This window comes from Bidens hawaiensis, unplaced genomic scaffold, assembly GCF_021521415.1.
Source record: "Bidens hawaiensis isolate Kalapana, Puna unplaced genomic scaffold, B.hawaiensis_p1.1 tig00032459_1, whole genome shotgun sequence".
In the NCBI taxonomy this organism is placed as follows: domain Eukaryota; kingdom Viridiplantae; phylum Streptophyta; class Magnoliopsida; order Asterales; family Asteraceae; genus Bidens; species Bidens hawaiensis.
Genome location: NW_027495536.1, coordinates 22,748 through 94,836, shown reverse-complemented (window position 1 = coordinate 94,836; position 72,089 = coordinate 22,748). Strand labels below are relative to the sequence as shown.

Sequence of the window (72,089 nt, the reverse complement as noted above, 5' to 3'; positions counted from 1 at the left end):
GAGAGCTAAGTGCCTTGTGCGTGTAGCCTTGCTGTGCGGGTGGCCTTCCCTGATGGCTTGTATCCGCAGCTGCGGGAACAGGAAGAGTCCTTCACCATTGGGAGGCATTTCCTGCGGGAACAGCCTGCGTACTGCGCGTAAGGACGTCACGTCTCTGAGCATGGTGGGTCCTGCGGATCCAGTTGGTTTCTGCGCAGACGTCCCTCTTCAAGGTGAGTCTTGCGGGTCCAACTGGGCTCTGCTGGGACCTACCTCCTGCGGGAACAGCTTGTTGTTAGGCTTTCAATCAATTCTTTACTTGTAACCAGCTGCTTCTTGCATCTCAACATATTATATGAAACTAAATAGTTGTCTTTTTTTTTTTTTGCCTTTTTTGAATGCTTCAAGTTAGATTCAGTTGCAGTGAAACAGAAAGATATTGTTACTTCCTCCTCTATGTACTAGCTTAATATTGTAGTTCTCTATGATTTATTGTACTTGGTCTTCTTTATGTGTATGTTCTATCATCTTAACGGAAAATTTCTTCATAAAAACCGCAGCTGAATGAACCGAGGCAAATATATGAAGAATTGATAGAATATTTGGAGGATGCACTATTAATTCCTGTTACAAATTGTTTGATTGAGTTAACATTGGAACTGGAAACAAAATTATCAAGTAACTTCATAATCAAATAGGTTTTACAAGGTTTGATTTTCTTACAATCCTTTGAATATTGTGCTTGTGCAACCAACGGATACAAGTTAGAAGCATGATTGGGATTAGTCAGGTTGATATTGGTTCTTAGAAAATCAAAGCACACATACTTATTCAATCTTCCAAGCAGAATATTCGTGAAGAGGTATGTACCCGCCTCAACACCGAGCGAGGCGGGTCAACCCACAAGATATGAACAAGAGGCTTGAAATCAAGACATTATGAAGGCACAAAGCCAAAACCTACGCGCATGGCGCATATCACATATGCTCACGCATATCACATATGCTCATGCATCACATGCTCAGGCATCATATGCTCAGGCACCACAGATGCTCAGGCATCACATATGCTCATGCATCACATGCTCAGGCATCATATGCTCAGGCATCATACGCTCAGGCACCACAGATGCTCAGGCATCACATATGCTCACGCATATCACATATGCGCGTGGCGCATCCGCGCGTGGCGCATATCACATGCTCGTGCATATCACATCTGCGCATGAAACATCTGCGCGTGAGAATAAAGAGAAGACCTCGCGCATCCTCAGGATAGGCGCGTATCACACATGCACATAATCAACCTCGTCCTTATCCAAATCAGGATTAGGGCAACCTTGATTGTGCACGTCAGACAACCTTCCAGAAGATATCTTTTTAAGGAATAAGAATATGCTGATGTTGACAGCTGCCAATGAAAGGTGGACAACTCAGTAAAACCCATGTGCTACCACGTGATTATAACCAATGAAAAAGCACTGGGTGTCCCAAAGGACACGTGGCGCAAAGCAACTGGAAGAGGCCAACAAAGCCCTAATTGGGTCTGAGCCCAATCATTGGAAACCCTAGCACTATAAATACCACATCAACTCCACAAGGAGAGATGATAAAATAACATCCAATTACACACAATAACAGAGTATTCAGCTATTAAGCAATACACTCCATTTTCCTTACTCTCATATTATTATCTTCTCCTACAAACACTTATTCTCACACCGGAGGGTTACCCCAAAGAGGACCCCTCTGTCCTTTTCTGAGGGGTAAGTTTACGGTGCTGTTCATTTTGTAGGTGGAAGAACCCAGATCCCAGAGAACCATCGGTGAAATAGCATAATCACACCCGAGGAAAGTAGATCGTCTACCAGTGAGTCGATCCACGTTTCTTCATTGGCGCCATCCACTGTTACAACGGCAACAAGATCTCATCAGATCTCTAAACAAAAAACAAATTTTCACCATGGTTTCTGGCGTTCGTAACGTTGATCAAGTTCTGGAGGATATTGAACGTGAGGATGTTAATGAGGGACAACAGTTTCTGAGGGTGCCGCGTGATTCTACGCGCACCACCAGTAACCGTCCCTTCATCACAACTCCTCATGGCCAGACTGAAACTCCTCCAGACGATCTCACGTTACAAAATCTTGCCGGCGCGAAACAAAAAGGACCAATGGGTCCAGAAGATGAAACCAATGACCCCAAAGAATGGCTCATAAACGAGCAACGACGTCTAATGGACAAGTACAATGAGATGGTCAAACACAAAAAGTCAGCCGACTTAACACAACGCCTAGCGTTTGACAAGCAAAACGTTCATGGAACAAAAAGGGCGCGCGCGCCGGAAGATGGTCATTCCGTTCACACTGCACACACTGAGTTTAGTGATGAAGAAGTGCACAGCATGAGGAAGACGCGAGATACTCATGCAGGAGGCTCACAGCTCCGCGCGCACGTGAACATGGCGCCTGGAGCCAGAGCCGATCTGGATCTGCACGCGCCATACAGCCCACCAGTAAGAGGGCAAGTGGACGTAACCACACCATACAGGCCAGCCATCTTGGTGAAACATTCAAAGTTCACTGAGCGCATCGCGAAGGCCCCCATTCAGCACAAAACCAAGATGCCAAGTGGTTTGGGCAAATATGACGGCACAACAGATCCAGACGATTTCTTACAAGGGTTTTACAACACTGGAAACCTAGAAAGCTGGACGATGCCAACATGGTGTCACATGTTTGCTCGCTGCCTCACGGGCGCGGCGCGTGTCTGGTTCGAGAGCTTGCCGACCGGGCAGATTGATGGGTTCGAGGAACTATTGGAAAAGTTCCAAGCCCACTTCGTACAGCAGCGCAGACACACGCGCGACCCTGATGACATCATGCACTGCGTGCGCAAGAATGATGAAACGATTGAAGACTACATAACTCGTTTCAATCAGGAGTCTCTGGCAATCGGAGGTATCACTGAGCAACTCTTGCGCGTGGCCTTTATACAAGGCGCGCGCAGTGATCAACTCCGCCGAGCTCTCGTAAGCAGAGATGGCATGCCAACCACTTGGGCCAAACTAATGGAAGCATCGCGAGTCTTCGCGAGAAATGAAAAACAAATTGCCCAAGATAGGGCAAGAGAAAGAGCGCATCAAGCTGAGACACCGCGCAGCAACGAAAAAAGGGGCAAACAGAACTCTGTATGGTCCAGGTTGCAACCAACCAGATTTTCTTCCGCAGAAAAACAGGCGCAACCAAGCTCACCCCAGCCCCAAAATGACGTTCGTAATCGCGGGGAGGGTGACAAGAGGGAAGGCGGCAGAGATCCTAACAGACCTCTGCCAAGAATATGGACTCCCCTCACTAAAACGCCTTCACAGGTGTTAAGCACTGAGAATGTCCAATTCAAAAGCCCCAAGCCACTACACTACAAGGGACCATCAGACAGTGGCAAGTACTGTGAGTTTCACAAGTCCACAGGACACAACACTGATGCATGCCACCACTTGAAGGATGCAATTGAAAAAGATGTGAAATCAGGCAAGCTGGCTCACCTGGTGAAAAACTCAAGACCAGAAAATGAACAATCAGGAGCCTCAGCCAGCAAAAAGTACAAAAGAATCTGTGTAGCTGAGGGAGGAAGGCAAGGGCAAATATCAAGAAAGAGAAGCGCGCAAATCCATGGAGATTGGCGCGAGCAACAAGTAATCTTCCCAAGAATCAGGGGAGGCCCTTCCATCAGCAGTCCTCTTGTCATCACTACACACATTGCTCATTATGAAGTGTCAAAAGTCCTGGTGGACACTGGCAGCAAGTCAGACATCATGTATGAGCAATGTTTCAGGAAACTGGATCCGGCAGACCAAGCAAGGCTTGAAATTGTGAATGCACCAATCTCTGGTGTTTCGAATGAAATCATTCATCCCCTAGGTCAAATACAATTTGAATTAACCATGGGAGATGAAAAACACAAGCGAGCCGAAGTTGTCAATTTCTTGGTCTTGCCCACCACTTCTTGCCACAACATGATCTTGGGTAGGGGAACCATTGCCCAATTCAACGCCATACCGTCGCCAGCGCACGGCGCGTTAGGGTTCCCAACACCAACAGGTGTAACTTTTGTATACCGAGATCATCTGTGTGCAGTGACAAGTACTCCGCGGGAAGGGAGAATGAAACTTCCAATGGCAAACAACGCGCCAGAGGAATGGATTCTCAACCCAAAATTCCCGGAGCAAACAGTCACAATTGGCGCTACGATATCAGACGACACGAGGTTGAGAATGAAAAGATTGCTCACAGCATATATGTCGGTCTTCGCGTGGCAACACTCTGATATGACTGGGGTTCCGCTAGACCTGGCGCAACATTCTCTCAACACGTTCAAGTCTGTAGAGCCAATTGCTCAAAAGAAGAGAGTCATGGGGGATGAGAAGGCGAGGGCCATGAATGAGCAGGTTGAGGATCTATTGCGCGCAAACATCATCCGCCCGATACGATACCAGACATGGGTAGCCAATCCTGTGATGGTAAAGAAAAGTAACGGGTCGTGGAGGATGTGCATTGACTTCAAGGACCTCAACAAAGCGTGCCCAAAAGATTGTTACCCCCTCCCAAACATCGACGCAAAGGTGGACTCCGTGGCGCCATTCAAGCTCAAATGTTTCCTGGATGCCTACAAGGGCTATCACCAGATTCAAATGGCACCACAAGACGAGGACAAGACCGCCTTCAGAACCGACAAGGGTGTTTTTTGTTACACAAAAATGCCCTTTGGTTTGAAGAATGCGGGAGCCACCTACCAAAGACTTATGGATGCCGTTTTCAGTGAGCAGATTGGAAGAAACCTAGAAGTCTATGTGGATGATTTGGTGATCAAAAGCAGGGAGGAAAAACAAATGTTCAAAGACATCGAAGAAACCCTTGGGCGCCTAAAGGAAGTTAACATGAAGCTCAATCCGAGCAAATGCACTTTTGGCGTACAAGAGGGAAAATTTCTAGGTGTAATGGTCACCAAGGATGGTTTCAAGGTGAACCCTGAGAAGGTGGAGGCCATCCTTGACATGCCCTCGCCATCCACCATGAAAGAAGTCCAGAAGCTGAATGGTAGATTGGTTTCAATCAACAGGTTCCTAGCGAACCATGCAAGCAAATCTACCCCATTTGTCAACACATTGAGGAATTGCTTAAAGAAAAGCCAGTTCAAATGGACTCCTGAGGCTGAGCAAGCTTTCAGTGAGATAAAAGAATGTTTGATAAATTTGCCCGCGCTCACAGCTCCACTTCCTGGTGAAACTTTGACATTGTACCTATCAGCAGAAGAGCGCGCCATCGGCGCAGTATTATTGGTGGATCGCAAGGGAATCCAAACGCCAATATACTATGTGAGTCGGGTGCTGACAGATCCTGAGACGCGCTACTCCATCATGGAAAAGTTAGTTTTGTCACTAACACACGCGTCGCGCAAGCTTCATAGATATTTCAATGGTCATCCCATTGAAGTTCTGACTGGTTACAACATCCAGCAAGTCTTGCGGCGCCCCGCGCTCTCGGGAAGGCTGACAAAGTGGGCGCTGGAATTAGGTGAGCATACGATCGCCTATAAGCCCCGTCCAGCAATAAAGGGACAAGTCTTGGCTGATTTCATTGCCGAAGTCCCCGAAGGAAAAATTGAAGAGGCTCGGCGCGAGGTAGACCCTCCGCGAGCCAATGATGAAGAAAATGTGTGGAGATTATTCACCGACGGAGCTTCAAACAACGAAGGATCCGGCGCAGGCCTCAAGCTGGTGGATCCAGAGAATCATGAATATACTTACGCCATCAGGTTGGACTTCAAGAGCACCAACAATGAAGCTGAGTATGAAGCCTTGCTGGCTGGCCTGCGCATCGCGCAGAAATTCGGAGTTAAAAAGCTAGAGGCCCATGTTGATTCATACTTGGTAGCAGCACAGGTCAATGGCCTTTATGATGCCAAGGAGAACACCATGCCTCTGTATCTAGAGCAGGCGAAAAAGCTCATCGAGCAATTTGACTGCTTCAGAATCATTCATATCCCGCGCAGCGAAAACAAGTCTGCTGACGCGCTGAGCAAGATGGCATCAACCAGCTTCGATCACTTTGGCAAAGATGTCAGGGTGGAAGTATTGAGCAACCCGTCGGTGGGAGCGAAGTCTGTCCTTGTAACTCATACAACCCCTTCATCATGGATAACTCCAGTAATGGAATTCTTGAAGGAGGGAAAAGTACCAGACGATCGCGCACAGGCGAGGAAGATAAGACACAAGTCGCAGAACTATGAACTGCTTGATGGTACATTATATCGACGCTCTTATCTGGGACCGCTCATGAAATGCCTAGATGCTGAGGAAGCAAGCTATGTGATCAGAGAGATACACGAGGGAATCTGTGGAATACATGCTGGCCCGCGCATGGTGGTTACCAAGGCAATGAGCGCAGGTTACTATTGGCCAGGCATGTACTTGGACGCTTTAAAAGAGATCCAAAAATGCAAAGCATGTCAGAGCTATGCGCCAAACACCATGCGGCCAAAGAACAACTTGATTCCGGTGACCTCCGCATGGCCTTTCCACAAATGGGCAATCGATATTGTGGGTCCCCTACCGCAAGCGCAAGGGCGAGTAAAATTTTTGGTAGTGGCAGTAGACTATTTTACAAAATGGGTTGAAGCCAAGCCACTAGCAAAAATCACAGCCGAAGCGATGAAGCAGTTTATTTGGAGCCACATCATATGCCGTTTTGGCTTGCCCATGGAAATTGTGAGCGATAATGGCAAACAATTCACTGACAGGAAGATATCAAACTGGCTCAAGGAATTGCGCATCAACCAAATCTTCACTTCGGTATACCACCCTCAGGGGAATGGCCAAGTGGAGCGCGCGAATCAAAGCATGTTAAATGGGCTGAAGAAAAGGTTGGAGGGAGAATCCCATTCTTGGGTCGAAGAGCTACCTAATGTCCTGTGGGCACACAGGACATTAAGCAAAACCAGCAATGGCGAATCCCCGTTCAGCCTAACCTATGGAACGGAGGCAATGATTCCAGCAGAAATTGGATGCCCATCCCATAGAGTGCTCATGATGAGCAAGATTGATAACGAGCGCGAAAGAAGGTTGGATCTCAACTTACTTGAAGGGCGCAGAGAGGCGGCTATCATCAGTGAAGCCAAATACAAGAAAAAACTGGAAAAATATTACAACCAGCGTGTAAAAGAATGCCACTTCAAGAAAAATGATTTTGTCCTTCGAAACAATGAAGCTAGCCGCGCGATACCCCCGGGAAAAATGTCCCCCAATTGGGAGGGACCTTATCAAGTCTCGGAAGAATTGGGAAAAGGCGCATACGCTTTAAAAGATTTGAATGGAAAGAAGATCCCGCGCGCATGGAACGCGGCACAGCTTAGAAAATGTTTCATGTAAAAATGTCAAGTTTGTAATCAAGGCTTTTTAAGCCATTATGAATAATGATACGCGCTATTTCTCTTAATGTGGATTCTATTACCTTTTGCATACATGTTTCACACTTCCCTTTATTAATTTTGAGCAATATGACAACATTGTATTGACATCAAAACGAAATAAAAACGAAGTAAAACATACATGCGCGAGCTTCAAGCTCAAACGCGTTAACGAGTCTTAACTCTAAAACGTCAGGGCCTTAGCCCAATTCTATTACCTTTTGCATACATGTTTCACACTTCCCTTTATTAATTTTGAGCAATATGACAACATTGTATTGACATCAAAACGAAATAAAACGAAGTAAAACATACATGCGCGAGCTTCAAGCTCAAACGCGTTAACGAGTCTTAACTCTAAAACGTCAGGGCCTTAGCCCAATAATGTGAGCCTTAGCTCAAATCACTCACAACATCCATCCTACATACTGCGCAGCCTGACCATAAAAATACCTAAACACAACTAAGGCAAAACAAATGCCAAAACATAGTTGTTAAGGTCTCAGGTCGAGGTCGCGCATGCAATTGTAATGGATATCTGAGCAACACATATTGATACGTAAAGGCTACAAAACTCATAATTCCATATAATAAATGCGCGATAACGTCGCGCAAAAGAGGAATAATGAAAACGCCTAGGCACGTGTCAACATAATCAAGATATGGCAAAATCACTTACAATATGACAAGGATTAAGTATAATAATTTCCTTACAACCTTGTTCTTATTTCAACGTGCAAGCATATCTTATATTCAACAAGCAAACATGCAATATAAAGAGATGAATGGGGAATGCGCAAGATGCGAAGAAGGGAAAAACAAAATTTCATTCCAAAGCATTGAAATTTACAAGTTTACAAGATGATGAGATACAAACTACAAATAGAAATAAAAAAAAAACAAAAAAAAAAAAACATGAAGGGCTTCTCAAGTCTCCACGTCGACGTCAGCCTCTTCATAGTCCTCATCACCGCCCTCAGCACCTGGCGCAACCCGCTCCTCGTCATCTCCAAACTGACCATAGTCAAGTTCTTCGTCCTGAATGGATTCTTCTATCACAATAGTGTCAGGAGCGGATCCTTTGGCCACGCCAGAGCCGCTAGCAGGGGCAGCATGCCCCGCGTCATCATCGCCGCCACCAGCCCCTTCGCACTCGTCAAGTAATTTCTTTAGCGCGCCGAGATCGGGCTGGTCAGCAAGCGCGGATATCTGCAAATCATAAGGAAAAATATGAGTACAAAAAGACTAGGAAAATAAGTCAAGGTTATCTCATTAAGGTTAAAATACCTGTGCAAGGATGGGAATGGGAGTATTCAAATACTTCTCCCCCATCGCGGCCATGTCCGCGCAGGCAACGTCGCTCTGATAAGGGTACTCGGATGGGTTCTTCTTCAACATGCCATATTCATAGCCATCCGTAAACCCTTCAGCTCGACCCACCAAGCGCGCGGCAGCGTTGCAATCCATCACAAGGGCCTGAAACTCGTCTGAGTATTTCATCGCGTAAGCGCAACGAGTCATGCCCTGTGAGATTAGCCATTGGCGATCCTGCGCGAGGGAAGCAACAGATGTCTCGAGGGCAGGAATCTGAGAGTTTAACAACTCAACAGTTTCCTTAGTCTGTTTCAGCTCCTCTTTGTCGGACGCTGATGCCGCCAAGGCTTCTTCCTTTTCCGCCCGCGCAAGCTCGAATGCTTCCTGGCTAGACGCTGCCGTCGCCAAGGCTTCATCTTTTTCGGCCTGCGCGGCCGCCAGCTTCCTCTTCAGGCGCGCAACCTCACTCTCCAGCGATGATTTGTCAGTTATAGACTGGACAAGAGCTTGGTCACGCGCCTCCGCGTCCAGCTCCAAGTCGCGCACTCTACGCGCGTACTTGGCCGCGTCCGCCTCGGCTGCCTGAAGCTTCTCCCGCGCAGCCTGGAGCTCATGCCCGCGCTTTACAAAGGCGGTGTTGGCACTTGCCCTGTTCTCACTGAGCTCTGCTTGGAGCTTCTCAGCTCTCTCTCGAGCATCAGAAAGATGCCAAGCAGATACTTTAGCCTCTTGTTTGGCTTCCGCAAGAGCATCACGTACCTTTACGTAATCATAGCGAAGCTCTTGGGAGGCAGCAAAGAAAGCCGACCCAGCAAACAGATGATCTTTAAGCAAGTCATCGCGAGCGCGGGCCTCCTGAAACCTCCTTTCAGCTGGAGGCACAGAATGAGCCCAGAAGTCCTCACACACACCCATGGACTGAAATGAGCTGTCCTCAGTAATGTTCCATCTCGGGCGGTAGATGTGATCGGCTTCCTGCAAACACAAAGTAATGATCTAAGTCATCAAAACACTAATATGAAAGTCCGCGCAGCGGAGCAAAAACGAACTTATACCTGCGGGGACGAAGCAGAAAAGTCAGCGGCAGGCCCACGAGAAGACGGCGCCGCGAAACCTCGTGGCGCTGCAGGGCTGGCGCGGCCGCTGTCGGAGCCTTCAGCTTGAACCTCCTCATCCTCCTCAGAAACAGGCCTTTTCTCCTGCGACCTAGAATCAAAATCAGCCTCGCGAGGAAGGCTGTGGGAGGTGAGGGAGGTCTCGACGCCGCCAGGTCGGCGCGTAAAACGGCCTCCTGCTCCTTAGTAATCCCGATGAGGGGAGATTCAGTGCTTGCAGGAGCAGGAGCAGAACCAACGGCGCTGGCACCGGCGCCAGGAGTGCCGCCAGCAGCTTGTACGCCAGCTACGACTTCTATGAAAAAATCAACAAAAAGAAATGATTCATGACTTGATCTAAAAGAAAAAAGTCAGAAAATAAAAGCACAATACGTACCTTGGCGCAACTCCGTTCGCGAGGCAAACATCGCCATGAAGTCCATTCTACCCTTTTTCGAGGGTAAAACAGGGGACTTCGAAGCGACCTCCGGCGCAGCCTCGGCATCTTGTTGCGCTTGAGGTTGATCCACCAAGGTCGCCGGCTCTACAAACATTTGAGTGAGCAAAGATTCATTAGTAATTCTATCAGAATCGCGCTCACAGAACCATGAAAGATAAGCAAAGGATAGGCAAAGTATACCTGTCGAAGGCGCAACGCCGCTTCCCTTTTCCGCCGCGCGAAGGGAGGAGGTAGCAGCACCATGCCTTGTGTGGACAGGAGGTCTGCCCACTTTTTGAGGCAGGGAAGACAAGGAAAACTTGGGGGGAAATTCCTGGGTTTTCTCAAATCCCCTCGCCTGAGTAGGAAGATCCTGAGCAACAGGGGCAACATCTTTCTTCTGTTTCTTACTGGCCCCTGCGCCAGTTTTCCCCTTAGCTTTACGCTTTAGTTGGGGCGCCTCCTCCTCCTCCTCCTCTTCCGCGAGCTCCAGCTCGTAGTTCTCAAGCGCGTCTACAATACGTGCAAAAGAAGTGTTAGCCAAATTTGGTATTATAAAGGCAAATGCATAAGTACAAAGGCTTACCAGGCGCATCGCTGTCAAAGAGAAATCCCAGATCAACAGGGATGAACATGTCATCGAAGCGATCGGGGAAGCCAACCTCCCCAGCGCCCAGCGCGACGGAGCCACCCTCCATATGCTCATCATAGGCGGCGTGGACATACTCCTTGCTGACTGCACAAAACAAGTCAAAAGATATCAGAAAAAGATAAGTATTCGCGCAGAAGTAATGCAATGAGATTAACTTACACAAGCCGTCAACTTGGATAACGGGCTCAGTCGCGCTGTCAGCCCACCTCCTGCTCATACCAACCCCCACCAGCGCCTCCTCGCATATTTTCTTGGCGGGGGATGGTTCGGCAGTCAACTTTTTCACCCAGGCGCCAGTTGGGTTCTTGAAGACACCCACATCCGCAGGCGCAGAAGAGATCTCGCGCATGGTCATGCGGATGGGGATCACACCAGCCTTAATGTAAAAAAATCTCTCAGACCAGTCATGAAGGCTCTTGAATGAAACAGTGCAGCACTTGACCTTCAGACTGCGAGGAATAAATGAGAACCAAAAATCTTGGATCTTGGGCTTATAAAAAAATTGAAAGCGACGAGGGGTGGGCTCCTCGCGCTGAGATTTGCACATGAACTCAAAATGAGTCATGCGCACAAGTCCAAACGGATGGACTTGGGATATATGAATCCCATAAAACCTAAGCACCGCACCCACAAACCTTGTCATCGGGAGACGAAGGTTGCAGTGGGTGAAAAAATGGCAGTAAAGGGATATATAGCCGGCAGGCGGGTCCGCCGCCGTTTGCCCGGGCCCAGGCAACATGCAGCCAAACTCAGGGAGAAAACCCTGAGAGGCGATAAGGCTGTCAAAATCGGACTGCCTAAGTTTGCAGGGGATCTCATCCCACTTCTTCACGGCCTTGGTCCTCCCTACCTCCTCCGATGAGGCCTCAGCAGGCCTCTTCCCCTTGCCGGTCTTCTTCAATGTAAACATCACTAACGATTTCACACGGCAATGGATGGGGGAGATTGTGTTGTCTGAGCTATCAGACATACAACTGTGACAACGAACAAAGGATGCTTCTGAAGAACAGATATCTGGAAGCAGAACAAAGGTAATCGGAATACAAGGAAAGAAAAGGAAAGCTTTGAATAAAACAGCAAAGAAGATGAAGAATAAAAACTCTAAGGGCTGGCTTTTATAGGCCCAGGAGAGAGAAATATTGGTGCTGATCGGACTTCACGCGCCCCCACTCGCAGGTGTAAGCCAACGCGAGCGCGACACGTGTCCCTGACACTGTGTGAGGGGACACGAAAAGAAACTCTACAGCTGCTGCCAGAATTCACGCGCCACCACTCGCACGAATGGACCAACGCGAGCGCGACACGTGTCCCTGACACTATGTGAGGCGACACGAAAGGCAACTGTAGCACCTCGAGCACACGAAAGGTCTGACACGTCTCCATCACTGACGCACGTCAGCAACAACCAACCACGTACAGGGACGATTCGTTTGCAACAAAAAGGGTAGAATTTTGCGCAACGATGAATAATAAGAAGAAAAAGACAAACCCCTACTAAAAGAGCAAACTGTTAAGTCTAATATCTATCTTGCCTCGCTCGCGCGAGACAAGACACACATTAGACTGGGGGGGCTTGAAGAGGTATGTACCCGCCTCAACACCGAGCGAGGCGGGTCAACCCACAAGATATGAACAAGAGGCTTGAAATCAAGACATTATGAAGGCACAAAGCCAAAACCTACGCGCATGGCGCATATCACATATGCTCACGCATATCACATATGCTCATGCATCACATGCTCAGGCATCATATGCTCAGGCACCACAGATGCTCAGGCATCACATATGCTCATGCATCACATGCTCAGGCATCATATGCTCAGGCATCATACGCTCAGGCACCACAGATGCTCAGGCATCACATATGCTCACGCATATCACATATGCGCGTGGCGCATCCGCGCGTGGCGCATATCACATGCTCGTGCATATCACATCTGCGCATGAAACATCTGCGCGTGAGAATAAAGAGAAGACCTCGCGCATCCTCAGGATAGGCGCGTATCACACATGCACATAATCAACCTCGTCCTTATCCAAATCAGGATTAGGGCAACCTTGATTGTGCACGTCAGACAACCTTCCAGAAGGTATCTTTTTAAGGAATAAGAATATGCTGATGTTGACAGCTGCCAATGAAAGGTGGACAACTCAGCAAAACCCATGTGCTACCACGTGATTATAACCACTGAAAAAGCACCAGGTGTCCCAAAGGACACGTGGCGCAAAGCAACTGGAAGAGGCCAACAAAGCCCTAATTGGGTCTGAGCCCAATCATTGGAAACCCTAGCACTATAAATACCACATCAACTCCACAAGGAGAGATGATAAAATAACATCCAATTACACACAATAACAGAGTATTCAGCTATTAAGCAATACACTCCATTTTCCTTACTCTCATATTATTATCTTCTCCTACAAACACTTATTCTCACACCGGAGGGTTACCCCAAAGAGGACCCCTCTGTCCCTTTCTGAGGGGTAAGTTTACGGTGCTGTTCATTTTGTAGGTGGAAGAACCCAGATCCCAGAGAACCATCGGTGAAATAGCATAATCACACCCGAGGAAAGTAGATCGTCTACCAGTGAGTCGATCCACGTTTCTTCAATTCGGTTTGTAAGCTTGAAATGAGCTTCAATAAGTATGCATCCCACTTCAGTTTCCTTCAATATTAAGTTTGGAAGACTAAGTTTCAGGTACCCGTAGCAATGGATTTGGAGTGTTAATTAATTGTCGATTAAATAACGATGAGCACTTTATGTTCTTCATTGTTAACTAGACATTAGGCTAAGGGGTGTGGGGGGCTCTAATGGGGGCTCCAGTGGGGGCTCTAGCCAATAATATTATGACGTGTGGCAGAGAGAGAAACTGGATAAGGGGGGTGTTGGAGCCCCCGTTGGAGCCCCTGGCCCTGGTGTGGAGGGGCTCCAGCAGGGGCTCCAGCGGATTTTTTTTAAAGGTTTTTAAGGTTTTTTTTTTTATTAATTCTGAGCTCAACGGCTCTTTTGGGCATCCACACCAGCTTTTTCTCTCTCTTCTCCCGCGACCACACTCACGCCTGCCTGGGGGCTCGCGCTCGCGCCCCGGTTCGCGCCCCGGTGGTGTGGGGTTAGCGCCTGGGGGCGCGAGCGGAGGGGCTCTCACGCCCAGGTTAGCGCCCCACACCCCTCAGCCTTAGTTGGAGTATTATTATGATCTTCAAGGCTTGTTTTATTAGATATCAATATTAGCATTGCCTATGTATTGAATTTTGAGAGATGAAAAATGGAAAACTAAATGGAAAGAAGCCTCTCACAATCCCACATCGCCCGAGTGAATAAAACCTATATGAAGGAATTGCGTATATAATTAGCGGCCCAAGAAGGAGTAAAGCATACCTTTCTCGGCCTTTTGGCTAAGATCAAATGTAGTATCTGTTCTTATCAGCTTAATATTTGATATGTGAGTCATCGACTCACTTGATATTAATCTTATTTTTTATGGGAGAAGACCTGTCAAAAGTAGCTTGCTACTTATGTCTTCAAGTGTCGCCTTGGTCTTACACTACCACCAAGGCTTGGCGCACCCCTCCAATTTTCAGTCTTAAGTTATTTTAATGGCTTACTATGTTGACACATCAATTATAAATTCAGATATTAGTTTTGTATCTGTTAAGAGTTCAAACTGTTTTTTTTTCTAGAGTTCATTATATTTTTTTCTAGTCTAGTTAACCCAGTATGTATTAGGTTAAACTGATTTTAAAACTTTAATGGCATGCTAATTCTCGGTTATTATGTTTACAAACAGAATCTGAATCTGGCAAGGGAACTCTAGCTGAACTTTAGTTAGTCTTATTGAGAACCTATGTCTCTTGTTATACGATATCGGCCTCCTTGGTGGAACTACTTGTCATTTTTGTACGCTCTCCCAATGGTTTGTAACTTTTCAAAACGTCACTCATTATTATGCAGCGACAAAATCTTTCTCTCCTTATGATGTTGAAGTTTATGAAAAAATACTTGATATACATGTCAGCATTTTATGTAAGTATCTACAACTTTTGATACTAATCTCGTGAAAAAAATTGCACTAATTTTGACGTTATTTTACTAATCTCGTGAAAATAACGTTAAAAGTGGCGGAAGGTTAATCAGGCATCATGTGGTGGCGTTGATAGCCGAAAGACAAGGGCACATGCACCGATCAGCCGGTGTCCCGATGATTGAGTGCTATGTGCCTTATGTCCAAGGCTTGATGCAAAACTACTATCGAGCCGGGGGTCTCACCGAAAGCAGCCTCTCTATCCCTATGGGATTGGGATAGAGGTAAGGCTGTCTACATCTTACCCTCCTCAGACCCTACCATAGCATTGCTATTGGTGGGATATACTGAGTACGATGACGATGATGATGATCTACAACTTTTGAAGTAGATTTGGCAAGTAACGTTTGGAGAGATTCGTCTCCTGTTATAAATTGTTTTCTAATCGAGTCAACATTGGCTTGAAACAAGATTATCAAGTAACATAACTGATTATATCACTGCTTAATATGAAGGTGCCGTCATTGTAACTTGCATGTCTTCCTTGGATATTTAGAGACAAGTTGCTTCCACAAGCTGTTTATACAAATCAAATAGTTACTGTCTTTTTTTTTACTACTTAATTTTTTTCTAGCAGTTGGAGGAAACAAGAAATTCCACATGTAGAAAAGACACTATGAACCCTATGCAGTTTCTTAAAATCCTTCGAATTCTTAGAAAATCAAAAAAATAAAAACTAATTCGGTCTCTTCCAAGCCAAATATTCAGTTTGTAGGTTTGTTCTGAGGCGGTGTGTAACTTGCATGCATCCCACTTCAAATTCCTGCAATATTAAGTTTGAAACAAGTTTTAGTTACCTTTAGAAACAGATTTGTAGTGTTAGTTAATTGTTGATAAAATAATTAACACTTTATGATCTTTGATGTGTATTAGACATTAACGGGCTTTACTCTGTTTTCTTCAAAGACCAGTTTATAAGATATTAATCAGCATTGCCTATGCCAATAAATCCTGAGAGGTGAAAACACAAATGAACATAAAAAAGATCTCTCGTCATCCCACATCGGTTGAGTAGAGAATACAAAGATGAAAGGACTGCTGATATAATTAGCGGCCCAAGAAGAAGAAAGGCATACATTTCTTGGCCTTTTGGCTAAGATCAAGTGTAGTATTTGTGCTTATCAGTTTAATATATGATATGTGAGACATCGGCTCACTTGATATTAATCTTATTTTTTATGAGGGAAGGATCCGTCAAAGTAGCTTGCTGCTTGGGTCTTCAAGTGTCGCCTAGGTGTTACACTACCACCAAGGCTTGGCGCACCCCTCCAATATTTAGTCATAAATTATTCAATGCTAAGTTATGTTAAGCACAACTCTTCATTTTGCAGCTAATAGATATTTGATAAGTTGTATCTGTTAGACTGACTCACTTTTGATTCATATTATATATCAACTATCTCTCAATCAACATATACTATATAAGAAGACAAAGGAGAAAAAAAATAATAAAATAAGGGTTTATGGATATGAATAGAAAATAGAATGTGAGATTTTGAAAAATGATAGATAAATTTATGAAATTGTGTTTTTTTAGCTAAATTATAAGGAAAAATGTATGGAATGAGCTGGAAATGCTTTTAAGAGTAGTATTGTGAAGATCATCATACCTTCTACAAAGTACTTCTCTGAAGTCATCAACAAATAGTAGATCCTGAGCAAGGTCAAACCTGGCTCTCAAAATTGGTCGGCCCGAATGCAAGATTGAGTTTGGACTCCAGGTATGCTGATAATCATACATGTTGTTTGTTGGAACTGAGAACAAAGCCTGTTTTAATTGAGGGAGTGGAACACATTGGGTGATGTTATCATGTCTTCTGATAATAGAAACTATGATTAATTGATTATTGTACACATTTTGTTTTCTAAAAAGAAAGCCGGAAAGAAAACTCATCGAAAAATCAAGTATGTGTAGTAATAAACTACTATAATGATTATACTAATTAAAAACACTTTGAAAAAGTCTATGAAATAAAATAAGTAGAGTGGTAAATTTGACTAGAAAGCTAAGGTAATCCTTGCTCACTACGGTTTGGGTTTTGTGCAAAACAAGAAACGATATAGTGTTCAACAATAAGCTGGTTTGGGTGGCAAACGTGGTGGGAGACATAAAGGCCTTGGGATTCCTTTGGGTGATAAACAGGTCTAGGCGGGGAAGGATTGGTCTTGCCTTAGTTTGTAATGTGGTAGTTTGTCCCTTCGAAAGTGTTATGTTCCTCTTTCGCCTATACATACTGATAAGCCTATATGGGTTCGCGCCGTATAGGCTGCAAAAGACTGTTTTTGTGTCTCATTCGTACACTTGTAAGTTATGCATAGCCTATACGACTATGGAGGTAGTATATGAAGCGAAGGTTATAAAAAATGTATTATGGTGGCCAAATTTGAAAACACATAAAGTTTAGTGGTGAAAATGAATAACCCCTAAATTGACCACATAAAGTCTGTCTCCAGTCACCACTAATTTTGAGTTTGACAGCTTGCTTATAGAAAGAGAGAGACTCGGTGACCTCACAGATCGGCGGCCATGGCTTCTTCAAACGAACGTGATAACTTCATCTACGTCGCTAAGCTCGCCGAGCAAGCTGAGCGTTACGACGGTTAGCATCTTTCGTATTCTTCTTCTAGATCCGTAGTTTAGATGATGTTAATTGATTATGTTATTGCTGTTGTAGTTGAGATTTAAGTCTGTGTAATATGTAAATCTGTTTGAATAGGTTGTTGATTTCAGATTTCAATTAGATAATAAAATGAGTTAATAAGTTGTTTGGAATGCTGTGCATATGAGGTTAAGTATTAGGAATTGAGGATTTGATGTGTTGGAACTTAGATGGAGAAGGTGAAGAAGAAAGTAACAGATTGTGCTAATTAGTATTTTAATCCTTCTTCTTACAGTGAACCAGTCCTGTAAATATCGTTGTTAATCGGACTAGTAAATCCTCAGTTAAAATGGGTCAAGTTTTGGTCAACTTTCGGACTGAAAATTAAATTTACAATTTTGTATAAAAATCCAATCCGATGAATTGCTAGTCGGTACTCCACTGCCTGACTAGCGCCTAGCAAGTTCAACAACACTGTACTGAACTTGCAACAGAATTTCTGAATATTGAGGTCTGATTAACTGTTTGAAGGCCTGGAAATGAACTGAAGGTTCAGTGAACTGTTCGTGAAACGTTCGGCGCGAACTTCGTTTGTTTAGTAAACGAACGAGCATGAACAAAAAAGACGAAAGGACATGAACACATGCTTTGTTCATTCATTTATGTATGTAATGTTTTATATGTGTTCATTTATGATTGCTTGTGTTCGTTTACATTTGTTCATAAATGTTCGTTTGTGTTTGTTCAATTATGTTCATTTATGTTTGTGAACTATTATTTTTTTTAAGAAAAATAACTAATGAGCACGAACATTTTTTGAATGAACGAACATGAACACAAATATCCGTTAAATTAACTTTTCGTGTTTGTGTTCGTTTAAAGCTAAATGAACGAGCACGAACATGCCTTTGTTTGTGTTTGTTCAGTTTGTTTACAGGCCTAATTGTTTTAGATTGTTACCTGTTGATTTTTTAAAAATTTTGAATTGTACCAAACAAATATACTTGGATCTTGCATTTAATTTTGTTAATGATTTCTCATTTTTGTGCAGAAATGGTGGACGCAATGAAGAAGGTAGCAAAGTTGGATGTTGAACTGACTGTTGAAGAGAGGAACTTACTCTCGGTTGGATACAAGAACGTGGTGGGCTCACGTAGGGCGTCATGGAGAATATTGTCTTCAATTGAGCAGAAAGAGGAATCTAGAGGCAATGAAGTGAATGTTAAGCGGATTAAGGAGTATAGGCAGAAGGTTGAAACAGAACTAACGGACATTTGTAATGATATCATGGTTGTGATTGATGAGCATCTGATCCCATCTTCATCTGCTGGTGAATCCACTGTTTTCTACTACAAAATGTGAGTGTGTTTACATTTATATAAACGTTACATTTGTGTCTTAACTTCTAATTACTTCTTGGCCTGTTTTGATTGAATGCAGGAAAGGTGATTATTATAGGTATCTCGCAGAGTTCAAGACTGGTGATGATAAGAAAGAAGCGGCTGATCAATCACTTAAGGCTTATCAAGTATATTTCTTGTTTTGGAATCTTATGCATTTTAATTAGGTAGGTAATTTATGTTCTGCTAATCAGTTAAAGATGATGTTTGCAGTCGGCTTCCACAACTGCAGAAGCTGATCTGTCACCTACTCACCCGATCAGGTTGGGTTTGGCTTTGAACTTTTCAGTGTTCTATTATGAGATCATGAACTCTCCTGAAAGGTATTTTATAAACTTTTTCTTTCATTCTTTTATATAATCTTGATACTAAACATGAGCTAAAGTGTGTTTTTACTTTGACTGTTTTAGGGCCTGCCACCTGGCAAAACAAGCGTTTGATGAAGCTATCTCAGAGCTTGATTCCCTGAGCGAGGAATCATACAAAGATAGCACTTTAATTATGCAGCTTCTAAGGGACAACCTCACTTTGTGGACTTCTGACATTCCAGAGGATGGAGGTATTTTTTGTAGTAATGTTTGAATTTAATAATAAAGTGATTTTCTACGGTTTTTAATCATTACCGTGTTTTGAATTTGCAGAAGACCAGAAAATGGAGATCACCAAATCTGGGGCTGAAGATGCAGAGGTTAGCAATTCATAATCATATGCTCTGTTTTCAGTAATACCATTTGTCAATTTCATTATCAATTTATCATAGAGATGTTGGATAACGGATCAAAATGGGTTCAAGTCAACAGTCAAGTACGGTTGGGTACTTGGATTGACAGTTTGGATACATTTTTGTGTAGTTTTTTGGATTGAATAAATGATTAATGAAAAAAATGATTATAGAATTTTATTATCGTTAAAATAGTTAAAACTTTTTTTTAAAGTAAATGATTTGGGAGGTTATAAATGTTTTAAAATAGTTTGCTGGTTTTTATATTATCTGCTTTTCTACAATATATATGTGATATTTTTCTATTGGATATGTTATGTGCAGTAAAAATTGTATGACGGCAATGTTGCATCCTTGAGTGGAGAAATGACAAGTATGTTATGTGTAAGATTGAATTCTAAAGCAGTGATTCGATAGAGTCATTTAAGGTTATGTTTGTTTGGGTAATCGTTAGATGGTTTTGGGTCACTTATTCATTTAAGACATTTATCGGTTAGGATTTTCTTTTCTTTTCATGTGAATGGTTCTTATTTCGTCAGTTTGCTTCTCTAATTTTTCGTAATGAAATTCAGTCAGTTATATTTGATTTATGGAAGTGAAGCTATTCATAGCTGAGTTTTGCTTCTAGGCATATGATCTTAAGGATTTAACTCCAAATTTCGGAAGTTTTCATTTGACTTGTTATAATGCGATACAAGTGGGACTAAGGTTTGTTTGAATAAGAGTACGGGATCAAGGATACATTTATGGGTTTCGCATTCTCAATATGTATGTTTTTCGCAAATTATGCCACTCAAGTCCGGATACATATTAGATCAAATAATATATAATATATATCGGTTCAGTTACTTCACTTCATTGAAATTTTGGTTTTGCAAATTCAGCTACAGAAACCAAAATTCGGTTTTTGCAAATTGAGCCACTGATACTGATAACCAAAATCGTTTATGTTAATTCGGTTTGTTGTTTTCGGTTCGGTTCAGTTAATAACCAAAACTGAGCAGGGCTATAATTTTTGCTTAGAAACACATGAGCTATATATGCATGAAAAACTGAGGTATAAATACTTGAGATGAAAGTATAAATACGTGGAAATTGAAATGGAGACATAAATACAATAAACGAAGATATAAAACATGAGATGGAGGTATAAAAACTAGAAATATATGAAAACATGAATGGATTGGTTTGGTTAATTTCTGTTGACTGGAGGGCACAGAAAAAGCGACAACTGATTTTCTGTTAATTCATTTTTTTTATTTTGCTTTGGTTTAGTTGGTTTTCTATTCAGTTTTAGTTAACATGTTGGTTATTGCTCACCTCTACCTACAAGTGTAAAAACCAAAACATTTCATTAATCAAACACTAGAAAATTAGTATGATAATTTAATCAATAAATTATATTCTAGAGGGTGATTGCACTTTTGTGATCAGCATTTCATTCTTTTCTAAAGCCTCTATTATAAACTAAATAAATCATGGATCATTGATGGATTACAAGTCCACTAATCGCATCTTGCTTATTGTAAGGTTCCACTGGTGTGATTTGCTCGATTCACATTTTTAGCATTCAACATGTTTAAGCTCATTAACATGTGTAGTTGGCATACCAATTTTTTTAATCTATTTTTGGTTGATTGTAGATATTTTTGTTGCCATTGAATTGAAGAAACGATGATCGATAAAAGAAATCGGTGGCTACGATACCACTATTACCATCAAATTTGAGGGGGAAAAGAAAAAGAAAATCTAAAGAGAGAGGAACAATTCTGTTAGTTTATTCATAACTCCTTTCAATTAGAAAATACGTGCATGTTTAATTATGCTGGTAACAATGGTAATTATCATTGTTATTAGTATGGTTACCCTAATAGCCCCACGACTTTCAAAACATGGCCCTTCTTTATTTTATCACCCTTTATTCTATAGCATCAATTTCGTAACATCACTCGTCACCCAAGTTAACCATCCACATCGATAACGAAAGACAAACATTCAACTCTTGTGTTACATCCAGGTTTGGGATTTGTGATTATGATTTAGGGATTTGGAAGGATATGACATTCAATTTGATGTGTGTTGCTTGGTGTTTGTGAGTCGAACCGGGAAATGTGTCTATTAGAGGATATTTTACATTTGTGTTTCTTGCTTCATTCTATAGTCATCTTTTATGCCTTTTGGACTAAGTCATGGTTATGTTAGATATACAAAATACATGCCAAATACGTTCTCTCTTTACATTTTCCTTTTCTATGAATCTTTACTGCATGTGATAATTCGGTATTTCGGTGTGTATGTTTTTGGCTTACAATGGTTAGTTGATTACCATGGAGGTTGGTGGTGGAGATTGTGTTGGGTGGTTGGTGGCAACGTAGCATTATTATGAAGATGAGATTATTTAAATCCATTAAGTATAACCAATTATTTTATATAAAATAACATCATGTTTTTTTATTGCTTCGACTAAATATATGCAACCATTATACAATACTCAAACAGAATCACTAAATATACAATTACCAAAATAATCCTACTATTTTTTTACACACGCCTCAACCACACGAAAGAAAACATCTTTCCTAGGACATATCCTTTTGATAAATTTTCGATTACTCGATAATACTTGATATTGTTCCTTGTTTTTCTAATCCGTAAATAATAGTATTTTATTCCAACAATTTAATAATAAATTTTGACGTAAGAATAGAACATTATGTTAATTCACAATTTCCCAAAGATAACCAAGCCTACTAGTGATATAAGTTAAAATTGGAACACTTACATATGTAGCAAACTAGCAATACAATCCTGTGTTTCAAACGTTATCCTCTTATGAGTCAATGTTGCCTAACGTGGACGCTAACATATAACACAAACTAGTTACTTTTAAGCTAGCCATTAATGATGACAAGCATCAAAATTCAAACACTTTATATGGTAAAATTAAAAACGTAGGTAAACACAGGTTTAAAACATTAAATAAAATTAATAATTTATTTAAATCATCCTAACCCAAAAAAATATATATATTAGAAAAAGTTTAATATATTACTATAAAGGTAATTTTTTAACATATAAATAACACTAGTGTTTGCAGTTTAAAAAAATAACACTGTTTATAATAAATGTAAGATGTCAATAAATCATATAAGACGGGTTAAACAATTCCAAACTAATACGATTATAATTCATAAACTATGTTCCATACTCACGGGGTACCACTTATACATTATCTATTATTTGCATGAATACCACGGGTACGAGGTATGATGTATCAATATAATCCTTATAAGTAAACGAGTCCAAATAATAAGACATGTTTTTACCTAATACTGTACGCATCTCACACCTCAAATTTTATTAATTAAAAAATATCTCATATTTCCATCTCTTTATAATTATAAAAGAAATTAAATTAACGTGACACCTTTCTTTCCATTTTTAATGGGCAGCAAAACAACATTATTAAAATAGTTTTCTTGCACGGCTTATATGAATGAATCTGTCGCCGGCCCCCACTATTTTTCCTTCTTAGTAACAAGTAACAACATTATACTCACAAAATGGAATTACATATCTATACGTTTTCTAGAATTGTATGATCGATTGAAATAAGACATGACTCATTATATTTTTAATTATATGAATAGTATTGTACATCAATTTAGTTATATTATACCTAAATAAATGCTTATGTGCAAAACGCCCTGCTTGTGGTGCGCGCATATAATGTATATATGTGTGAACCCTCGGGTGGACAAAAGTAAAATTGCACAAATTTTGACGTTATTTTACTAATATCGTGAAAGTAACGTTAAAAGTGACGGAAGGTTAATCAGACATCATGTAGTGGCGTTGATAGCCGAAAGACAAGGGTACATGAATCAATCAGCCGGTGTCCCGATGATTGAGTGTTATGTGCCTTATGTCCAAGGCATGATGCAAAACAATTATCGAGCCGGGGGTCTCACCGAAGCAACATTTCTATTCCTATTGGGTAGAGGTAAGGCTGTCTACATCTTACCTTCCTCAGACCCTACCATAGATTTACTATTGGTGGGATATAGTGAGTACGATAACGATGACGAAATGCATTTGTGCAAATACGGTACTATTGATAGCGCCTTTTCGTTTTTACTTTTTTTATTTAGTTTAGGCCACTTTGTTTTATATATGGTCTTTAATTCTTAAATACAAAATACGACATGACTATGCGTTTGGGAGTTGGGACTTTGGGTTACTCGGGACGGCTATAGTTTCTCAAGATTTTCAAATTTAGAAATAAAATAAAATAATAAATCAATGGTCCTAATAGGCTAATAGCGGCTTACCTTTATTAGTTCACTTAACATCAAAACAACTAAACCAGGTGTACTTTATAGCCACACCCAAAAGTAGTCGTTAATTAATCTAAACAACATTTACTTTTTTTTTTTTTTTTTGAAAATTGACTTTCATTAAAAAAAGACACAACCAACGACTATCACCAAGACGGAGAAAGACGCTGAAATCTAAAAACCAAAACCAACAATCACGTTACATCAAATAAACACCAATTTTTCCAATCCACCACCCCTATCTTAGATCTATTTTTGTACCAAAGAAAACCCAAAGATTTTATATCCGCAACCATTTCTGCCACGTTAGTGCTCTTGCCCGAAAAAATCTTTTCATTCCTAGCCCGCCAAATCCTCCAACAAGTAATGATGACAATTCCATGAATAATCAACCTTTTATTCCCCGTCGCACCACAAACCTTATGCACTTCCACCAAATCATTGACATGAAAAACAAATAGTCTAGGGATGTTGCACCATGAACCAATCGCATTCCAAACGGCCATAGAAATGGAACACCCGGTTAACAAGTGCTCGAGCGATTCCTCATTACTCTCACATAAAGCGCAACTATGATCATCACAATACAAATGACGTCTAGCTAAAGCCTGCTTGGTTGGAAGGCTATCCTGAACGGCCCTCCACATAAAAATATTACATTTTTTCGGGACCCAATCGCTCCATTGGAAACTGGAACTCCCAGCGTCCACAACGGACCGCACCATCCATCTTTTAATCGCCGAAACCTCAAACTCTTTGCAGCTACCAACCGCCCAAGACCATGAATCTTCACGGTCAACCATCACCACCCCTTGAAGGAGATCTTCCAACTCCTGCTTCTCGCTGACCTCCTGATGGGAGCAAGGAGCTCTAAGCCAATCCCACACAATGCGACGAGAAGATCCAGTGACCACCAACCGATCAGCTAACAAGACATTTTTATGTTTTTCTACCGCATATAAGGACGGATACTTGTCCATAACCGGCGCCGAACCCAACCACAAATCCGTCCAAAACCTAACTTGGCGACCATTCCCGACTGTGGCCCGGATCACTCTATTAAAACCCACACCATCAACCTTAAATTTGTTCCAGAACATAACACAATTCTTCCAAACCCCGGGAACCCCATTATTAACCGGAGCAAGCCCCCAACAGCGCGAGGTCCCGTGAATAGACAACACTACTCTTCTCCACATCGCGTGCTGGTCATTTAGAAATCTCCCAAGCCATTTAGTAATCAGCGCTTGATTATTAACCTCTAAACGAGCGATACCTAAACCCCCTTCTTTTATAGGTTTGGTGACTACCTCCCAAGCCACCCAAGACATCTTCCTCACTTCATCCGAACCTCCCCATAAGAACCTTCTCATCAAAGCTTCTAAATCATTGGTAACCTTCTTGGGTGCCTTAAAAAGCGAAAAGTAATAAGTGGGAAGACTATCCAGCACCGATTTAATAAGGGTTAACCGACCAGCAATAGATAACGAATTAACTTTCCATTTAGAAAGCCTCTTCTTGAACTTGGACACAACCGGTTCCCAATTAACCACCCTATTCATGTTAGCTCCAACCATAATCCCAAGATAAGTAAACGGGATTCTACCCGGCTTACAACCCATGAAACCGGCTTGGATATCGATCTCACCATCTTCTACACCTACTCCAAATAACACTGATTTATGGAGATTAATCTTTAGCCCCGAACACAAGTAAAATATGCGAAGAATACGTTTCAAGTTATCAAAATTAAAAGAAGACCACTCTCCCATAATCATAGCATCATCCGCATAAAAGAGATGGGATAAAGTAGGACCTTCGTTAGGAAGAGTAATACCATGAAACGCACCTATATCACAGGCTTGTTTCAACATACCTGAAAAAGCCTCCATCATAATAATAAAAAGAAAAGGCGATAGCGGGTCACCTTGACGAATGCCTTTATGACATCCAAATTCGAAAGTAGGAGATCCATTAACAAGAACAGACGATCTGCTCGCCAACAAGATACCACTAATCCAATCGCACCAGACCGAAGGAAAACCCATCTGAGAAAGAACCGACAACAAGAACTCCCAATTCACATTATCAAAGGCTTTATCGAAGTCAATCTTGAACATAAAAATTCTTCTTTCCCTCTTTTTAGCCCAAGCAATAACCTCACTAGCCACCAAAGGGCCATCAAGAATATATCTCCCGGATAAGAAAGCCGACTGATGCTCTGAGACAATCTTATTCATAACCGTTTTGAGTCGATTCACTAACACCTTCGACACAGTCTTTAAGATACAACCAATGAGACTTATCGGTCTAAAATCCCCCAAAGAAGACGGATTGTTTACCTTAGGAATTAAGGTGATAAAAGACGAACCAACCCCCGAGCAAAAACTTTTAACCTTATGAAAATGATCAAGAATATCCACAAAATCCTTCTCGAACAACTCCCAAAAAAACCGAATGAACCTAAAATTAAAACCATCCGGCCCAGGAGCTTTGTCACCACCGCAATCAAAAACCGCCTTCTTGATCTCATGCACGGAAAAATCACTGATCAAAAAATCCGCCTCCACCGAAGACAAGACCGAAAACCCATATCCAATCAACCGAGGCCTAGTAAACAACATTTACTAGGTGATGTTTGTTTTTGAAGACAAAAACTGTCTTTTATCTGATTTCATGTATGCAACTGAAGATGTGATGTGAAGGTCTGCAATCTGAAAATATAATAGTGTTTGTTTTATAAACTGCATGATATCGTCTGCATAAACTGATCCACCTCGTACTGCAATCTGAAAATATAATATGGTTTGTTTCATGTCTGATTTCATGTCTTAACAAACAACACCTTAAATTCATTGAGATTAATCGGTTTTTACAACCTCTAAAACAAAACAACTCAAATCTGAAATGGAGGAATAATACCTTAAATATACCATTCTAATTTCAAACACTTGTTCATCTCAAACTTCCAATTCTCTTATCATATGAACCAATCAAACAAACTATATTTATCAACAAAGATGAACACTGTTATCAAATATTCATTCATTTCAAAAAATCATATCCATTAAACCAACCAATTGAAGATCCGAAACCACTTCACATCATCAAAATTCAAAATCAAAAATGTGTGTAACACATTCATCGATTACCATACCTATTAAACCGAAACACCATTCAATTAAACTAAACTATACCAAAACAAAGCCAACATCCCTTAGGCACAGTAACCACCTACTCTCCACCACAAACCACCGCCGTAGCCATCTCCGGCACCGTACACTCCGGCAACCTAACCCACCACAAATCCACTAAACCCGAACCAGCTACTCCATAATCCACTCTCACCACAACTTTAATCACACCGGGACATATCATAATAGCACGTGCAGCAATCTCGCCGCCAATATTATCATCAGTTTCAACCACAAACTTCAACGAGTCAGACGTTTCTTGAATCGAAACGACGGCGTCGGAGTAGAACGGAAGCTCAAGGACTTTGCTGAAGATGTGAGGGAGTTGTTGGAGCTTCTTTTGACGGCGGATTGGCTAACTCCACCGGCCATACGGAGTGTAGCCTCGCCGCTGGTACGAGTTTCCAGCGAGGCTAAGACTGAGACACATACCGATGTGGATGCCGGAGTTTCCGAAAGTCGCCGGTGCCGGAGAGAAAACGGTTATTCCGGTGGGAAGTGAAAGGTGAAACCGTATCGAAGATGAATTTGGAAATGGGTATGTAATTAAGGATGTAGAATTTGTAAAGGGGTGTGAAGTAGGAAGAAGGTGGGTGTGAAGATGTGTGAAGCAGTTGAACAATAGCTTATATTTGAAGAACATAAAAACATTTTTCAGATCTTCTTTAAAAAAAGAAAACTGTCTTTAAAAGCTTATGTCTGCGCACCCGCATACATAGGCTCCTTGCAGACCTTATAAGCAAAAACAAACACAACCATAATGTTTCCTTTACTAAGAAAAAACCTATCTTCGGCAATGATAAGGGACTACTTTTGCTACTAGATGTATTAGGATATGTGTTATACTAGGTGTGAGTTGGCAAAGAGTTCTCATTTCACGTTCACAAACATGTGTTATGGTGGTGGCATGTGAAATGTGTTGTGGGGTGAGGAAGAGATAGATGGTTGGTTAATATATTATTAAAAATATAATAACAATAAGCATGTTACTTTCCTTGTTGGTTGTTCTTTTATGCCCTTTGGTGTTGTGTGTGGCATTGTTGACCGCAAAATCCTGCCATGACGGCAGCTTTGGTGCCCCTCTTGATCCTCCATAACCCATGATCCAAAATTGTACAATTCAATTTCTTTAGAACAAATTACACAACCGTGGGATCTGAACTCCCGTCATTTGAAAAGACAATATTTTATCCAATATCTTGATACCACTAGGTCAAAACCCCTTTTCTTAGCACAACTAGATAATTTAGACGTATCTAAATAAACATTTACTTTTTTCTGTATAAAATTAAGAAAAAAGCTGAAGTTGGTGATCAAATCAAGATCATATGCTAGGCATTGAAGGACCATGTCCTTAAGTTGGTGTGTGTTTTACATAACTACAACATATGTAAGAGAGTATGTCATAAACTGGAAACATACATATACAAGGTGTAGGTTATTACTATCCATGTCTCATACTTTGTTTTCTGCTTTGCTAAACAAAGGACCTAAAGACAAATAAAAGCCCCTTTTTCTTCACTACATGGTTAAGACTAGTCCCTACCAATGATTGATATGGCCTCATCATTCTCACTCTTGTACCCACTATGGTTTTTGACAAATAAAAACCTCTTTTTCTTTTTTTCTTTTTTTTTTTTGTCAAAAACTATAGTGGGTACAAGAGTGGGAGGCTGCCACGCAATAAGATAGGTAGCAAAGATGGACAGACATGCGTCGGGCATTAGACTGACCGTCTCAACCTTTCAAGTGTCCGTCTCAAACTCATGTAATTGGGGTGTACATTATACCGGCCATCTGACTATTAGATGGTTCATTTAACAACTTTTTAGAAATTCCATTTTAACCCTAAAACTTTAAACTTTCAAAATTGACAGATTTAGTCCATTAACTTATAAAAACCCTAAAATTAACCCAAAACACAAATATATCTCTTACTCTAGATTTTTATTAGGGCTGTAAGCGAATCGGACGTCCGTTCGGAAAAAAGTTCGTTTATGTTCGTCCGTTTAATAAACGAACCGAACATGGACAAAAAATTTCTGTTCGATAAGCTTAACGGACGAACACGGACAAGGTCCAAGTCCGTTCGATAGTGTTCGTGAACGTCCGATAACGTTAGTCCAATTACGTCTGGTAATGTCCGTCTGATATCGTTAGTATTTAGACCTTTCCTGTATTGTAATTTAATTGTGGAATTTCTAGTGTTATTAATCACATTTTTGTATTACTACATGTCTGATGTCTCTTATATTATAGGGATCCACTTTATGTTAATATATTATACATATTAAGTATATTATTTGGATGTTATATGGTATGATTCCAAATTTGTAGGTGAAATTGTTTAGATTTATGTTTGGTATTAATATATAGCTGTTTATATTTGTTCATTAATATTCGGTTTCCATTGATGTTCACATTTTCATTTGTCCATTAATGTCCATTAGTGTCTGTTTGTCCGTTAACGTCCGTTACAATATTAACGGACAGACATGGACGGACACGGACAAACTCAATTTCTTAATGGACGGACACAGACATAAATTTTCGTTCGGTAGAGTGTTCGTGAACCGTCCGTTTGTCTGTCAAAAGCTTAACAGACGGACACGAACATGCTCTCGTCCGATCTGGTTCGTTCCATGTAAACCCCTAATATATATATATATATATATATATATATATATATATATATATATTATCCCTCCTAGTTCAATAGTATAATTCCTAATCACATCCTCAATTTATTTCTTTCTAAACATATCCCCTACAAAGAAAAACCACCAACCACATGTGTCTTTTCTGTGTTTTTCCCCATAATTGTTTTAACTTTTAACTGATTCATATGATATTAATTTATCATCTGTCAACCAATCAACTTCATTTCCAGGGGCTACATGGGGCGTTTTACGTCGTGTGGCGCCCAGTTAATAAGAGATGAGAATTTGGTTTTAAGGGTGTAATGGTGTAGGGGCTACAATAGTAATAATATATATATATATATATAGGGGTGGGTTATAATAAAAAGAAATAGTCTTTTAGGAAGAGTAAGAATCAATCAAGGCCATTGGATTTATGATCTAATGGTTGAGATTGTTAGTTTTTAAACTACCAAAGAGTTTCCTAGGATTATGGATTTATGCTACATAGTTTCTTAACTCTAAATTTTGTGTTATTCCTACTCTTCCTACAAAACTATGTATTTTTATTTTAACCCTTATATATACATATATATATATATATATATATATATATATATATATATATATATATATAGGGTAAGGATCCTAAAAGAACCATTTGCAAATTGAGAACTTTGAGAACCATTTTGGACTACTAAAAACACCTTTAAAAAAATATTTAAAAAAATCATAAAACAAAAATAATAAAAAATTTAAAAAAAAATACAAAAACCAAAATTCTTAGATTTCATTCCGGTTTCATTAAAAAAATAAAAAAAAAATTATAAAAAAAACGTCGCATTATACACATATGTATAATGTTATATAATCTTTAGTTACGTAATATACACATATGTACAGTATCATTTATCTTAAATTATACACATGTGTATAAAAAAACATGTAAATGTACATATATGTATATATTATACATATGTGTATATCATTTAGCTAAACGGAGGTTTTTTTTTATGAAACCGGGATAATAAAATAAGAATTTTGGTTTTTTTACATTTTTCATTTTTGTGTTTTTTTTTTATTTTATGATTCATAGCTCTCAATTTCAAAAAGGTTCTCTTATGATCCTGATCCTATATATATATATATATATATGTATATATATAACACACACTAGTAATATAATAATAATAAACTTCATCTCCTCCAGGCGACAAATAACCCACGCCCCCGCCCATTTCGCCCCAAATTCGCTCAATTTCGCCCAGGGGGGCGGTGTTCACGCCCCAAATCGTCTCTTCCTTGCGCCCACTACGGATTGCCTTTGAGTTTTTATCTATCATTTTGTCACAATTAAATTACTCAACTTTACTTATTCTATTAGTGATTACTTATCACTGCTTAATATGATTAAAACAATAATGAAATCCATCAGTATCTAGTATCAAGTATTAACCTCAACAGCTTCTACCCATTATCGTTTTCCATTATGATGTAACTCTCATTACCCTTTACCGCATCCTTCTCATTTTCAGCAGGATACACTTGTACAATTCAATACATTAACAATAAATTGAAATCAATCTAAAGCGGGCTCTTTACCTTTGTTAGCACCATGTTGATGACCTTGAGCATTAACAAGATTTTGATTACCAAGTTCGTCAACCACATTTCTAACTATGAACTTGAAGAAGCACGAAACGTACCAGGCATAGTTCGGATCGTCTTCTACGGGATGATGTAACCAAATCTCGCTCTCCTCCGCTCAGATCTGCAATGGTTTTTGGGGGTTTGGAGGTGACTGCTAAGAAATCTCGAGGATCTCTTGTTTACAAACACAAAAATGGTTATGGTGGTGGCTCTTATTGAGAACAACAACCCTTAATAAGGAGGTGGAGACCTCCTTATATAGGGAGCCTCATGGCTACCATCATGGTACCCTAATGGGCCTAGCCCAGTTAGGGTTACCTCCACAAAACCCCATCAGCCCAATAATATTGTATTAGTCCATATAATAAAATAGGCCAGACATAATAAATTAAGGTCGTAAGCCGGGTTTAGTACCATACCCCTACAAGCCCCCCAAGTCCAGTGTTGCTCCTAGGCGTGCAAGCGTTTAGGTGGAGCGCTGGACTTCATAAGGTGTGTTAGGATATGAGGCGGTTTTTTCCCCTTTCTTCGGCCTTGTCTTTATTGTCTTTGAGTTTTGAGAGGTTTTCTCCATGATGGTGACATGTTGTGATCCTTATGATAATAATGGTGCACTGGCATGAATAAGATATAGCACGCATCATAACAATAGTGGCGCGGGGCCTGATAAAAGATAGAGTGCGCATCTCGATAATAATGTAATGCAACTTGCGCGCGAGGCAGCTTACGAGCTATAAAATAATGAAGCATGCGCGAGTTGCGGCTTATGAGCTATAATATGATAATGACTGGCCCACAAGGGCCTCTTCTACGCAGGATGACTATCCCGGCTTGTCTTCAAAATAATAATGGAGGCACAAACGACCAGATGATAATAATAATGTCATAAGTGCTTGTGCGACTCGTAGCCGAACCTGCAAAAACATATCAACTAAAGTGGATGTATTACAAGGTTCCCATCCTCGGGCAAATTATGAGGTGTGCCCAACCTACGTTGGCGCGTGGCCGTTTGGGATATTATTAGGCTCCCGACCTTTATGTTTGGCGCGTGGCCGTTTGGGATATTATTAGGCTCCCGACCTTTAAGTTTGGCGCATGGCCTATGGGTTTATGAGGATTCCCAACCTTTAAGTTTGGCACGTGGCCGTATGGGTTTATAAGGATTCCCAACCTTTAAGTTTGGCACGTGGCCGTATGGGTTTATAAGGATTCCCAACCTTTAAGTTTGGCGCGTGACCTATGGGTTTATGAGGATTCCCAACCTTTAAGTTTGGCGTGTGGCCTATGGGTTTATGAGGATTCCCAACCTTTAAGTTTGGCACGTGGCCGTATGGGTTTATAAGGATTCCCAACCTTTAAGTTTGGCACGTGGCCGTATGGGTTTATAAGGATTCCCAACCTTTAAGTTTGGCGCGTATGCATGGCGGCGGAGTGGTGATCTGCTGGCGCGCATGCAAGGTGGCGGAAATTTGAGCACGCATGCATGGAGGAGAGTTGAGCACGCATGCCTGGCTGCGGGTTGCGCACAAGCATGGTAGAGGGTTGCGTGCACACGCATGGCGTTGGAGTCTTCTACGTAAAACCAAAAGCATGGAGTCGTCTTTAGAACTCACATGGAGGTTTCCGCGGGTGCGCATGCATGGCTGCGGAGTGAGGATCCGCGGGCGCGCGTGCATGGCGGCGGAATGGTGACCCGCTGGCGAGCATGCATGGTGGCAGTCTTGATCCCGGCGGTGCGTACGTATGGTGGCGGAATGGTGATCCAAGGTCGCATATGCATGGCGGCGGAATGGTGATCCGCGGGCGCGCATGCATAGCGGCAGAAAGTTGAGCGCGCATGCATGTCGGGAGTTGAGCGCGCATGCATGGCGGAGAGTTGAGCGGAGCGCGCATGCATGGCGGAGAGTTGAGCGCACATGCATGGCGGGAGTTGAGCGGAGCGCGCATGCATGGCGGAGAGTTGAGCGCGCATGCATGGCGGGAGTTGAGCGCGCATGCATGGCGGAGAGTTGAGCGCGCATGCAAGGCGGGAGTTGAGCGCGCATGCATGGCGGAGAGTTGAGCGCGCATGCATGGCAGCGTATTGAGGACCCGCGGATGCGCATACATGGCAGCAGAATGCTGATTCGCGGCGCGCATGCATGGCGGCATACTAAGGACCCGCGGATGCGCATACATGGCAGGAGAATGTTGATTCACGGCGCGCAAGCATGGCAGCGTGGTGAGGATTCGCGGGGTGCGCATGCATGGCAGCGGAATGTTGATTCACGGCGCGCAAGCATGGCAGCGTGGTGAGGATTCGCGGGGTGCGCATGCATGGCAGCGGAATGTTGATTCACGGCGCGCAAGCATGGCAGCGTGGTGAGGATTCGCGGGTGCGCATGCATGGCAGCGGAATGTTGATTCACGGCGCGCAAGCATGGCAGCGTGGTGAGGATTCGCGGGGTGCGCATGCATGGCAGCGGAATGTTGATTCACGGCGCGCAAGCATGGCAGCGTGGTGAGGATTCGCGGGTGCGCATGCATGGCAGCGGAATGTTGATTCACGGCGCGCAAGCATGGCAGCGTGGTGAGGATTCGCGGGTGCGCATGCATGGCAGCGGAATGTTGATTCACGGCGCGCAAGCATGGCAGCGTGGTGAGGATTCGCGGGTGCGCATGCATGGCAGCGGAATGTTGATTCGCGGGCGTGCATATGTATACGACGGAGTCTTGATCTCAGGTGGCGTGCATGCATAGCGATAGAATGGTGATCCTCGGCAATGCGCATGAATGGCGGCGGAGTAGTGATTCGAGGGCGCGCCTGCATGGCGGCGGAAAGTATCATCCGCGGTAAATGACCACCCTCATGTTCTCCAATGGGTGTTCACGCTGTACAACCCTTTCCTCTTTCTTCCCTTTTTTTTTGGACCTGATGTGAAATGAAAGGACAAGGGTCTTCAAGATAGAGTAGATCTGGACATCGTAGTCGAGCCCAGTTAAAACCATCACAGATCACGAGGCTTGTCCGTCCGAATTAGGTAGCTTTCTGGATCTACAAATCTTTTTCAACTTCATTTTTGCACAGATCTGGAAGCATCTTTTAGATCTATGAATCTTTTTGAGCTTTAGTAGAACAGATCTTGAAGCTTTTTTGTAAACTTTCAGATCTGGATTTTCATTAGAAGAAAAAATCATAGATCTAGAAGTTTGATGAACAGACTGAGAACCGAGACGAAAATTGAGATGTGGTTCGTTGCCGGTCCCACGGATGGCGCCAATGAAGAAGCACGAAACGTACCAGGCATAGTTCGGATCGTCTTCTACGGGATGATGTAACCAAATCTCACTCTCCTCCGCTCAGATCTACAATGGTTTTTGGGGGTGTGGAGGTGACTGTTAAGAAATCTCGAGGATCTCTTGTTTACAGACACAAAAATGGTTATGGTTGTGGCTCTTCTTGAGAACAACAACCCTTAATAAGAAGGTGGAGACCTCCTTATATAGGGAGCCTCATGGCCACCATCATGGTACCCTAATGGGCCTAGCCCAGTTAGGGTTACCTCCACAAAACCCCCTCAGCCCAATAATATTGTATTAGTCCATATAATAAAATAAGCCAGACATAATAAATTAAGGTCGTAAGCCGGGTTTAGTACCATACCCCTACATAACTCATCTAAATCAACAAAGTGTTAGGAAGGGTTTTGGACCCTTGATCGAGAAAATCAATGGTTGAGATGATGGGGTGCCACATAAGCAATGTTTCACGTATGAAAATGGTGTGGATGGGTAAAATAGAATAGCCTACACTTTTGGGATGGCAATAAGTCGGGTTTAGGTATTCCCAAACCCATACCCAGTTATGAAAGTCCATCTCAAACTCGTAACAAACCCGTCGGGTTTTAATCGGGTAATTACACGTCGGGTTTCGGGTTTTCCCATCGGGTTTCGGGTCTCTTATCGGGTTTTGATAAAATACCCGCTAGGTATACCCGGCTCAAAGCCCACTACGTTTGTACCGGGTTTTGACAAAATATAAGTAATCGGTTACAAAGATGGTTACCATAAAGATAAAATATCACAAATAATTAACATAAACAAGTTTTAACAAATAATATATTTGGAATATAGTATATATATATATATATATATATATATATATATAATAAGCTATATCAGGTACATCGGGTATATAATCGGTTAATGGGTTTATGTTATCGGGTAATCGGGTATATTAGAAATCTCAAACTCGTCCCAAACCCGCGAAAAGTTTCAAAACTAATCCCAAACCCGTCCCAAACCCTAATGGTTCGGGTATTACCCGTCCCATTTAAGTCGAGTTTCGGGTTTTCCCATCGGGTTCGGGTTTCATTGCCATCCCTACTACACTTGTTGACTTTTCTCAAGTTCCTTCGTTTTTTTTGTAAATAAAAATAAATTTTTATCGAATTTATTTAAAAAGAGTTATACTAGAGGTGCACAAAAAACCCGAACCCGGAACCGGACCCGAAATAAATACCCGGAACCGGTTTTTCTAATACCCGGGTTTTTAATACCCGAACCCGAACCCAACCCTACCCGTAGGGTACGGATAGCGTATGCATTTTGGCACTAAAACCCGAACCCGAACCGGACCCGATTTGTACCTGGTAATACCCGAAAACCCGATTTGTACCCGGTAATACCCGAACCCAGAACCAAGGTTGTCCAATACCCGAATCCGGGTATTTCAAATACCCGATGTATACCCGAAAAATACCTTAAAAATACCCGAATAATACCCCTAAAAAGTGTAAACTTTTAAAAAAACCCAATCTATATAAAAAAATACCGAAAAACCCCGAAAAAACTCGTAAATAGAGTTTTTTCAATACCCGATAATAGGGTATTCAAATACCCGGTTTTAGAATACCCGATTCTATACCCGACCCGAACCCGATGCATAGGGTATGATTTTTAGAGACAATACCCGACCCGAACCCTACCCGATTATTACCAATACCCGGTCATACCTGAACCCGGTTCTATACCCGAACCCGGGTATTTAGAAAACCCGATTTGTGCACCTCTAAGTTATACCATAACTTCGCACATATTATTCTCGTTTATATTAGAGTAGAGCATTGTTATACTCTTTTGAAAATAACTTTTATTTTAAAAACGTCAATATGTTATGTATGATGCGCGTAATCTGATACATAATATGCCATTATTATTTACTTTATGTTGTTATTATTATTTATTTTAGTTGCATAACTATTTTCACGCGTTACGTAATATGTGCGTAATTAGTTATATATGTTTAAGTAGATATTTATAATGTGAGAAATTATGTGATTTTATATGGCGTGGACAAGTTTATTTCTCGTCCAAATTATGTGCGAGCTCTGGTCGCTTTATTTTTTTGTAAGTTAAGAAATTCTTTGTATGCCAACTCACCATGCATATAACAAATATTTATAAAAATGTGTAGAATTGTTAGAAAAAAATTATAATAATAGGTTACAGAAGAGTGAGATTTAATTCTGGTCGTCCGATAAGATTCAAGATTGAAATTAGCCGTTCGATAAGGATAGATTAAAAATCGGTTACTTTTCATCACATTTAACTACCCCACTAACCCCACTACACCTATTTACATGGGTAACCACCCACCACTAGACAAATATTTATATAAAATTTGAAGTTTTTTTTTTAAATAAATTATTTATTATTTATTATAAAACAATTACAATAAAATGGCAGGTAAAGTGATAAACTCCTGGTAATACATACGTAAGTTGCTTTTGTCTTACCTTTATCATTTAATCATATTATTTGAAAGATGATTATGTTGTATTATTAATTACAATGATAATGTACTTGAAGAAACACTAACCGAACCCCGGGCAGATTACTGGTAACCTGGGGGTTAGATAGATGTTTCCCACGAGGGGTTAGACCCAGAGAAGATGGTTCTTCTGATAACCTGCAAAATAGACACCGTGAGCTTGTCACTGAGAAGGGGGGGTTCCTCCTTGTGACCACCCTCCGGCGTGAGAATCAGACTAGATTGCTCTTTAAATATAAAAGTATATTAAGAGATTGCTAGAGCAGATATCAGGTATCATATGATGAGATATGTTCAGATCAGATGGTCATACCATTTGTGGTATTTATAGCCGAAGGTAGGTTTCCAAGGAGGTATGGCCGGCTGCAACAGTGTTCCTGTTCCACCAACAGTGGCCTACGCACGTGCCCTGCTTGTAGTTGGTGGGTAGGCAGCGGCTGATAATGACCAGGCCTGCTGTGTACTATTCCTTTTCCACCAACTGCCGGCTACGCACGTGGTATGGCAGTAGTTGGCGAGAAGGCAGCGGCTAATAGTGACACAGTACAGGAGCATGCTGCTCGCCATACTGTGGTCAATAAGCTGTCGTATCTTTAGTCAGATCTTTTTCCCATACCTCGTCAGGTACAGTACAGAAGATCTTCCTGTATCGTACGGACAGGCTTATTTGGGCGGGAGTATTCCCCCTCCCGCCTTTGCGGGATTGTTCCCGGCTTTGCTCATTCCTTCAGGTGACACTGAGTGATTGAGAGCTAAGTGCCTTGTGCGTGTAGCCTTGCTGCGCGGGTGGCCTTCCCTGATGGCTTGTATCCGAAGCTGCGGGAACAGGCGGAGTCCTTCACCATTGGGAGGCATTTCCTGCGGGAACAGCTTGCGTACTGCGCGTAAGGACGTCACGTCTCTGAGCATGGTTGGTCCTGCGGATCCAGTTGGTTTCTGCGCAGACGTTCCTCTTCAAGGTGAGTCTTGCGGGTCCAACTGGGCTCTGCTGGGACCTACCTCTTCAAGTCCCCCCAGTCCAATGTTCTTCTCATGAGTGTTTAATAAAGTGAGGTGAACTTTTGGACTTAAGCAAAGGGTTTTTGAAAAGGGTTTTTTAAGGTTTTCCATGGGGATTCCTCCCGCGGAAGTCCTTGTCACTTGCAGAAATTCCCGAGTTTCCTGCTTGATCTTTGGGTATGATGCGGGTAGGCTGTTACCTCCTCGCAAGTCAGGAGCGTTGAGTCCCACTTGTGTAGAATCTCCCTGAGGTTTTGGTAGTTTTGAACATAGTGATCAATTATGTTAAAACCACCAATTCCATCCTGGAGCTTCAAACAACGTAGTTCTCGACGTTCCCGCTATGCGGGGATGTTATTTCCGTTTTCGCAAGCATTGCCCAGAAGATCCTTCTTGGTTTCAATTCCCAGCGGAGCGCTAGGTATGTGAAGGGTTTTGCCTTAACACTGTACCTTCGCTCGTCTTACGGTTACTTTACTTCCAAGGTATTCCTGGCGTCAATTCCCTGCGGGTGCTAGGTATGTGAAGGGTTTTGCCTTTACACTGTACCCGCACCCGTCTTATAGTTACTTGGTTGCCGAGGTATACTTGGCTTCAATTCCCTGCGGGTGCTAGGTATGTGAAGGGTTTTGCCTTAACACTGTACCCGCATCCGTCTTACGGTTACTTGTTTGACAAGGTTTACTTGGCTTCAATTCCCTGCGGGTGCTAGGTATGTGAAGGGTTTTGCCTTAACACTGTACCCGCATCCGTCTTACGGTTACTTGTTTGCCAAGGTAAGGGTTATTTTCCCGCTTACTTTTTAATCTTTTTGAATTTTGAATTTTGAAATTCGAAGAGTTGGTGGAAGGATAAGAACAGTCCAAACCTCTGAAACGTCGTGCGACGGTTTCTTCTGACTGTGTCAGGACGTGCAGGAAGTTATGGTGACGTGACAGTACATGGTCATTCCAGTTGCTTTTTCAGGCGCGTGGGCGCGATTTTTCGGGCGCGTGGCCGCGAAATTAATGGTATGCGTCCTGTCAATAGCTGTTGCCAGCTTTCTTTCTGCCACGTGTCATAGTTTCATTGCACCTTTGTTTTCTCTCTCTTCCGCCTTAATTTCATCGCATTAATTGCGATTAGTATATAAAGGGGGAGAGGGTTCTTTGTAATCCACACTTTCACTCTTCTCTTCATCTTCTTTGCGATTTCCGGCGAATACTCACCTTTTCAGGCAAGCATTCTCCCGAAATCGTTTTCTTCTTCTTTTACAATATGTCTCGTGATCTCGAATCTTCAGCTGATGACAAGAGTACTGCTGGCGAGTGCCAGTGTGCTCTGCCTGGCGATCTGTATCGGTACGTCGTCAGGAAGTTCATGCTCGAGTCTCTCGAGCCTGAGTTTCCTGAACCCCACCAGACGGTGTACGATGCCCCCAGAGGCAAGATCGGGGTTTATGCTGCATTCTTTGTTTATGGGAATCTTAGGTTCCCATTGACAAAGTTTGTTTACCGTGTCCTTGAGAGGCACGGTGTTCATTTGACCGAGTTGCACCCCATGGCGATCGCCAAGATTCGCCACTTCGAGTGGGTGTGCCGGATTTTGGGCATTGAGCCTTATGTTGACCGCCTGATGACCTTCTACACTTGGAGGTGCATCCAGGGGTGGTACACGTTGACAACCCGGATTAAGGGTTTGAAGATTTGCGCGACCGAGCGCAGCCTTCGCTCGTGGAAGCGGGAGTTCTTCTACATCTCTGCTCGCGCCATCCCCCTTGCCATGAAATTCAAGAATGGGCAAGCACTTCCCAGCCTTCACGCCTCCAACTACCAGGAGGCGGAATGGTTTGCGAAGATATCCCGAGTCCAATCTCCGGTTTACCGGTTTGCGGAGTCCGGGATGGTGATGCTGGGGATGAGCCGAGTGTGGAAGGCTGCGGATGCGCAAAAGATCCCAATCGTCCTCGAATACGGTTCTAACTCTGTTCCTTACGGTATGCTTCGTTTCTTTTTTGTTGCTTTAGAATCTCTTCTAACTTTTTTCCTGTTTATTTCAGAGGGGAACGACTTGCAGTCGCTCCTGAACCCGCGGGAGGCTGACGGTCCCGCTCGGATGGGTACTCGCGCTCTAGACGAGAACGAGTTGCCCATCCTAGAACAAACAGCGGATCGGTTCGTGGAGGTCTATCCGCTAGGCCATAAGATCCTTAGCGCCCGTCGGCCAGGTAAGGCGCTATTCGACCCTCGACCCCTCAATGTTGAAACCTCTGCTGGAATTCCTCTAATCGTATGTTCTGATGAGGAATCCGCAGATGGTCCTCCGTTGGTGCGGAAGAAGAAGGCTGCCGGCGGGAAGGGGAAGGAGAAGGTGGCCTCCACTGCCGATCCAGCGCCTCGGTCTGATTCGGAGACCGAGAGCGAAGAGGTGGCGGGGAATCCCGGTGGTGATAAGACCACCGCTCCGGAGGCTGTGATTGTCACCCTCCGGAGAGCCCAAGAAGACGACGGTGACCGGCGCAAAGAGGCCGGCTCCATCGGGTTCGTCCCCGCCTCTCCGTACCTTTAGGCTCAAGAAAACCCGTAAGTACAAACTTCTTTTTTCTTTAGCTTCATAGTTTAATGTCGTTTTAACACTTATCTTCTTTACGCAGGCGTGGATGTTGACGCATTCCAGGGTGGAGCGCAGAGGAGTACCTCTCCGCCAATGACGGTAGGCTTGGTCAGCCTACCTGAGGCGTCGACCCAGGCGCCTGCGCCTGCTTCCGCTGGTTCAGTTGCTCACTCCTTTGAGCCGACTGTTCCAGCTGAGATGACGTCACCGCCGGCTGTGAGTGCTATTTTTACAGCATCCTTCACCGAGCCGGCGGTTACTATTGCTGCGGATTCCGCGGCGGCAACCGCGGCGGCTGCTACCATGCCCCCGCCATCGGCAACGACGGCCGATCCATCAGGTACACGTGGGGCTTCTCGCCAATCTCTGCCACCTTCCCATCTGCCTGACCTCTTGGATGGATTTCCGTTGGGTTCAGGTGATGGGTTCGGCGGCTATCGGCCTGTAATTGACCCTACAGGTGCGTAGGGTTCTTTTGGCCCTTTTCATATTTTTTCTTATCATCTTTTCCTAACTGCTTTATGTTTTTTGCAGTGTCGGATTCCAATGAAGTGTATGTTCCACGATGGAACATTCGCCGAGGAACAACCCTTCGCACCCCTGTGGAGTGCGTGGAATGGGCTCGTCACGCTGTTCCCAGTGGTGCGTTGGGGGAAGCCATGGCTAGCTACCAGGAGGGTTGGCTAACCAATGAGCTTCGGGTTCTCCTCGCCCGGATGCAGCCGCGCGTCGAGCTGCTTTGTCGTGAAAACGACAAGTTAAAAGCAGCTCGCCTTAAAGAGGTGGCTCAGGCGCGGGCTGTCCGGGAGGAGAACCAAAGGCTTTCCGCCGTAGCTGCGGAAAAGGAGAAGGCCTTCAAGGCCCTCGAGGTTGAAGTTCAGGCACGACTCGAGGCCCGTTCCAAGGCTGCCCAAGCTGTTAATGAACAGCTTCGGTTGGCTAAGGAAACTGCAAGGAACGCAACCGAGAGGGCCACCAAGGCTGAAGCTGTTGCTGAGCCTCTACGCGTGGAGAATGAAGAACTTAAAGCCAAATTAGAGGCTCTCCAGCAGGCTCATGATGCCTTGGCGATGGAAGACGCCAAAAAGCTCCAGGAGATCTTGGACCAGAGGGGGGTGCTTGACCATACTGAGCGGAAGCTAAAGGGTGTCGAAGAGGCTGCGGCTAAAGAAGTGTTGCTTGCCAACCTCAACAAGAGTGAAGCCGAACGCGCCCGTAACGAAGCTCAAGCTGCCCTCCAAGAAGCTCTGGTTGCCAAGGAATGGCTTCTTCGAGAAGCGTTGTCTCAGGTAAGCTTTTCTTGTCTTTACGCTTTTCTTTGTGAATAGAAAAGGTTTTGACACTTGTATATTTTCTTGTAGGTTGTGCATCGGGTCTTTGCTGAGACCTCTTACGATGATACTATGAGCGCAGCCCTCAACGCTTCTCACGAGGATGGGGAAAAGGTCGGCTTCCTGCTTGGTCTAGGGTTCGTTGAGAAAGGCATCCCGCCTTCCAACTTCCCTTTGTACAATGTTGATACTGAAGCTGTTTACGACCAAGCAGTGAATCAGTACGCCGCCTTCCCGCATCCGGTGGTGGAGAAGGTGAACCAAGTTGCTGCTGCTGATGATGGGCTAGCTATCCTTAAGGCTTTCCTTGAACTGCCACGCTCTACTGACGGTGCTGGTCCAAGTGGAAGTGGCCCTGAAGCCTGATCCTGAAGATCCCTTCCCACTGCTAGGATAGATTTAGCTTGTATAGATTTATTTTCTTGTAGGCGGGTAGTTACCCGGCCATTCTTGTAATGAATCATTGTGAAATATAAATCTTTGTGCGGGTAAGACCGCTTCTTTTATTGGATTCCTTGCTTTATAAACGTTATATGACTTGCATACTTTAGTTTAAATTAGCAATTTTCCAAGTGTAGAATAAGTTAACCTTTGAACGTGGTAGATAATAGGTGTGAACTTTTGCTTCCTCTTTCGTGATTGTGCGGGTAGGACCGTCACTTGCACTTAGTAGGATGGCTAAACTTTACCTATATCTGACCTGCGTGTAGGTTTTCCTCATCCTTTTCTGAGGATAAGTTAACCTTTGAACGTGGTAGATAATAGGTGTGAAGTTTTGCTTCATCTTTCGTGATTGTGCGGGTAGGACCGTCACTTGCACTTAGTAGGATGGCTAAACTTTACCTATATCTGACCTGCGTGTAGGTTTTCCTCATCCTTTTCTGAGGATAAGTTAAACCTTTGAACGTGGTAGATAATAGGTGTGAAGTTTTGCTTCCTCTTTCGTGATTGTGTGGGTAGGACCGTCACTTGCACTTAGTAGGATGGCTAAACTTTACCTATATCTGACCTGCGTGTAGGTTTTCCTCATCCTTTTCTGAGGATAAGTTAAACCTTTGAACGTGGTAGATAATAGGTGTGAAGTTTTGCTACCTCTTTCGTGATTGTGCGGGTAGGACCGTCACTTGCACTTAGTAGGATGGCTAAACTTTACCTATATCTGACCTGCGTGTAGGTTTTCCTCATCCTTTTCTGAGGATAAGTTAAACCTTTGAACGTGGTAGATAATAGGTGTGAAGTTTTGCTTCCTCTTTCGTGATTGTGCGGGTAGGACCGTCACTTGCACTTAGTAGGATGGCTAAACTTTACCTATATCTGACCTGCGTGTAGGTTTTCCTCATCCTTTTGTTAGAAATTCTCTTTTTTAAATAACCGTTCGACGCGCGGTTGTTAACAGGTTAGTGTTCAGTTTCCTCTCATGATTCATGCGGATAGACCGGCACTTTCATTTAATGGGAGGACTGAACTTTTCCCCTTCAACTGACCTGCGTGAAGGTTTGTCGTTTTTTTTTTGGGTTTATGCGGGTTTTGCCGCCTTCCCCACGCAACGACTTTCCACATATTTATGCGGTGAAAACCAGCATATCCGTGTTGTATAAATTAACCGTTCGACGCGCGGTTGTTAATAGGTTAGTGTTCAGTTCCCTCTCATGATTCATGCGGATAGACCGGCACTTTCATTTAATGGGAGGACTGAACTTTTCCCCTTCAACTGACCTGCGTGAAGGTTTGTCGTTTTTTTGGGTTTATGCGGGTTTTGCCGCCTTCCCCACGCAACGACTTTCACACTTATGTATGCGGTAAAAACCAGCATCAGTGTTGATAGTTCATAAAGTATAAATGTAAAATCATCAGCGTCGATGTTTTAAGGAGAATCATTTCCATTAGAAGTGGCTCTTGGCCTTTTCTTTACAAATTTGGAATTGATTTACATGCAAACTGTGTAATTGAGCTCCATTCCATGTTGCTGGGATGGGAGTGCCATCGAGCCGATACGCACCTGGTTCTGGATCTCGTTCTTTACGCAGCATGTAGTCTCCACATTGAAGCTGGAATTTTTATTCGTGTTTTTCCCCAGCTGGGGTTCTACACGCATCAGCCTGCTCAGCGTTCATTGCGCCACGAGGTGCGCGAGCGTCCCATCTCTGACGAATGCTTCGACCATATCCTTTACGTCTATGCATTCTTCGGTGTTGTGGCCTTTTGTCCTGTGAAAGTCACAGTATTTACTCCGATCAGCGTTGTGACGATGTCGGATTATTTGAGGCTTTGGCCATGGGAGCTCCTCGGTGGCGAATATCTCGGTGACGCTTTTGGTGAGCGGCGTCCATCTGGAGTTCTTGTTTGACTGTACGTTATCCCTTCCGCCTAACCGATGTTGCAAGCCGGATGAGGTGTCAAAGTTTACCCTCGACTGCCAAATGCCTAGCTTTCGCTTTTTGTTTAATCGGGCGGTAAGGACGTTGTCTTCTCTTGTTTTCTGGGTGTAGAGGTTTGTGCTCTGTGGGAGATCTCTACCCAGTTGCTTCTCCGTTTCCGCAAAGCGTTTAGCTGCTGTCATGATAGCATCCCATGTGGATGGCATGCCATCTTTACCCGTTAAGGTGCGGATGAGCTCTGGGTCGTTCGCGCCCTGAATAAAGGCAGCGCGAACAAGATCTTCGCTAATGTTACCCAGACTTAGCTTCTTCGAGTTGAAGCGAGTGATGAAGTCTAGCAAAGATTCATCTTTTTCTCGAATGCACTTGAGGATTGTCCATTGCTCCTCGGTATACTTTCTTTGCTGGCTGAAGTGTTGGCTAAACTTCTGTTGGAAGTCAGCCTAGTCGTAGATGTGGTTGACCGGTAGACGATCGAACCACGCTCTAGCAGCCCCGACCAGCGTCATTTGGAACATGTAACACCACGTAGGTTCCGTCCAACTACTGACGGTTGCCCCCGCTATGAATCTGTTCAAATGATCATCTGGGTCGGATATACCATCATATGTGCCTATGCTGGACATTTGTTTGGCACTTTTTGGGGCAATTGCCTCTACAATGTCCCTTGCAAATTTGGACGTTCCCGCATTTGCAACGTTTGGTCTGAACGTTTTGGAGAAGTCACGTGGACTTCCACCTGTGCTTTTTGGTTTGAAGGCTTGTCCAAAATGCGTTCTCGGTTGGGAGTCCGTTTCCTTACGCTTCCCTTTTGCCCTATGGCGAGGGTTCGCGTCGGAGTCGGATTCCTCCGAGTCATTGTCCAAGTATTCTTCGAATTCGTCGGCTTGTTGGACGGAACGCAAGCGTTCGTCCAACTCAGCTTGGAATTCCTTTTGACGTGCCTCCGCCCATGCCTTAACTTCATCGAGAGTTTGGCGGGGGAGTCTTGTTCGTTTTTCAAACTGGGTATCAGTGAATCCCAGTGGGCGATTATTTACTGCACTTGCCCCAGCTTGGGTAACTGGGGTAGTGTTCGTAAAATTTACTTCACTTGCCCCGGCTTGGGTAGCCGGGGTAGTGTTTGTAAAAACTGTGTTGCCGGTATTCCCCCCAGTAGCTGGGGTTGTGGTTACCGGAGTTTCTTTAACCATCTTAGAAGTTTGAAAAAACTGGAGAAAAATGTTCTAGCTTTGTCCCACGGATGGCGCCAATGAAGAAACACTAACCGGACCCCGGGCAGATTACTGGTAACCTGGGGGTTAGATAGATGTTTCCCACGAGGGGTTAGACCCAGAGAAGATGGTTCTTCTGATAACCAGCAAAATAGACACCGTGAACTTGTCACTGAGAAGGGGGGGGGGGGTTCCTCCTTGTGACCACCCTCCAGCGTGAGAATCAGACTAGATTGCTCTTTAAATATAAAAGTATATTAAGAGATTGCTAGAGCAGATATCAGGTATCATATGATGAGATATGTTCAGATCAGATGGTCATACCATTTGTGGTATTTATAGCCGAAGGTAGGTTTCCAAGGAGGTATGGCCGGCTGCAACAGTGTTCCTGTTCCACCAACAGTGGCCTACGCACGTGCCCTGCTTGTAGTTGGTGGGTAGGCAGCGGCTGATAATGACCAGGCCTGCTGTGTACTATTCCTTTTCCACCAACTGCCGGCTACGCACGTGGTATGGCAGTAGTTGGTGAGAAGGCAGTGGCTAATAGTGACACAGTACAGGAGCATGCTGCTCGCCATACTGTGGTCAATAAGCTGTCGTATCTTTAGTCAGATCTTTTTCCCATACCTCGTCAGGTACAGTACAGAAGATCTTCCTGTATCGTACGGACTGGCTTATTTGGGCGGGAGTATTCCCCCTCCCGCCCTTGTGCGGGATTGTTCCCTGCTTTGCTCATTCCTTCAGGTGACACTGAGTGATTGAGAGCTAAGTGTCTTGTGCGTGTAGCCTTGCTGCGCGGGTGGCCTTCCCTGATGGCTTGTATCCGAAGCTGCGGGAACAGGCGGAGTCCTTCACCATTGGGAGGCATTTCCTGCGGGAACAGCTTGCGTACTGCGCGTAAGGACGTCACGTCTCTGAGCATGGTTGGTCCTGCGGATCCAGTTGGTTTCTGCGCAGACGTTCCTCTTCAAGGTGAGTCTTGCGGGTCCAACTGGGCTCTGCTGGGACCTACCTCTTCAGTACTCTATACATATATTTTCTTTTGTTAATTGTGGTTTTGCTTATTTTCAGACATGTTGTGAGAGTGTTGAAGTTGTATCATCCGGACCATACAGTCCGTACAAATCACAACTTTCTCGTGAGTTCAACGACGAGGTAGTTTGTGTGAAGTTCTTCTATTCGACTTTTAATGTATTTATGTCTTATTAAGTTTATGAACTTCTAACAAACAAGTTATTTATGTTGTGTAGATCCGTCGTATAGAGAAGAAAAGAAAAAGAATCAGAGCCTTGCTAGAATGGAAATGAAATGACGTTGTCAAAATCTTACGGTTAACATATTTATATTATTGAATTATGTAGTTACATTCTCGTGTTGATATTCCCGTTCACCGGACAGGAAAAAAACTAGTTATAATTAGACAAAGTAGAGGATAGATAATGAAAACATACAAACATATATACACCCTTTGTATTCAGTTAGAGATGAGCAAATGGTATTAAGTACTGGTATCGAATCGGTACCAATTTTTTTAGAAAATCGGAATCGAGAAATTTAGGATCCGTAACGGTAACAATATTTACCAAATTTTGCCTACAGCACCGATACCAAGTTTTTAGAAAATTCGAGCTCATCCCTAAATTCAGTAATGCAATCAAATTCTTAAAACATTCTCTGGCTTGATTTTTATAAAGAAAATGTAGTCAAGGGGGTAATTATAAAATAAGACTTGTGTACATATAATATATTGTTATATTGTTGACGTAATATGACCACAAGATAACTTCTGTTGCACACACATACTATGCTTTAAGGGTACACGCCAAGTATATTTATTGGTAACAAACTTAATTATGGACAAAATGAAAACCTGAATATTAAGGTTATCACGTATGTGTTTTATATCAAATTAATTTAAGCAACATGGCATACTGGCATATGTAAGTATATGTAAACAAGAATAAGTTCGGTTAAAAAACGACTCGTATTAGTTTAGTGTGACGTTAACGAGAATAAAATAACTTTAGATGTCGTACTTTAACACAATTACTCATAAAAGGATCTTTTAGTTATATTCTACATATCTTAATTTTTAACGAGCTAGCATATATGCAAACGCTCAAAAGAAAGAATAGCTAGCTGCAGGGCAAATTCGGACATTTCAGATGCCCCAAGCAAGTACTAAAAAATAGGATTCATGCTCCTGTATATAGAAACAAAATTTCAAAGATTGACGATGAATGTGATAACAAAACAAAGTTAAACGAACGTGATAACTTTGCGCCCCACATCGGAACATGCCCTAAGAGGTCGTCAAACCGCGACACACCTAAAAGACAGCTCTAGCTAGTTGAAAACACATACACAAGACTCGATATATACTATATTTTCCCATCAAAAAGTACATCAATTTCATATATATTATCGTTACAGGTACTCTCATAATCGTTTTCTTTTTTCTTTTTGTGTTTTTTGCTAATTAACTTCATCCAAACCACCAAACTTATTTTGGCCAGTGTTTAGGTTTGTAATCTCACCCTAAGTCCGGAACCTTCCATTACCACGTACACATCCAGATAGTAGACAACATGGTACAAGAATTTAGACAACTACAAGACAGAAAAATAAGTGGCAAAACAGGAAGTTGCCAACTAGATGTTTCAAATTAACCTAACTCGATACTTAAAAGATATTGTTTCGTAGTAAATCACCCTTTCTTTTCCCTCCACACCAAGCAACCAACCCTTAATAAGATGATGCTTTCTGTTCCTGGTTTTGCTCTTTCTTTGCTTGCACAAAACCTTAACCAAAACAGACACCCTTGGTATACATATATAACACAAACTTATTATTTAATTCAACATAAACACACACAAGAAGCAGACTGAAAAGGCGGCAGATCGATCATCCATGGCTTTCTCTTACAAGAACATCATCAACAGGTTTCTTACTTTCTTTAATTTCTTAAACTTCATGGCCTCTTAGTTTTTATCAACTGACATGTTTTAAGTCCCTCATGACAACTTTGACACACACACACACACACACACATAGTGCGTTTGTTTCAGAAAAAAATATTATCTTGAGAGCCGAAAGCATATGTACGTAGTGTTCAATTATAATGTTGAAATTAAAAAAAAAAAGGCTTATTATTGTCTCCTCTTCCTTTCTTAATTTGATTTCACCCTTTCTCTTGATTTGTTTAAAGTTTAAACAGTACGTATGTGCACACGCGAAGTATATGCTTGTATATGCATTTATACAAAATGCTACAATGCTATCCTTTTAAAAAAAGGTCTTAATTTCTATAATAAATAGTATATTTGTAATGAAATAGATATATATCCCACATATGAACATCCCTCAATATATAAGCTTGAATGTTATCACGATGTGAAGCATATTTGTCATCACCTTTAATTATAGTATATAAACTTATCTATATCTATAATCTATAATATATATAAACAAAGACATAAAAATCCTACGTGTCGCGATTTGGTCGCTCCCTCTTTTTTTGGAGTCACCAGATTTGCTTGATTTTTAAATGGAGGCTTCTCATGCATTTGACCCGAATTCATGGGTATGGGTCTTATCAAACCCAGATATTTTTAAATGAGTTATAACATCTCAATAAATTAAAAACTAATCTCTCAAATATTTAATATAAAAATCCTATAAAGTATGGATATACTAAAAATTAATATCTGATTTATTTAAAAAAGATATATATTATTTATAATTAAAAAATCAATTTTATAGTAAAAATAAACGGGTATTGAGTCTCATCAAACCTATATAACTTTTAAACCGTGTTATAACATATTATTTATTTGTGAAACAATTTATTATCAAACCATACGTATATTATTAACTTTCATTAAATAAAAAAATTCAAAAAAATAAATAAATATTAAAAACAAATAATATAAAACAACCTTCGTAATACGGGGGATAAAAACTAGTTAAAGTTATATAGATAAACTAAAAGGTAAAATTTTAGTATATATCCGCCTATGAAAGGTTTTATACCATTGACCAAGTCAAATCCATAGCTAAAATCGTTCGATATATGCAACCCCTTAATAAAATGATAGTAGCCATTAATAGGAATGAAAATAATAATGCTAATTTAGCTAGTTTCATCGTTTGTAATGCAATTATTAATTAATTTTTATATATTAAATTATACTTAAAAATATATATATATACCACAAAATTAAGAATTTTATCATCTTTTATTTGAGTATAGTATTTTTATAAACGTGTTTTTACAATGTTATTACAACAATATGTCTAAACCAGTTGCAATGGTGTATTAACTTGTTACAATGATATAAGAGGGGAAGACGTACTCATGGGTATTACCAATACATTGGTCAATAATGTAATGCCACCTCATTTTTACCATTAACTACCCAAAAACCATGAACTTACAGGCATCACCTACCCACAAGTACCCTAGAACTTCATTAATTAATTTTAATTTTCAATGGCCAATAATGAATTAATGTTGTGTGGCAAACCTTTGCCATGAAATGAAGTCATGCACCTTACCCACATGGGATGGGATGGTGTTGCCATATGTTTTATAAGTCATACACCCTACCCATACGGGTGCCCCTTTCCCTCTAACAAATGATGATGTTACAATGATACGTTTAAATATATGATTACGACAAATGATGATGTTACAATGATAGGTTTAAATATATGATTACGTTGGTGCATTTAAATCATCATTATGATATGCATACAACACTTTTGGTAGTTGTACATGTCACATCTTGATGAGTTGGTTCTACCTCTTTCATATAAACTGACCTTATTGGCACAAGTGTTTTTATGATTGGTTTTATATTGTTAAAAGTTGTAATGTTTTATACTTCATTTGGAACGAAATTAAAATTGTTAAAAGTTTTGATATCCAGATTGTTTGTGTTACAGTTGCAGTGGGTGCACCCATGGTTCGAACCCATCACGTTTGTTTCTACGGACACAAAGGCCATTAAATTCGCTTGGACCCAACCCGAACAACCCGACAAACAAAATAAACCGGGTCCAGATCCCCAATGCAACTCATCACCCCTCCTCTTACGGTACCTACTTTTTCATATCAACTTTTAGTGGATCAAATTTCTTATTTTGTCATAAATACTAAAGACTTTTTTTTTTAAGTTTATTTATTTATTCTTTTTTACAGTTGCTTCTTTGGCTGCTTTCGCGATGCTCACCCGAGGCGTCGCAAATGACGTTCTAACCGTCGGTAAAGAACTCCGTTCACTCGCTGATGAATTCATCCCGCGAGAGTACCAGGACTACTACCTCCATGAAATGAAAAGGCTTCTTGTTAACAAAGACACCGAATTCACAATTATCATAGACGAACACCAACCTCGATCGAACTCCCCCGACCAAATGTTCAAGGCTGTCGGGACATATTTAGCGACCAAAGTGAACGAATCATGCGTTCTGAAGCTTAACGTGTGCAAAACCAAGGAAGCTTTAGCCGTTACAATAAACGAAAACGAAGAGATCGTCGATGAATATGATGGGGTTCAAGTGAAATGGAGATTGGTGACAAAAACCGAACCCGGGGAGCTAGAATTGGGCCCTAAACGCTACGAGTTAACGTTTCACAATCGACATAGATACGGGATACTCGAGTCATACTTACCGTACATTGTGGATAGGGCTAATGAAATTACAGCCGGTGAAAGTGGGTTAAAGCTTCATATGATTGACAACGGGTACACCAAACCGAAAACCGTCATTCTTGATAACCCGATGACATTCAATACCCTAGCAATCGAGCCCGAGCTAAAGAAGTTAATTATTGAAGATTTGAATAGTTTTAGAAACGGTAAGGAATATTATAAGCGAATCGGTAAGGCGTGGAAACGCGGGTATTTAATCTATGGGCCTTCGGGCACAGGCAAATCGAGCTTGATCGCCTCGATAGCTAATTACTTAAACTATGATATATACGATATTGACCTCACATCGGTCGAATCCGACTCACAGCTTAAAAGTATATTACTATACATGCCAAGCAAATCAATACTCGTGTTTGAAGATTTTGATCAACTTCATAACCCGACAGATGGCGATAACCTGTCGCGAAAAGCGTCCTTTACGCGGGTCTTGAATCTTATGGATGGGATTTGGTCTTGTTGTGGGGAAGAACGGATATTTGTGTTCACAACTAAATGTATAGATGAACTTGACCCGACACTCCTTCGACCGGGTCGAATGGACATGCATATTCAAATGTCATATTGCACATTTAATGCATTCAAACAACTGGCTTTCAATTATTTGGATGTTGAAGAACACAAACTTTTTGGGCAGATTGAAGAGTTGTTGCAAGCTGTAAATGTGACACCCGCTGATGTTGCGGGCGAGCTTATGAAGTGTAGGAAAGATCCAACAATGTCGCTCGAGAAGCTTATTGTTTACCTCGAGAACAAAACCAGCTTGTGAGCCGTGGCTCGAGCCCGATTAGGCATGATCGAAGCTGTGCTACGTAAATAGAGACTATATATGGTTAGCTATGCAATGTACAAAAGGTAACATTATTTTTAGAATGAATTGGTATAGTTAAGGATTTTTATTATTTAGGTGATAAGATTGTATGTTTTTTAATATTACATCTCTTATATTTGTTTGATTTAATTATCCTTTTGTTTTATTCAATTATTTGTTTACATAGTCAAGTAGTCAATAGTACAATTTCTAATAGTGTAATGTTTTCTATGATGTCAGAAAGTGCTAATATGTAGTTTACTAGAGACCATAGCTTACAAAGACAAAGATTATGTCTTTTTCTTGTACTATTTGTATAGGTCCAATTCTGGTCTCCTCTGTTTTTTTTAATTAAAAAAAGATTTAATGCATGCACATGTTTACACACCCTACGTTATGGCCCATGAGTCATGTTAGCATCTTCGAATTAAAATCAACACCTATCCTCACCTGATGAATTGTTCTTTCCATCTTTATATATCATGAACATTTAATATAATCTTTCATAACACTTACATGAATGTCACAACGGCTGTTCACTTATTCATGTGACTTTGAGTCTATAATGAATTAATTTTTTTAAAAGAGCAAAATAAACCAATTGAAGTATATAAACTATAATACACATTTCACTTGTTTCAAAATTCTTTAAACAACTTACCCGCCATCACCTTTATCTTCATGTTGGCTCCATATTCTGGTGGGGATGAATCAATAAGTATTTATCGTCTTATGCACATTGTGTTTGTCGGATAATATCTTATGAATTATAATGTTTGACCGACAGTTCCAATGTTTCTTGACACGGGCATACTATTTCTTTCACACGATTGCCCTTTTTATAAATCTTGATTGTCGGCACAATCCTCACATTCTCGGTTTTTGCAATTACCGAGCTTTCTTCCACATCAACCTTGCAAGATAAAGGATTGAGAATTAGTATACATGTAAGTTTATTTCAAGATGGTGGAAAGTTTCAAAGACCCATTGTTCTTGTTTTTACCTTGAGAAATATTATGGACGGGTAGCGGGTGCATAATGTATCCAAAAACAGAGATGTGTTCTTGCATTGATGGTCGGATGATGATTTAAAAAGAACAACCGATGCTCCTGCGGTTTCCAAATAAAAAAGATTAAACATGAGTTTAAAGTAGGGATGGCAATCGTGTCGGGTTGACAGGTTGAACCAGTCAACCCAAACACCACCCGTACATTCATTCGTTTCAAGAACATCAACCCTAACCCAGACACACTCTTTAAAACATGTAATCCAAACACGACACATTTAATCCATTTATCTAAACGGGCCAAAAGGTTGTAATCAAGTTGAAAACATGTTTATTAAATGAAATCCAAAACCTACTTAAATTCGCATCATGTTTCGTGTTGTGTCGTACCCCCCCCCCCCCCCCCAGTTTTAACTTTTTAGTAATGAAATTCAAGAATGTAATGTGAATGACTAAACGAACCAGTGGATGAAATCACAGATTTAAACTGATCAAGACTCGTGACCGACTCAACTTCACCTCCAAATTGCATATTATACACTTCTTCACCAAGGGATTTCTTCAACGCAACTTGAGCATGAAACAAACATTCGGCTATCTCATTATCATCAGGAAGCTCTCTCCTCACCACTTCATAATCACTCACCGATTCAGCCCATCGATCAAGCTGTTAATTATATATTAACAGATTCAGAATCACATCATACAATATAATTTACCATGTCATGTTATACCTTACTATACGTCATAGCTCTACGAAGAAGGGCTTTTGTGTAATTTGGGTAAACAATAAGAGCTTGATTACAGTCATCAAGAGACAGTTCCATCTGTCCCAACTTAAACCAACACGCGCCTCGATTGCAATAAAGAACCGGGTTCACAGGCTCAAGCCCAATCCCTTCACTATAAGCCGAACAAGCTTCCATTAACTTTTCTGACTTGAACAGATCATCGCCACGAGATCGGGCTCTAACCACTGCTCTAATGTTTTGAACCAGAACCGCAATCTCCACATTTTGTGAGTCAATATTTCCTAATTTTTCAATGCTAGTAACTGCATCTTCAAATCTTTTAACCAAAATAAAGTTTGTGATCAGAAAATCAATTGACCGGTTCTGTCCTACGTGGTACAAACAAAGAGATATGATATTAGATACGCACCTTCCAAATGCCATGTCAACTTGAGCACGAACAAACAAAATGTACGCTTCAAAAGCCATCCCGAATAACTTTGGTTGTGAATACGAAACGCTGCAAGTTTCTCTAAACATAGGCATGCTTAGAAGGGTTGCATCAGCATCATTTAATCGCCAGAGCTTCAAGAATGCTTCCGCTTTACATGCATATAACTGTCGGTTTGATAAAAACACATTCACGAAACGAGTCAAAACGGATGTTTTCGATACATATCAGTCATGTTGACCAACATTCGGGTTATGTCAAAAATTTAACAGTTCATCATGAAATGGGCCGAAGTGCCTCTAATTACAATAACGTCGTTAGAGGCAATATACGGCCCATTTTTACCTGGGGACAAGAATTGGCTCCAGAAGCCATTGCTGCATCACATTCTCTTATAACACCAACCCAATCCCGAATCGTTCTACACGTGGTGCACTTATTTAAGTGATTTTCGACCAACTGCAACCTTTTGAGCTCGTTTTGATCCAGTTGGCACCCGGGAAAACAAATATGTTTTCTGGCATTTTCCACCTGCCCTAAACTGTCATTAATTATACAAATCAAATTTGCTTTAAGCTCATAATGAAGAATAAAGCAAACAAAATTCAGAGTTCAACAGCCCGTTTGACCTGAATATTTTTTTATCGTTTTCATATTTAATACTTGAAATTTACATTTTACAACTAAAAAATAAATAAATAAATTATATACAACACTTACATTTCAATTATAAAATAGTATCTTAATTTTCTTTTTAATTTTAAATTTTAACATAAAATAACCAACATATTTAATTTATTGCACAAAAAACAAAACTAAAATAATAATTATAATAATAATAAGATATAAATAGGTTAAACTCTTAATTTCCTTTTCAATTTAAATTTTAAATTAAGATACCCAGCAATTTTAATTTATTACAAAAAAAACACATCTAAGAAAAAACATAATAATATATAAATAGCCAAATAGGTTAAACGGGTCAACCGCAAACCCACCGGGTTAACCCGTACCTGACCCGTTTAGCTTAACGGGTTTTCGGGTTCAACTCAAAACTGACACACACCCGTTTATATTAAACCCAACCACGAATTTCTTGTCAGAAATTGACGACACCAGAGTAAAAGACAAGAATGATTGATCAAAAAGATAGATAACTTTATGTTGAATAATAATAATAATAATAATAATAATTGTCACCTAATAAAAAGTGATCCTAAGTGCCGGTGAGCCCTCTTGTACCCACAATCCAACTTAATAGCTTCATCACATTCTTTCACAGCCTCAGTCAACCTGGTCAAACACACCAACGCCGCCGCACGGTTACACCGGTAAGTCGGATTCTCCGGCGACATCGCCACCGCACGATCATAACAACCCAACGCCTCATAATATTCACCCATTTTATAATGCTGGTTTCCCACCCTATTCAATTCTCTACAATCCAAATTCACACCAACACTTTCTCCGGCGGGTTTTCCGGCGGATCCTCGCCGGAGTATGCTGCCGTGGCCGTAATTACAAGTCCCGGAACTCAACACGTCCGGTTTTGCACTCCGGGTCGTCATCATACCCGGTTTAAGAGTCCGACCCGACGGACAAATGTTGCCGGTTGGAAGAACGTGTACGGACGGAGAAGTAACGGTTGTTTTACTGGAACTGGACCGGGTCCGGGTTAGGGTCGGACCCGGTTTTTTATCCAGTGGGTAGCTGTTGACGGAAATCTCGCCGGAGTTTGATTTTTTTGAACCGGGTCCGGGTTGAGTTTGGGTTTGGGTCCGACCCGGTTTTGACCCGGATGAGCTGGAAGCGGAGCTAGTAGTAGTTGGTGTTGGTGCATGTTGTAAAGGTGAGACCGGTGAACCCAAGTTGAGTTGACGGAAGTCCGGTTTGTTTAAACCTGTTTCCGACATGGGTTTAGTGTGTGTATGTATGTATGTGTGTGTGTGTTCAGATTGATGAAAGTAGAACAATAATAATAATAATAATAATAGTAAGTTATAATAATATAATATTATGTTTTGTTTATATATAGAGCAGAGCCTTTATTACATTGACAATGAAAGAACGAATGTGTATTGAATTTGGCGTGTAAAACTGAGGGCTAAAAAGTTAATGATTCAAGAAAAAGTAAAGTTTTGAGTGGTTTGATGATGTTAAGTTATAAAATCGCCTGTGGAAAGATGAGGAAAGTGACCGGACATAAGTGGAGTTTATTATGTGAAGCGGTTTGAGGCAGAACTCAGAAGATAAAGGAAATGAAAGATGATGCAATCAGGAATTTAGATAACTCTGTCTGGACAGACACAGATACACCATGTTTACGCCCAACATATGTCCTCTATACATATTTGAAAATAAGAATGTTTCTTTTATCCTCTGTTTCACGGTTTGGAGATGAAATCAATAAATAGGATGAATGAATGAATGTACGGAGAATTCCCAAAATAGTCTAAAACATGAGTGAGAGACCCAAAATAGTTCAAAACTTGTTAAAATTCCTAAAATAGTAAGGAAACATTGGTATTCGTGACGTTAGATTTGATTAACCACTCACAGTTTGATAAGTGTAAAGGTAGCGTGAAAGTTTCAATGAAATCTGTCTTCGCCGAGAGTTTTCAACCCAAAATCATTTTCTCATAAATTCATCTCATCCGAGGCATTTAAGGATAATTTCGTCTTTTTTTTTTGCATAAAAAGAAGAGTTGTCAGAAAAGATGAATTTTGTTATAAATTATTTAAATATGATAGTTTTTAGATGATAGTTATCTTTTTTTGCATAAAAAGAATAGTCGTCTATAAAACTTTTTTGAAAATCATATCCACCACCCACTACCGCCATTCACCACCACCACCCACCACCACCATCCACCACCGCCACCCACCGCCATCATCCACCACCACCACCACCACCACCATTCACATCCACCACCCACCGCCATTATCAACCATTCACCACCACCACCCAACGCCATCATCCACCACCACCACCCACCACCATCATCCACCACCCACCGCCATCATCCACCACCACCCACCACATTCTTAGCACTTGCCATATTTTTAAAACTTTTATGAAAATCATCTGAAGAGATTAAATTCATTGGGAAATTATTGTTTTTTTAAAGTTTTTTGAAAATCATCTAACATGACTAATTTCATTGGAAAAGTATCGTTTTTTCAACTTTTTTGAAATTTCTCGTAAGAGACTAAATTCACCTGAAATGCATCGGAGGAGATGAATTTATGAGAAAATGATTTTGAATTGAAAACTCTCGGCGAAGACAGATTTCGTTGAAACTTTCACGTTACCTTTGCATCAAACTGTGAGTGGTTAATCAAATCTCACATCACGAATACCAATGTCACGCTGCAGATAGGTTTACATGGACTATTTTGGGAATTTTAACAACTTCTGGACTATTTTTTATTTCTCTCTCATGTTTTGGACTATTTTGGGAATTCTCCCAGGAATATATATATACAGTAGAAACTCGATAAATTAATATTCGATTATTTAATAAACTCTCTAAGATAATATTTTTTGCCGGTCCCGACTCGGGGATAAGGTGCTAAATTATTAATTCGCTAAAATTGTAAGATAATACATCTTTGATAATTTCTTTCGATCCCATATAAAATATAAATTAATAATTCCTTATATATAGCATATTACATGAATGATTTATGAAGGTTTCTTGAAAAATGACTCAATTGTCTTTTGTTTTTTGTTGAAATCAATTTCCCCTTGAATCTCGTCTCTAATTTTCCTTAGCATGGTAAGAACTTCTGGTGTTGTTTTCTCATAGCTCAACAAGAAATTGTTCAGTGTGATTGCCGCTTTAATAGCTTCGTTTCGCGAAGGGGGCTCCATTGTAGAACTTTCATCATCTTCTTCATCTTTATTAATTCCAATAACGCTTTCAATGACATTCCCGTTGATTATGGTCGTTCATTTGATATACATGCATTGTATACAATAATTAAGTGGAAGCTTGAAAGGTGTTTGTAAAACTAAGTATTCTACTATAAATTAATAAAATATTAATTAATATATAAATTAGTAATTATTAATTTATCGATTAATTAATAACTCTTTTAATTAATAAATTTTGGTGGTTCAAGTGTATTATTTTATAGAGTTTCTACCGTATATATATATGACCACTTATTTAAATTAGCTATATGCACTTTGGTAAGTTAAATAAGGTAAAGGCTTTAGGCGTCAAGTGTTATAGGGCTTCAATCTTAAATAGAGGTTACGTGTTATGGACAGACAGAAATTAGGGCCGGCTCCGAGAAGACGAACATTTTTTGGGTCAAAGGTGAAATTGTTTTTGGGGGCCTTACGTAAAATGAACATTTTGTTGGGTTTAAACAATTTAATTTTAAGTGAGCTTACTTGGTTATGATTTGAGTTGTGTAAAAAGCTTTTGTATAAAAATAAACTTAAAAATGTCTCAAATAATAGTAGTACCCACAACATCTTGGTTAGATGTCATACATCTTTGCCACTAGACCAAGCTAGTGTTTATGTAATTGTGTTGAAACATTGATTATACATATTTTTTTCATAAAAATACATATAATTCTTTTTAAATAAAAATTCGGACCTACTGGGGTGTCGGCCTGTGGTCGTCGACTACCCCAGCCACACTCGGGTCGGCCTTAACAGAGACACACCATGCTTTAGGTGTCAAGTGCCACGAGTTCGGACGGACGGAGCCCCTAGCGGTCTACCTATTGAGGGATTCCCCAGATAAAACCGAACCCCCACGCCCGCCAAACGGCACGACGGCGAGGAACCGGGTGAGATCAGAACTCAAACCTTGCCAAGCCAGGGTCATCCCTCATATCTCTCATATAAATTGGTGATAATGAGGTTTGAACCTCCTACCTCATACTAGTAAAGTGAGTGCTCTACCATTGAGCCACATCCAACTATATAATTATGGTAATACTTTGAATAATTGGCTGAAAGTTTAAAAACTGCAATATAACTTGTTGGCTATTCAAAAAAATAACTACAATACAACACAATCTACAAGACTAAAAACAAAATAGAAATAATAACGTGATAGTAGGCTAGTCACAAACTCCACATATTGACTCAAGTCACAAATTTGTTAGTTATACAGTTTGAGCAATCTTTACTAAATAATTTAGACATAATTACAAAATTTAAAATCAAATCAGTTATTTAGAATTGTAACATCCCGAATTTATATGAATAATACTAAAATATTATTTACGTTGTAAGAGTTAATTCGAGTAGTAGAAAAATAATAATAATATAGAAATAATGATAAAAGGATGGTAGGCCAAAATAGATTGAATTAGATCATGGACTTGGGGATGAAGATGGCCTAAGGTCCATGGGCTTAAGGAGTATAAATACCCTTTAAACCCTAAATCTTTTTCATCACCATCATTCTAAACCTTAGCCTACACCATAAAAAACGCACACTTAAGCCAAACACTTTCTACATTATTCTAATCAACGATCCAAGAGCAATCGAAGGTAAGAAATCATTTATCTCAGCTGACCCAACATTTCAGAACCCGACACCGTAGTCCCGGGATGCCGAATGAGCCGTTGAAATCTAGATCTAGCTTTAATCGGGTGTTTAATCAATCAAAAATGTGCTTAAAAGCCACCTTTGCTTGGATCTGGACACCCCGAAGCTAACAGGGTTATAAACAATAAAAATCCGGCCAACCATGGTGGTTAACGACAGCTGATGGTGCTGGAATCACTGAAAAACCACCTTGTTGTCAGGGGTGCTGCCCCGGACCCCCGTTAGCTAGGGGTTTCATTAACATAGAAATGTGATATAATTAGGAGTAGTTAAGTAATATTTGTTAATTGCTACACGCTAGTCATGCCCAGCTGAGAAGAGGTGTGGCCATAAACTCAAGAAAGAAACAGGACACACGTGAGTTTCTAGCCACATCTCCTTGTTATGCGTTCGGGGCTATGTGCATACTCAATGTGATTAGTTAATACATTTACCTTAAGTGGTAAGTGTATGTTATATGACTGTGTATGAATGATATATGTATAAGGTTGAGAGTATGTATGAAAGTATACAATAAAATGTATATGCAAAGAAATGTATGTATGGTTGTATGGAAAAAAGGGATCAGGCCCTAATAATATCTGAGACAGAAGGGACCAGACCCGAATAATATCTTAGACAGAAGGGACCAGACCCAAATAATATCTTAGATGGTAAAGATAGTTATGCATGTAGTATGAAAAATGTATGTATGAATGTATTTATGTACGAAAGAAAAGTAAACATGTAAAGTATATAATATGTATCTTCATATGCGTATATGTAAGTAAGTGTATGAAATGTATGATTGCCTGATTAACTAGAACTCATTGAGCGTAGCTGACTTTTAGTATGCACACATGTAACTAGATTAATGTAAGGCCCCGTTACCGGTGCCTCACATTGAACGTTGGATTTACTCATAAACGCAATTCTAAATATCATAGTTAATTAAAAATTTCGCGGAATATATTAACTTCAACCATAATATATTACATAACTTTCAAATATTGTTTTATCAAACATTCATAGTCATTTAAAAATAAAACCTAGTCTTTAAAACATCATAAAATTTCCTTGAGATGCCAGTATCTTCAATTCCATGCCATGTGTCCTCATCAAGCGAGCTGCCTCATCCTACTCACCTGCGTGCATACAAAAAGTCAGCTACGCTGAGTGAGTTCTAGTTAATCATATAACATACAATACATCCATACACATTCTTAGATAAGAACCCGAAGGTACATATATATACATAGTTCCTTACCTTTCTTCATACATTGATACAATCATACTTTCATTCTTTCCTTTTATACATACATATATACATATACTTCGTCCTATATACTTCGCAGATATTATTAGGGTCTGTTCCCTACATTCGCAGATATTATTAGGGTCTGTTCCCTACATTCGCGGATATTATTAGGGTCAGTTCCATACATTCGCGGATATTATTAGGGTTCGTTCCCTATATTCGCGGATATTATTAGGGTCTGTTCCCTATATTCGCATATATTATTAGGGTCCATTCCCTTTCTAACCATACCTTCCATACGTACATACATCATTTATATATCATATATATATATATATATATATCATATCTTTAAACTATCCCTTGACGGTACATGCAATATCCAAAGATCGTGCATACATCGTCAAGCATTCATTCATACATAAATCATGTAAGGCATACACTTACCACTTAAGGTAAGTGTATTAACAGCCCCAAAAACATAAAAAGGAATGGGGGCTAGAAACTCACCTGAATGCGGTTACGTTCACCCGTTAATGGTTATCCCTTTCTTTAGTTGTGCGCGACTAACTGTATAACAATTACATGTATCAATTAACTATACCCATATCGCGTTTCTTGTCTAATTATAACTCTCAACGAATGGAGGTCTGGGGCCAGCGCCCCAGGCAGCAGAGTTCTAGGGCCGGCATCCCCTAGCGGGGTTCAAGGGGCAGAGCCCCTGGCTGGATTTTAAATTATTATCTACTTCGCCCACTCATTCGCTATAACGATTTAAGCCTAATTCGTTATCTGAACATAGCCTGATTCATGGCCTAATTCGTTATCAGAACATGGCCTAATTCGTTATCTGGACATGGCCTAATTCGTTATCAGAACATGGCCTGATTCGTTATCTTAACTTATCGAATTGGTGAGTTACGAATCACCTGATTCGTTATCTTAATCATAACGAATTGATGAGTAACGAATCACCTGATTCATTATCTTAATCATAACGAATTGGTGAGTAATGAATCACCAGATTCGTTACCTTATCATAGCGAATTGGGCACATAACGAATGACCTGATTCGTTTGTCATAACGAATTAGCATATGTTCTTATCAAGACCTTGACTTAGGGTCAAAGTCAAAATCAGTAAGAACACATAACAGTCAACAGGTATAGGATTTCCAATTAATCCTCATTTCGTGATGAAATAACACGAATTTGGTGTCAATGGACTCGTAATACCAGCGCCAACAAACCCCAATCCATCAATAATCCAAATATTACGTTTTACATGGTGCGATTTATACATATATACCTACGGCTCATTTACCCTCGATTAACCTATCAAATGTTGATGGATTGCACTATGAATTAGTTCGTTTGATTCGTTTTCACCATATTCATATAAATCTAGGATTACTTAAACGAATCCGAACATAAACGAACGAGTTTCCGTTATAAATGTACCTTAAACGAGTCGGTTTACGAACACGATCTAGTCTTGATGTTGTTTAGGTTCATCACAACATTCTAGCACCAACGGGTTCAGGTTTCCACCTTCGGATCTTGGCTCGGGATATAGGATGGTGTTTGTGTGTGTTTTTCAAGGTGTATGCTATGGTGTAGAGATTGATGAAAATGAAAAGGATTAGGGTTTAAGGGGTATTTATACTCCCTTAAGCCCATGGACCTAAGGCCCATTCCATCTCTTATTCCATCTTCTAAAGTCCAAGCCCGCCCTCTAATAGTTTATTATCTAAACCGATGCACGACACATTATTGAATAAACGAAATTTATTGTGATGTTTTAAGTAAGACAATTTGGATGTTACAATTAAAGGAGCTGGCTTGAGGATGCCACATGGTATGGACTGAGAGGCTGACATCTAAAAAATGAAGATATGATTTTTTAATTGTGATGTTTTAAGTAAGACAATTTGGATGTTTTAAACAAGAATGTTATGATTTTGTAATATATGGTTGAAGTTTTATATTCCACGAAAATTTTAATTCACTCTGATATTTAGAACAGTGTTTAATCCAACTTCAATGTAGGGCACCGAGACCGGGGCCTTACAAGAATACTTCTAAAAATTATGAAAATGTTTTTGATTTTGAAAACATTAAAATAGGGGATTTATTTTAGACATTAATTTTGACATTTATGGATAATTAAAAAATGGTCAAATATCAAAAGGTGGAAACGCTGATGAGATTAAAGATATGGAAACCTTTAAAGGTTTGTTGCAAGGTCGTTTAAAATCCGTATTTATAATGGGATTAAATTTGTTGTGAATACTAAGAATAAATTAAGGGTATTATATAAAAACATAAAAAAATAAATTTACATTTTATTATAAAGAATTTTTAATTTAATTTTTGTTTATTTACATTCAATGACTTTTTAGTTAGACATATTAAATCGAAACAATAGAGTTGTATTCAACTAATTTTACTAAATAATTTAGACATAATTACAAAATTTAAAATCAAATTGGTTACTTAAGAAACTTTAAGAAATTATGGAAAGATTTTGATTTTTGAAACATTAAAATGAGGGGTTTATTTTAAACATTAATTTTAGCATTTATGGATAACTAAAAAATGGTTAAATATAAAAATTGGAAACATTGATGAGCTTGATGTAACATCCCAAAATTTCGATCCAAATTTGGCGACTTATTATAATTGAAGGATCAAAATTATTCTTAAAATAAGTAATGGAAAAATTTTAATAAGGAAATAAAAAAATAAGAAAATATTCCATAGAGAAGTCCATCCCATATTAAGAAAATGAGAAAAAGAATTCATCATACATGGAAAGATGCAAGAAAGTGAAAGCATTACACATGGGTATAAATAAGGAAAATAAAACTCATCTCACATGGAAAGTAAGAAAGATTTTGAAACTTTTTATAAAGAGAGAAGTTTCCATAGTAATATTCTTTTATGCATAGCATGCACCCAGTGGTCCTAGCAGAGGGTGCGAAGCACCCGACACGCACGGTGTAAGTCCCGAATCTGGATCACTACAATTATGATATCAACAATCTAGGTGTTGATGCGGAATTCCAACACTAGATGATTCAAGAACACGAACACAAACACGTAACACACAAGAATTGCTTCAAAACACACGTATTATTATACGTCGGGTGCTTAAACACTATGATTACAACCACGTCTTGAACAACCTTAGACGGCCAACTTACAAGTGAATGAACAACCTAAAACCCTATACAATGCATTCTATATATAGGGTACTGAACACGCTAGCCCAACAATGACTAAAAGCCCACCGAGATCCAAAGGGATCTCGTCTTACATACGCAGCCCATTCAAAATAAACAAACTAAGTACAAACCAATCAACTAGGCCCAACAATCTCCCCTTGATTTGTAGCTTGGTCCCCAATCATGCTCCATATAATCAATGTCAGCGTCTTTCAAAGCACCTGCCTAAAATTTGCACCTGATAATATAGGCTGCCATGCTTGTGTATTCTTTTGCAGCCGCTTCAAAAATCGGGTCAGCAATTATCTGAAATGTACTGAGCGTCTTGATGTCTTTATCTCCAAGCTTTAGCAAATCTCTTGGATTAACAAATCAGTACTGCCCTTTGCCCTTCTGCAAACGTATAACAACGGAGGCAGTCTCGCTATCATACATCCAGAATCTCATGTTATTCAGAGTACCATCTAGAATAGCTTTAGGCACAGGAATATGGGTGACCTTGTTTGTAGCAGGCCACATAACGTTGACCATTGTCTTTCCTATCCTTGTATCCTTGACCCCCCTTAGCTTTCTTCAAAAAGGATTATGCAGTTGACATATTCGGAAAGCCTCGATCAACTTGACTTCTCAGAAAGTTCCAGAAATCTCTACCACGTTTATCACTAGTTGGATTGTGGAATGGAGAGTTTATCGGGTCACTGAGATCCACCTTAGTCCAAGATCCAAAATCTTTCATCTTCTTATAGTACTCAGTGGTCCCGGACTTCCGTTTAACCCACCACATGTTCTTTTCAGCGTCAAAACCCCATGACACTACACCAGAGCGATCTCCATATTTATCTGAAAATTCCTTTGGAAAGGTGACGACAAACCTGTCTGGGTGATCGGATGACTCAACATTTTGATTGGAGTTTTTCATCACCATTAACTTCTTCTGAACTCTGTCCGACTTCTCTGTGGTAATCGGAGGTGCAGAAATATACTGTTTTAGCATCTCAGATTCATCTATGTTTTCAACTGGACGAACAGTAGAGCCACCCCCTTGATCAACGTTGGGCATCTTTGAAGTTACATCATTACTGTTTTTGAATTCATCTCCAAACTTCTGAACAAGTTTTTGTTGTCTATATAAATGCAGTTAGTTCTCCCATGTTGGACTGAAGCTCTTTAATCTTGGAATCTTTATCAGTGTTACTGGCTTCACACACACTTAGTCTCTTTTTGTGTGCCGAGTATCGTAGTGTGTGCCAAGCTCTGAGGTTCCGACAGTTTAAGCCCAGTACACGACGTAGAGTAGAAGTACTGCTCGTAAAAGCTTAGATATATATAAACTCCGAATACCCCGCGTAAGGTAGGAGTTTTGCCTAAGTCATTATTTTATTATTATATTATATGGCTTAGACCATATTCAGGGGTATAACCCAACCCTTGATCATAATTATGTTTGCATAATCTTTAAACATACAAAGGATTAGAGTAATGTTTTTTTGAAAATTAAGAAACACAAACTTTTTCATACATGACGATATAATCAAAATCAGTGGCGGAGTCACTGTTATAACCACCGGGTTCGGCCGAACCCGGTCCTTTTTCGGTTTTACATATAACCTATGCTGTTGAATTAACGAGCGAACCCATTCTTTTTGGGCGAGCGAACCCATTATCGTTTTATAAAAAATATATTTGAACTCATTTATTATAAAAAGTTTAGTTAATAAACAAATAAAAGCATCAGCCATCGACTCGGCAACCGGTCAACTTTTTTCTTCGCCGTTCGCCTAAGGTTTCAACCATCGCCAACAACCAATACATGTTTGTCTATCGTTTGAGAAGGGTTTTTCTTCAATGAAGCATGTGAAGTCGGATTTGCATAATCATTTGGGTGACGATTATATAAATGATGCTTGTATTTGTTGGATTGAGAATGAGTTCTTTTTCAAAGTCGCGATTGAAGAAATTTTTCAAAACATGAAAACACGTAAGGAAAAATTATAATATGCAGTATCTTTATATTTAATGACTTTGTATTTTATTGAATGCTAACGATATTTTTTTTTATGATAGTGATATTGCATTTTATTTATCTAATCGAATGATCAACCCAGCCCGACCCTACCCGACCCATTCGGGCGCGAAAACTTCACCGGAATAAAAATTCAAGCATCGTAAAAATTCCGAACCCATAGGAAAACATTTATGGCTCCGCCACTGGTCAAAATATAGTTTCTTCACGGTTAAGAAACATAACATTTTGTATACAAGGAATATAGTTAAAACATTGTTTCTTCATGATTAAGAAACATAAGATTTTACATACAAATGTAGCAGTCAATGAATGTTTCTTCTTCAAGAAGAAACATATTATAGATGTAAGAAGAAACTCAGCATGTGAGTGGTAAATAAACAGAAAGACTACATGGGTGTTTAATCATTTTGATGGCCGTCGTTCGAGTCATGCAAAAACCTAAATAACCTGAGCAGATAGGGTAAATAAGATATCGTATCCACCAGGAGTATGTGGTCAATGTAAGCGTGTAACAGATTTCTAATATTATAAAGTAATAGATTTTAGTGCTGATCACACAAGCAAATAAGTTGGTTTTAGTAAAGATTAAGCAAATTAACGAATTCAAGCAATTAACAAAGAAGACTCATCCATGGGGTTCAAGAATGCAATTAAACAGTTTCTCATGCAACCTAACAGATTAATTATCACAGACTGACTAAAGACTGATTAACGAGTTAAACCTTAGGCCCCAACAATCGCTAACACACGACACTGGTTATCAAACAGTCCCTGCCAGTGTGACTCAACTAAGGGCAATTGTGTGCTTCGTTGTATTCAAACTGGTTAAACAACTCTATGAGCAATTACTATAGCAACCGACAGACTAATCGTTCTGATCAGCGTAAACCTAAACCGATTGAATGCACAGCAATACTAAATATCAATACTCATAGATCAGTCAATAACAATTACAAATAGTATGTTCTTGGTTACAATCTGAATTAAATACAAAGTTTGCATCCCGGGAAGGAATCGGAGAGATTAGCCGAGCCTTGACATCGTGAGATCTTTGATATTATGGAGCATGTAGATGGTCTTGATACAATCTGGACTGATGGAATCACCTTATGCAAGCTCTGGAAATCGCCTCCTTTGATAAAAAAGAAGATAGGTCGTTTATGATAAAAAAAAATTGATATAAACCCTAACAGCCCGTCTGCACACCCCATCGCGATACGCGATGGGGCCTTCACTGGTCCATCACGTATCGCGATTGACCATTTGGTCAACTCTTCATTAAACACCCATCGCGATACGCGATGGGTCTCTAAACATGCCCATCGCGTACCGCGATGGGGCATGTCACTAGCAAACTTCATTTGTCTTCTCGTTTTGCGTGCTGGACATCCCGGGTCTTCAACACATGCATCAGCAGCGATGGGGCATGTCACTAGCAAACTTCATTTGTCTTCTCGTTTTGCGTGCTGGACATCCCGGGTCTTCAACACATGCATCAGCAGGTCCAAATTAGGTACTTTAACGCTTGTGACCTGAAATACAATAATACATATATGAAGTATTGAAGTTCCTACAATAAACGATAAAAACTGATAAATAAACGAACTAAAGCATATACAAATTAACAAACCATCACTAGTATTTATTGGATTGAGAATGAGTTCTTTTTCAAAGTCGCGATTGAAGATATTTTTCAAAACATGAAAACACGTAAGGAAAAATTATAATATGCAGTATCTTTATATTTAATGACTTTGTTTTTATTGAATTCTAACGATATATTTTTGTTATGATATTGATATAGCATTTTATTTATCGAATCGAATGATCATCCCAACCCGACCCATTCGGGCGCGAAAACTTTGACACCGGAAAAAAAAAATTCAAGCATCGTAATTTCCGAACCCATAGGAAAACTTTTATGGCTCCGCCACTGGTCAAAATATAGTTTCTTCACGGTTAAGAAACATAACATTTTATATACAAGGAATATAGTTAAAACATTGTTTCTTCATGATTAAGAAACATAAGATTTTACACACAAATGTAGCAGTCAATGAATGTTTCTTCTTCAAGAAGAAACATATTATAGATGTTTCTTCATGAAGAAGAAACTCAGCATGTGATTGGTAAATAAACAGAAAGACTACATGTCTACATATTTTATTCAAACAAATGATCAATCAAGGTTTAAAGCTATCAAAACCAGACTAAAGGTATGTAGCCGGATGAAGAGATGATAAGGATATTTATATAAACTTATTTTATTATAGGTTAATCATCATACATTCACAAAGGTTTTCAAACAAGATCACCACATCATTCAAAACAGACAATCACAGGTGAATACGTTAAACCTTTACAAACAGTCAAAACATATTTATACTCTATATGATGAATGTGTTGTTTATCTTAAAGAGCCAGTCAAGGTTTACATGAGATTACATGATCTCTAAAACGTTATAATACAAGATAGAAAATGAAAGCAACTCAGACCGATTACACATGTGTCTAGATCCATACATAACTGTCTAGCCTAAACAGTCAAAGGTTACGTGGCCGCGGGCTAACGGTCATAACTAGTTCTCCATTAAGGGCTACGTGGCTCGGGGAACACTTTTGTGTGTGTAGGGAAGTGGTACAAATCCCATAAACGAAATACTTTCTGCTGAGATCGTACAGAAAACTATATTTGTATTGTAACTGTGATTTAAATATCTTTAGAGTCAACGATTCACCAGCACATCGCTGACGTGTCGCACATCGCTGACGTGTTTTTTCCCACATTTCAGGGAAACAGATTAGTACATGTAGTAAGGAATTATAGTCATTCATGGAGTTAGATGCTCGTAAGGTAGAGATGGCTCGGTTTTAAATTATTAACATATTATAAACAAGATTTAAACATGATTTATAAATCAAACACTCAGGTATTTATTATCCGAGAAGTTTTCAAATAAATTATTATTTTATTATAACCAAAGTCTTCCACTAAAATAAACCGCAACTCTGATATATTTACAAAACATGTACCAATTATTGGTCATACGCCTAGGCCTAAGCCGGAGTGTGACAATTGAAAAGTATGGAAACCTTTAAAGGTTTGTTGCAAGATTGGTCAAATTTCGTATTTAAAATGGGTTTAAAGATAAGATTCACATGTTAACAATTGATAGAAATTTCAATATAAAATTCACACATGTTAAAAGTCAAAATAAAGATTGATGATATAAAAATGATTTAATTTACATGAATCGTAACTTAATATCAATTGTTGTACAAAAACAAAGCCATTTTTCCAGCAAATACTCCTTCTAGACAATTAGCTATTCTACAAGTTGGGCCGCCATAAGCTGAAATGATTAAAATTAAATGAATGTTACATAATATATTATTCCTGCTAAATTAAAAAAATAAAAACATATATTTTGGTTTAGTAAGAATTAACAATGACAGATAGATGAAATTAGATAAATTTTAATCACAAGCTAAATAAACCATTCTATGTATGGAAGATAGATCAGTTAGAGAAACTTCAATATTGTCCATTAAATCTTGGAGTTTGATGTATAACCTAAATAGATTATAGGAAAATCACATTACAATTAAAAACAATACAAACAACAAAGTGCAAAGAAAATGAAATGACAACGACAACAACGAATATTACATGAGAATCGACCATTAGCGTAAAATAAATACTTTACCGGAAATATGGAAGAGAAAGTCGGTAGAAATGGCTAAACCGCAAGAGAGAGAGAAAGAGAAATAAAAATGAATTTTAGGGTGCGTAATGTTAAGTTTTATATAGTATGAAGGGGGTGATTTGACATTAATAAAAAAGGGAATATGTGACATGTCATCTAGTTGGCATCTAAGTGGACACTCTAGAATGATGTCATGTGGAACTATTGTATTGCTTTAATAGAGTAGTAGTATATAAGGAAAACAATGAGCGACAACATAAATATAAAAAATATCAATATACACAACCATATTAAAACGAGCGACAACATAAATATAAAAAAAATCAATATACACAACCAGATTTAATAATAGTAAAAGAAAAACAATGCACTCTGGTAATTAAGTTTTGTTAATTGAATGAAGGATAATAATCCACAATATATAGAATTTATCAAACATCTTCTGTTGAGAGTATTAACTTTAGTTATAGGTCTATGTTATATAGTTTTAGTGTTTCATAAACATTTTAAATAGATGAACATAAGAAATATTAAAGGAAAAACATAAACAACATACCTTGCAGTACCGAATAAGAAAAATATCAATTAACTTGAGACGTCAAAAAATAATAGAAAATGAGCATTTGAACAGTGTATACAGAAACTCCAATATCGTGTATGAATTAATAATAATCCTTCATTTTATAAGAAATACAGTTCAATAATGATTAATTTAATAAACCAAGAATTTTTTTTAATCGGTATATGTAAGGAAGTGCAATAAATACTAATATTATGAAATATCATAATTTATTTTCGTACATGGTAAAAAGAGAACTTTGTTTAAAAAGAGTACCTTTAGTTTAGCTGGACAATGGATTAATGAAAATCAATTGATTGACTTCTCAATTTTGGAATATATTATTTTGTAATTTAAAATATTGTATAAGTTAAACAAAAGGAATTCATAAATTAATTAAGCGTGTTAAAAAAGCCATAACAAACATATTAAAATTGATGTTTTAATTATTGACCATAATAATGTATTTAAAGATAGTTAATGCATTTACTGATTTAAATATAGTTAATGTATTGACTGATTTAAAAATATGTCTAATTGTCATCTAATATAAGTTGGCATGCAATATGAATTTAGAATTATTTAAATGTGATGAAAATCTAGGAAATGTTGATATTTTATTTTCATTTTGAATTATTTAATTGTAAAGAAAAACAAAGAAGTGTTTGTTATATATGGAAGCAATATGGTTGAACCAATAAGAAGAGGTTACGTGTCCAAAAACTCTATTGCTTTAAGACCATCCTCTATGGTTGGGGCATCGAAGTCCCTTCACAATGTCACATCAACGTCACGTAAGCACCATAGGGCATCGAAGCCCCAACCAATAATGTCTCGCTATGTTTTAATGCCCCAAGGGCGTCCTATATATATACACACACACACATATGTATGTGTGTGTTAGAGATGGAGAGAGAGAGGGCCCACCTTCTCACCACAAAGGCGTCGACCGTTGGGACGACCCTTGGGTGGGTCCGCGCCCCACCACCAAGGGCGCCTCTTGGTGGTGTTCGACGTCCAAGGCCGCCCCTCCTTTCCCTCATTAGCGTCTCATAGTAGGTGGTCTAATAGTATAGGTAGATTAATAACTTATTGATGAGTCACAAGCTAGCTAAAGAGGATTACATCATTAAAAAAAAACGAGTTAGT

The 72,089-nt window shown here is 40.2% G+C and overlaps 3 protein-coding genes and 2 non-coding genes across 7 annotated transcripts; 4 read left to right on the top strand and 1 right to left on the bottom strand.

The window, feature by feature from the left end:
• The first annotated feature begins 14,318 nt into the window (after positions 1–14,318).
• On the top strand, positions 14,319–14,515 carry LOC143583584 (U2 spliceosomal RNA). Its single transcript, XR_013144202.1, has one exon. It is a non-coding gene; the product is annotated as a U2 spliceosomal RNA (small nuclear RNA).
• Positions 14,516–16,097: 1,582 nt separating this feature from the next.
• Positions 16,098–16,294, top strand: LOC143583585 (U2 spliceosomal RNA). The gene has a single exon (XR_013144203.1). It is a non-coding gene; the product is annotated as a U2 spliceosomal RNA (small nuclear RNA).
• Positions 16,295–17,495: 1,201 nt separating this feature from the next.
• On the top strand, positions 17,496–20,336 carry LOC143583573 (14-3-3 protein 9). 2 transcript variants are annotated; one of them, XM_077065851.1, is made up of 7 exons: positions 17,496–17,625; positions 18,677–18,983; positions 19,066–19,153; positions 19,239–19,348; positions 19,436–19,584; positions 19,667–19,713; positions 20,071–20,336. In XM_077065851.1, the coding sequence occupies exons 1-7, from the start codon at positions 17,553–17,555 to the stop codon at positions 20,071–20,073; spliced, it is 777 nt and encodes a 258-aa protein (XP_076921966.1). In that variant the 5' UTR covers positions 17,496–17,552; the 3' UTR covers positions 20,074–20,336. The 2 variants fall into 2 exon arrangements, with proteins under 2 accessions (XP_076921966.1, XP_076921967.1); XM_077065852.1 differs by having other exon boundaries at positions 19,436–19,593; positions 19,675–19,713.
• A 28,382-nt stretch (positions 20,337–48,718) lies between these two features.
• On the top strand, positions 48,719–52,402 carry LOC143583578 (AAA-ATPase At3g50940-like). The gene is made up of 3 exons (XM_077065854.1): positions 48,719–48,834; positions 50,846–50,991; positions 51,096–52,402. Exons 1-3 carry the CDS (start codon positions 48,803–48,805, stop codon positions 52,373–52,375), a joined length of 1,458 nt encoding a protein of 485 aa, XP_076921969.1. The 5' UTR covers positions 48,719–48,802; the 3' UTR covers positions 52,376–52,402.
• Positions 52,403–52,935: 533 nt separating this feature from the next.
• On the bottom strand, positions 52,936–56,973 carry LOC143583572 (TPR repeat-containing thioredoxin TTL1-like). Of its 2 annotated transcripts, XM_077065850.1 has the most exons (7): positions 55,807–56,973; positions 54,952–55,147; positions 54,586–54,773; positions 54,159–54,492; positions 53,887–54,091; positions 53,421–53,527; positions 52,937–53,330 (listed from the first exon to the last, which is right to left on the bottom strand). In XM_077065850.1, exons 1-7 carry the CDS (start codon positions 56,517–56,519, stop codon positions 53,178–53,180), a joined length of 1,896 nt encoding a protein of 631 aa, XP_076921965.1. In that variant the 5' UTR covers positions 56,520–56,973; the 3' UTR covers positions 52,937–53,177. The 2 variants fall into 2 exon arrangements, with proteins under 2 accessions (XP_076921964.1, XP_076921965.1); XM_077065849.1 differs by having other exon boundaries at positions 52,936–53,330; positions 54,159–54,773.
• Positions 56,974–72,089: the final 15,116 nt, after the last annotated feature.

Bases quoted from the DNA above. Each gene is read 5' to 3' on its own strand.
- LOC143583578 (XM_077065854.1), top strand. From the start codon at position 48,803: ATGGCTTTCTCTTACAAGAACATCATCAACAG. The intron at 48,835-50,845 runs GTTTCTTACTTT...TTACAGTTGCAG, and splicing joins TACAAGAACATCATCAACAG to TGGGTGCACCCATGGTTCGA. The intron at 50,992-51,095 runs GTACCTACTTTT...TCTTTTTTACAG, and splicing joins TCATCACCCCTCCTCTTACG to TTGCTTCTTTGGCTGCTTTC.
- LOC143583573 (XM_077065851.1), top strand. From the start codon at position 17,553: ATGGCTTCTTCAAACGAACGTGATAACTTCATCTACGTCGCTAAGCTC. The intron at 19,154-19,238 runs GTATATTTCTTG...TGATGTTTGCAG, and splicing joins AATCACTTAAGGCTTATCAA to TCGGCTTCCACAACTGCAGA. The intron at 19,349-19,435 runs GTATTTTATAAA...TGACTGTTTTAG, and splicing joins ATCATGAACTCTCCTGAAAG to GGCCTGCCACCTGGCAAAAC.
- LOC143583572 (XM_077065849.1), bottom strand. From the start codon at position 56,519: ATGTCGGAAACAGGTTTAAACAAACCGGACTTCCGTCAACTCAACTTG. The intron at 54,092-54,158 runs GTATAACATGAC...TATAATTAACAG, and splicing joins GAGCTATGACGTATAGTAAG to CTTGATCGATGGGCTGAATC. The intron at 53,331-53,420 runs GTAAAAACAAGA...TTATCTTGCAAG, and splicing joins CGTCCATAATATTTCTCAAG to GTTGATGTGGAAGAAAGCTC.